This window comes from Pleuronectes platessa, chromosome 17 (assembly GCF_947347685.1).
Source record: "Pleuronectes platessa chromosome 17, fPlePla1.1, whole genome shotgun sequence".
Classification (NCBI taxonomy): Eukaryota; Metazoa; Chordata; class Actinopteri; order Pleuronectiformes; family Pleuronectidae; genus Pleuronectes; species Pleuronectes platessa.
In genome coordinates this window covers 22,419,624-22,489,284 of record NC_070642.1, presented here as the reverse complement: position 1 = coordinate 22,489,284, position 69,661 = coordinate 22,419,624, and the positions used below count along the sequence as shown (strand labels likewise).

At 46.4% G+C, this 69,661-nt stretch overlaps 5 protein-coding genes across 5 annotated transcripts; 2 read left to right on the top strand and 3 right to left on the bottom strand.

The window, feature by feature from the left end:
- Positions 1-10,490: 10,490 nt before the first annotated feature.
- cd109 (CD109 molecule) lies at positions 10,491-24,657 on the bottom strand. Its single transcript, XM_053444799.1, has 33 exons — positions 24,587-24,657; positions 22,572-22,732; positions 22,395-22,423; positions 21,968-22,204; positions 21,713-21,838; positions 21,127-21,166; positions 20,956-21,037; positions 20,776-20,869; positions 20,342-20,477; positions 19,991-20,100; positions 19,559-19,882; positions 19,372-19,473; positions 19,205-19,267; positions 18,830-19,003; positions 18,213-18,365; positions 17,567-17,656; positions 17,336-17,405; positions 17,141-17,249; positions 16,902-17,019; positions 16,682-16,795; positions 15,856-16,074; positions 14,892-15,033; positions 14,131-14,307; positions 13,967-14,048; positions 13,651-13,879; positions 13,107-13,278; positions 12,625-12,815; positions 12,129-12,281; positions 11,545-11,610; positions 11,305-11,441; positions 11,060-11,216; positions 10,875-10,977; positions 10,491-10,684 (listed from the first exon to the last, which is right to left on the bottom strand). Exons 1-33 carry the CDS (start codon positions 24,655-24,657, stop codon positions 10,491-10,493), a joined length of 4,425 nt encoding a protein of 1,474 aa, XP_053300774.1.
- Positions 24,658-25,352: 695 nt separating this feature from the next.
- On the bottom strand, positions 25,353-28,412 carry LOC128460444 (tripartite motif-containing protein 16-like protein). The gene has a single exon (XM_053445643.1). It carries the CDS (start codon positions 27,722-27,724, stop codon positions 26,369-26,371), a length of 1,356 nt encoding a protein of 451 aa, XP_053301618.1. The 5' UTR covers positions 27,725-28,412; the 3' UTR covers positions 25,353-26,368.
- A 598-nt stretch (positions 28,413-29,010) lies between these two features.
- Positions 29,011-36,418, bottom strand: crnkl1 (crooked neck pre-mRNA splicing factor 1). Its single transcript, XM_053445642.1, has 14 exons — positions 36,220-36,418; positions 34,022-34,174; positions 33,775-33,866; positions 33,419-33,577; positions 33,153-33,319; positions 32,517-32,695; positions 32,255-32,425; positions 31,943-32,134; positions 31,552-31,611; positions 31,328-31,408; positions 30,514-30,753; positions 30,293-30,394; positions 29,950-30,198; positions 29,011-29,552 (listed from the first exon to the last, which is right to left on the bottom strand). Exons 1-14 carry the CDS (start codon positions 36,265-36,267, stop codon positions 29,121-29,123), a joined length of 2,325 nt encoding a protein of 774 aa, XP_053301617.1. The 5' UTR covers positions 36,268-36,418; the 3' UTR covers positions 29,011-29,120.
- Positions 36,419-37,450: 1,032 nt separating this feature from the next.
- cfap61 (cilia and flagella associated protein 61) lies at positions 37,451-58,695 on the top strand. Its single transcript, XM_053445558.1, has 24 exons — positions 37,451-37,596; positions 38,250-38,400; positions 38,605-38,681; positions 38,789-38,856; positions 38,927-39,047; positions 39,777-39,900; positions 40,599-40,772; positions 41,024-41,112; positions 41,882-41,921; positions 42,132-42,268; positions 42,765-42,903; positions 43,365-43,430; positions 43,717-43,923; positions 44,925-45,053; positions 47,402-47,529; positions 50,267-50,359; positions 50,790-50,958; positions 51,139-51,313; positions 53,472-53,764; positions 54,518-54,845; positions 55,739-55,821; positions 56,168-56,379; positions 58,095-58,188; positions 58,266-58,695. The coding sequence occupies exons 1-24, from the start codon at positions 37,451-37,453 to the stop codon at positions 58,401-58,403; spliced, it is 3,381 nt and encodes a 1,126-aa protein (XP_053301533.1). The 3' UTR covers positions 58,404-58,695.
- Positions 58,696-60,586: 1,891 nt separating this feature from the next.
- Positions 60,587-62,167, top strand: insm1a (insulinoma-associated 1a). Its single transcript, XM_053445701.1, has 2 exons — positions 60,587-61,040; positions 61,251-62,167. The coding sequence occupies exons 1-2, from the start codon at positions 60,587-60,589 to the stop codon at positions 62,165-62,167; spliced, it is 1,371 nt and encodes a 456-aa protein (XP_053301676.1).
- Positions 62,168-69,661: the final 7,494 nt, after the last annotated feature.

Here is a 69,661-nt window from a genome sequence, read left to right as displayed (position 1 = left end):
GTGACCTTGACCTTTGACCTTGAACCACCCAATTCAAACCAGTTTTCTCTTTGACTCTGAAACGATGTCGTGTAGAAGCTTTAATCGTCCTCAGGGATCCGAGGCTCGTCTGTCCTCACAGTTTTTCCACAGTGGAGCTCAGATGTTTCCTGAGACGTCAAATTAAAATTCCTGTGAGAACATAACTCTGAGGAAGCTCGACGCAAACCTCCTCGGAAAATAACCGGGTCCAGTTTCCTGTCTTTTATGATTTTGTGAGACTCGATAATGTCGGAGCCGAAGCAGCTGATGGATGTTTGAGGAGGAATCCAGACGTCACAAATCATCCAGAGCTCCTACAGGTACAAGGCGGTGGGGGGGGGGGGGGGGGGGGGGGGAGAGGATATGAATATAACCGGAGGACCTGGCAGCTCCCAAAAAGTCAAATCATCTTCATCACCCCCTGGTGGCTGGCTGCAGTATAGTTCATAAACCCTGCATCCTCCATGTTTGCAGATGGGACATGGGCAACAACAAAAAAAAAAATGTAAGGCCACAAGCAAAGCTTTGGTTTGACCTGTCAATCAACGTCCTGACCCTCACCTGAGGTCATGAGCTCAGGGAAAAACCAGGTCGTGAATACAAGCGGGGGGGGGAACGTTAAAATATGACTCCAGCGTTTCCTTCGTCTCTTTCAAACTGAACTGAGGACAGTCACATGAGTAAAAACCTGATGTGTGTTTCTGTCGTTACTTCAGGAAACATTATCTCCAGCATCTCAGAATCCAAGTCGCTGCCAGACAACGGAAACTGTCGGAGAGTTTCAGTTCAGGCCGAATGTCCATGAACAGAGGGGGGGGGGGGGGGGTTCACGTGAGGTCAGCTGCCATGGACTTCACCAAATGACCAGTTCGAGTAGAGAGAAGCAGGCGGAGATGTTTATTCTCACAGTCACCTGTCGCTCGGAGGCAAAACATAAAAACATGGAAAAACGTGAACTGCACAAATTCTGCTGAGTTCAGCTCGTCTGGAGTCCGGTGTCATCATGTGAGATGAGAATCCTCCAATCACAGTCGTCTCCTCGCCCAGTTTCAAACTGAACGACTCTTTAACAACCTGCAGCAGTAAATACACAGGATTCTGCCAAGGGGACAAAACAGCAGCTTCTGTTTCCAGAATATTAAAGATAAATGATTTCATTCATCACCTCTACGATCTGCAGTCAGCCACAAGGGGGCGATCAAGGTGTTTTGGCTTCACTTAGAGAAGCTGTCGTTCATCTTGGTGTTGTTGTTTAAACTATGAATTAGAACAGACTCATGGAACTAAACGTAACTCTGGAGGGAGACAGACGCTCTTCAGCTCGACCAATCACCATCGAGCTGGCGCTCTATGATTCCTTTTATTTTACTTCACACCTTCATCTCAGCACATTTAAAACACACAACATCTAACGTTTTCACATAAGGTGACAACAGAGCGTTTCCACTTGCAGCCGTCAGACGTCACCAGCAGAGGGCAGCACCGAGCGAGTTCTAGCATCTCTCTGTCCTTCATTAAATATCAATCACACTAAATAAGTCAAATCACTTCTTTCAGAGTTACGTCAGAAACATCACGTTCAACGATGTGTTGCGTCACTTTGCATTTACGATATAGTTTTTCTTCAAAACAACTTTATTCTTTCTTGTAACTGAAGCTTCGTGACCTCGTGACCTTTGGCAGTTTATCCATCGCCTGCACTCATTGAACTGGTTTCAGGTTTCATGAAGTTAAACCTGATATAAAGACAAACCACACAAACAAACACTCTGAGACCAGTTAGCTTTCATTGGGTAAATGTGACCTTTTAAAGCCTCTAATAGAAACGCTGTCCCCTGCAGGTGGAATCAAGAACAACACACATGTTGTTTATAAGAGTTTGAGCAGAAAACGAAGAACGAGAAACTTTTAATGAAAACAAGATGCACGGAATCAATAATAAAATTAATAGACCTGAAATGCTATTTGTACCAAAAAAGAGAGAGGAGATCAGATGTATCTCCACTTCCTGCTTTTGTACATACTAATCTTGTGTAGCGGTGATTGTTGTGTAGAAACAATCAAAACTCCACATTGAAGAAGTTTCATTTCGAATGACTCGATGGACTCGTACAGTTCACAGCCCGCCGTGGAGACTCAGCGTCTTCATCTCCTCTGACTCGTTGACCTCAGACCCGGAGACATCTGGTCCACGAGGAGCAGGAGGACGTCTCCATGAGTCCTCAGCTGCAGCCTCCCTCTCCTCCTCACCAGCGGCCGTGTGGACTCTTCACATCCAACTTTGGTCTCGGACTAAAATAAAGATTTTTCCACTTGAGGTTTCCTGCAGGTTCGGTCGATGATGTCACTGACGTCTCCTCGTACGACTGGAAACTTTGTTTTAAACTAACTGAGAGTTAATGTGATAAAACTGAGGCTCGTAGAGAGAGAGAACGTGTTTGGTCTTTTTGTGTTTGTGGGTCAAAAGATCATCAGGAAACAAGTCAGGACTTTAGACAGATGTTAACTTAGCGGAGGGTGGGTGGAGCCTGACTGAGCTCCAGGACACGCCCACCTCCACCTGCCACCTGCACCCATTGGAGGGCAGTAGCTGTCAATCACACTGTGGTATTCGGCCCTGATGCATTAGGTGCTTTATGGTCTGTTTGACACTAAATGGATCATAATTTACTAAAGGTTATCTGGAGGTCACGAGTGAGGAGGAGACGAGTCGCTGCAGCAGGAACACCAGTCCAATGAGTTCACTGGAACAAGGATCCACCAGTAAGGATCCCTGGGACCAGACTGGGAACACAGGCTGGTTATTCTGGTATTTATAGTTTTTCCCAGTTTCACGCTTGCTCCTCAGTCACAGACTTCACGTGGTTGCAGACCCGTGAACAGTGAAGGCTGCTGTGTTGGAGATGTGCACGTGTGACAGGTTCACAGACCAGTAGTTTGGTGTGTCAGGTTCACAGACCAGTAGTTTGATGTGTCGGGTTCACAGACCAGTAGTTTGATGTGTCGGGTTCACAGACCAGTAGTTTGATGTGTCGGGTTCACAGACCAGTAGTTTGATGTGTCAGGTTGACAGACCAGTAGTTTAGTGTGTCAGGTTGACAGACCAGTAGTTTGGTGTGTCAGGTTCACAGACCAGTAGTTTGATGTGTCAGGTTGACAGACCAGTAGTTTGGTGTGTCAGGTTCACAGACCAGTAGTTTGATGTGTCGGGTTCACAGACCAGTAGTTTGATGTGTCGGGTTCACAGACCAGTAGTTTGATGTGTCGGGTTCACAGACCAGTAGTTTGATGTGTCGGGTTCACAGACCAGTAGTTTGATGTGTCGGGTTCACAGACCAGTAGTTTGATGTGTCAGGTTCACAGACCAGTAGTTTGGTGTGTCAGGTTCACAGACCAGTAGTTTGATGTGTCAGGTTCACAGACCAGTAGTTTGATGTGTCAGGTTGACAGACCAGTAGTTTGGTGTGTCGGGTTCACAGACCAGTAGTTTGGTGTGTCGGGTTCACAGACCAGTAGTTTGATGTGTCGGGTTCACAGACCAGTAGTTTAGTGTGTCGGGTTCACAGACCAGTAGTTTGGTGTGTCGGGTTCACAGACCAGTAGTTTGGTGTGTCGGGTTCACAGACCAGTAGTTTGATGTGTCGGGTTCACAGACCAGTAGTTTGATGTGTCGGGTTCACAGACCAGTAGTTTGGTGTGTCGGGTTCACAGACCAGTAGTTTGGTGTGTCGGGTTCAGAGACCAGTAGTTTGGTGTGTCGGGTTCACAGACCAGTAGTTTGGTGTGTCGGGTTCACAGACCAGTAGTTTGATGTGTCGGGTTCACAGACCAGTAGTTTGATGTGTCGGGTTCACAGACCAGTAGTTTGGTGTGTCGGGTTCACAGACCAGTAGTTTGGTGTGTCGGGTTCACAGACCAGTAGTTTGATGTGTCGGGTTCACAGACCAGTAGTTTGGTGTGTCGGGTTCACAGACCAGTAGTTTGGTGTGTCGGGTTCACAGACCAGTAGTTTGATGTGTCGGGTTCACAGACCAGTAGTTTGGTGTGTCGGGTTCACAGACCAGTAGTTTGATGTGTCGGGTTCACAGACCAGTAGTTTGGTGTGTCGGGTTCACAGACCAGTAGTTTGGTGTGTCGGGTTCACAGACCAGTAGTTTGGTGTGTCGGGTTCACAGACCAGTAGTTTGATGTGTCGGGTTCACAGACCAGTAGTTTGGTGTGTCGGGTTCACAGACCAGTAGTTTGGTGTGTCGGGTTCACAGACCAGTAGTTTGGTGTGTCGGGTTCACAGACCAGTAGTTTGGTGTGTCGGGTTCACAGACCAGTAGTTTGATGTGTCGGGTTCACAGACCAGTAGTTTGATGTGTCGGGTTCACAGACCAGTAGTTTGGTGTGTCGGGTTCACAGACCAGTAGTTTGATGTGTCGGGTTCACAGACCAGTAGTTTGATGTGTCGGGTTCACAGACCAGTAGTTTGATGTGTCGGGTTCACAGACCAGTAGTTTGGTGTGTCGGGTTCACAGACCAGTAGTTTGATGTGTCTGGTTCAAAGACCAGTAGTTTGATGTGTCGGGTTCACAGACCAGTAGTTTAGTGTGTCGGGTTCACAGACCAGTAGTTTGATGTGTCGGGTTCACAGACCAGTAGTTTGGTGTGCCGGGTTCACAGACCAGTAGTTTGGTGTGTCGGGTTCACAGACCAGTAGTTTGGTGTGTCGGGTTCACAGACCAGTAGTTTGGTGTGTCGGGTTCACAGACCAGTAGTTTGATGTGTCGGGTTCACAGACCAGTAGTTTGGTGTGTCGGGTTCACAGACCAGTAGTTTGGTGTGTCGGGTTCACAGACCAGTAGTTTGGTGTGTCGGGTTCAGAGACCAGTAGTTTGGTGTGTCGGGTTCAGAGACCAGTAGTTTGATGTGTCGGATTCACAGACCAGTAGTTTGATGTGTCGGGTTCACAGACCAGTAGTTTGGTGTGTCGGGTTCACAGACCAGTAGTTTGATGTGTCGGGTTCACAGACCAGTAGTTTGGTGTGTCGGGTTCACAGACCAGTAGTTTGGTGTGTCGGGTTCAGAGACCAGTAGTTTGGTGTGTCGGGTTCACAGACCAGTAGTTTGATGTGTCGGGTTCACAGACCAGTAGTTTGGTGTGTCGGGTTCACAGACCAGTAGTTTGGTGTGTCGGGTTCACAGACCAGTAGTTTGGTGTGTCGGGTTCACAGACCAGTAGTTTGATGTGTCAGGTTCAGAGACCAGTAGTTTGGTGTGTCGGGTTCACAGTAGTTTGGTTGTTGAGCCCGGCCGCCTGCAGAGAGAACTCCTTCCCCTGCAGCGGCTCAGCGTTATGCAACCTTCTACAATCTTCAGTCATTTCCAATCCAGGAACCTCCTTCCATAAATCAGCAGGAGCGTCTCCACGCAGCCGTCTGCACGTCTGAGCTGCCGCACACTGAACCACTTCTCTGCTGTTTATGTTCTCCATCTTAAATCTCTTTTCTCTTGAGCCTGAACGAACATGTTACACGAAACGTCTCTGCAGCCACATGTCGGATTCTTTGTGCTCTTCAGTCCGACGTGCTGAGAAGACATGAAAGAGAAGAATCTCCAACACAGGAACGTACACGAGCGGCTCCATGTCTCATCCTCTGGAGGAACAGGGCGAGTGCAGCCTGCTTCACATCACTGGGACTGAAGTAACAAGCTGCTGTGTTTACAGCCTCTGCTCGGCTGCAGTGAGCACGAGGGTCAGCCAAGTTCCTACTTTGAGTCAAACATCAGTTTAGAGATCATTCAGACGTCCGACATGTTTCATACAAAGAGCTCTTCATGCTAAAAATATGTCCTTTAACTGGGGAGTTGCAGGAAACGAATGATACATGCTGGTTTCTTTCTGCCTTAATGGAAACTGATCTCCAGCTCATCAGACTGCTTCATAACGCAGGTTATAATTCACCATGTGGACAGAGGGAGGCTGAAGAACCTTCAAATCCAAAGAGAAACTCTGAGCTCAGCTTCTCAGCTCAACACAAGGTGTTAGCAGAATAAAAAGACTGAAAGCTCCAGAGCAGCTTCTGCACAGAGCCGGGGAGGGGGGGGGGGGGTATCGTCTGGTCAGCTGCTGTTTTCAAAAGGTCAAAAGGTCAAGAGCAGATTTTCATTCTCAGGTTTCAAAGGATAAACGTCAAGATAAACTAAGATCAGGATCCAGGAGGTTTTCATCTCCCTCAGTTGCCAAGGTTTAAAAAATAAGCCGTTATATTTAAAGGAGACATATTCCACTCAACATCAGTTCAAGGGTTATTACTGTAAAATGAATCAATGAATACTGTCCATTGCTGCAGCTCCTCTGGTTTCTCATAATCCAGCAGGTCGTCTCCTCGGCCTCCATTTGACACTGAGAACCTACAGACTGAGGCTGAGGACGCTGGACAGAGTCGTCTGGACCCACTGGTCTCACTGGTCTCACTGGTCTCACTGGTCTCACTGGCTGCGATGTTCACACTTTCAGAGCCAAGAGGAGCAAAAGCTTTCAGATCTTTCCTCCTGAGTTCCACCAGAGAAGAGCAGCAGCAGCTCCGTCGTCCAGAGCTGATCCAACCGGCTGCTTCCAGCTCCATGGAACCAGTGAGACGTCCAGCAGACAGGAGGACGTCTCCAGAACTCTGTCCAATCAATGAGAAAACACTTTGCTCTAGAAGCTCGTCCACTTCAGTTTGTTCAGGGTCCGGTTCCCATCCCGGTGAGATCCAGGTCCGGTTCCCATCCCGGTGAGATCCAGGTCCGGTTCCCATCCCGGTGAGATCCAGGTCCAATTCCCATCCCGGTGAGATCCAGGTCCAATTCCCATCCCGGTGAGATCCAGGTCCGGTTCCCATCCCGGTGAGATCCAGGTCCAATTCCCATCCCGGTGAGATCCAGGTCCGATTCAACCCGGTGAGATCCAGGTCCGATTCCCATCCCGGTGAGATCCAGGTCCGATTCCCATCCCGGTGAGATCCAGGTCCAATTCCCATCCCGGTGAGATCCAGGTCCAATTCCCATCCCGGTGAGATCCAGGTCCGGTTCCCATCCCGGTGAGATCCAGGTCCGATTCAACCCGGTGAGATCCAGGTCCGATTCCCATCCCGGTGAGATCCAGGTCCGGTTCAACCCGGTGAGATCCAGGTCCGGTTCCCATCCCGGTGAGATCCAGGTCCGACACCTCGACTCCTTCTTGCATATTCAGGCTGTTTATGTTTTTAGTAACGTGCATTAAACTTGTTTTAATGTTTTCTCTGATCTGGTCACAAATATTAATATTTTAGTTTCATTTTAATAACGCATGTGTTAAGTCATGTTTCCTCAAACACACTAAAGGTTTATAGACATTGCTTCACACTGAACACTGGTGGAGGTTATATAACAGAGTGAAGGGCGTGGTGCTGCCCCCCCCAACACACACACACACACACTCATAGCTTTTTACTGCTGGAGATAAAGTGGATGAGACTTTAAAAAATGTGTGACAGGATTATCTTTCTGTTAATGTGCTGATATGTGGTTCATGAATCCAACATGTCACAAATATATTTAAGTAAACATTGAATTTCACTTTTCAGTCCAAGGTTCACAATTAAATTTGGTGTGCAGTGACCTCTGCATTATTCGAATATTTTAGAACTCTTACATCACTTTGACGTTGAGGAAAGATTAAAGTGTGTGTGCGTGTGTGTGTGTGTGGTCTTCTCTAACAACACAAACACACAATCTTTCAGACGTGTGGAGTTGCTGAGCTGTGAACTCCTCGTCTGGGGGGGGCTTCATGGAGCTCGGCCTTCAGGTCCGAGCTGCATGTTGTCTGTGGAGCAGCAGCTCAGTTCACAGTGAAGTGAAACCTTCTCTTCTCCTGTGATGACTCAGTGCTCACGAGCTGAGTCCTGACCTTTGACCCTCCTGCACGAGCATGAAACATGATCCTCTATCTCATCCCTCGTCTCTGTTTGACAGCGACAGAGTCAAATATACAGTCGCCCCCCCCCCCCCCTCGGCCTGCACGTGTGAAACCTGCACTGATTCCAGATCTGCCTCATTAGCGTGCGGCCTGGTCCATCTGCCTCCCATTAGCAGCCGGAGACTCGACCCGCACACAGCCTCAGTTTACGCAGCCCAGCTGAAAAGCTCCATAAAGAACTTCCCGTCGTTTCCCTGGTGTCATGGAAAGTTGCTCCTTGAAAAGTTCATCCCCGTTTCATCCTGAAGCAAACCTGCCATCTAGTGGTCAGGTTCAGAACTTCACCTGCATATGAAGATGTTAGAATGAGACTAAATCAGATCTGAAATAATATCACTTTCTCAAAGAGTAAGAGGAAACTTACTCATGGTGACAAATATACGTATTTTTTAAAAGAGCAACTTTTTCCTTTATTACTCTGTAAACATGTCAGTTAGACTCATTTCCATCTGAAGCCAAAACAAGCAGCTCAAACAAATGAGATTTTCTGTTATTAATAACCTGAAACACTGAAGAAAATGACTGATACGAGTCACTGTGTTTACAAGAGACCAATATTCAGATTTTAACCAGAAGACACTAACAGAAGTCACGTGCTCAGTGAAAGTTCCAGTCGTTCTTCTTTGTGGTCTTCTCCTTCCTCTCAGTGAATCCTCAGATTTGACTCCAACAGAAAACATCTTCTCAGGTCCAGAGGCTGATGGAGCCCAGATGATTCCGGTCCATGGTCCACAGCGTGATCTTGAGATGTGGTAGCACCGGCTCTGGAGCTGTGACCTTCTTGTTTGATGTCCATGAGAAGCAGCGTGGTCTGCAGTGCACGTGTTGAGGGAACGTGCACGTGGCTCGGACCTGCTCGCTGACAGATGACGCTGGGGGGGGGGGGGGGGTGAGGAGCTGGTTGGAGCTGCTGAGCTGGTGTTTACATTCAGACAGATCCGATACACACTGAGGCCTGAGTGATGAGCACACATCCAACACCAGGTTTCAATCTGTCCCACACTGATGTAACACAACTCGTCCTCCAGTGAAACTCAGAGTTCTCCATCTTGGACCGACTTTCACAGGATGTAGATAAAGATGGACGACATGACGGCTGTTAGATTCCCCCTGGTGGCTGGCCGCGGTACAGACCATGAACCTGTCTACTCCATGTTAGCAGATGGGACATCGACCAAATCATAGAAAATAAATCAAAGAGCAAGTCAGAAATATTGTTTCTGCTCAGTTCTTATCACACTGAGAGTTGTCATGTTTCCTAATTAGTTTGGTTTTAATTAGTTATTTAATTATATATAAATAGCTTAGACGTCATGATTGACAGCTGAGACTGACTCGTGATTGGAGGTGGGCCTGCGTGGGCGGGACCTCCACTCCCTCACTCTGCTCAGGTCTTTTCTATCTGATATTCTGAATCAAGCACTGTGTGCACGTCTCCTCAGAGGTGACCTGGCTCAGTGACCTCAGGTCAGCGGTAAGGAGGCCGAGCGTGTGAGGCCATAAAAGCCAGAGGGTCGGGGCATGGACCCCCCCTGGGCCCCCCTCCACATGTGGGTCGGATATCCTCGGCTGTTTTGAGAGTTCAAGCTGTCCATCATCGCAAGATCTTTGAAGTTATGACGCAGCGTCGTTAACGTTTATGCTTCCATCACTTTGTCGCAGGGATTTATGGAGCTGCTGCAGCATCAGGCAGCCGAGCTGCTCCAGAGGAGAGATTAACGAGCGACCTTCATGTGCCGCTCGCGCCTCCACTCGTGTTTGGACACTTTTCTCCTCACGGCCACAGTCGGATTCAAGAGACCTGAAGTCCACAGAGTAAATATTTCAAATTGATTGTTCGCTGCAGACTGACCTTCGACTTTGGCTCCGTCCCAGCTGGTTCTCGGGGGCCAGGACCCCCCCCCCCCCCCCCCCCCCCCCAGGGAAATGACTTGAGTAGGTTGTTATGGTGCAGTCACTTTCCGGCTGTGACCAGTTCAGTTCCTCAGGATCTCAGACAGTCTCCATCTAGGGGCAGCAGCGAGCAGAGGATCCGATGAACTGAGCAGCTCGAACTAAAGAAGCCTTGAGCGTTAAAGTGACGCTGTGTCCTCTGGCTCCCCCTACAGGTGGGTTTGTACCGATGAATGGAACTAGACAAAGATCCAGAACGATAGAACAAGTGAACACTGGTCGAGTGAAACAGGTGAAAGTGTTTTAAAGGAAACGAGACAAATTAAAATCTTAAAGAATTACTTTATTTGAATTGACAAATATTTAGCAATTTAAAAATACACAGGGACACCTGATTAAAACCTGGAGACTTGTAGAAGCCACACCCACTTCTAACATAATGCAAATATATTTCATGTGATGAGTTTGAATATGGAAACCAACTAAGAACACGTTTGAGTAAAGGGAGAATAACAAGTCAGGTCACATGTGATCACTGGTAGATGTTGAGCCCGACACATTTTAACATCTCATCCTGAACTCTGACTGTTTACAGGTTGAGGAGGAAGAGGAGGAGCCGAGCCGCTGGGATGAAGAGCAGGAGGAAGTTGCTCCTGCTGCTCGATGAGGAACTGACTTCAGGACGATGGTCCGCTCGACACTCGCTGCAGTCGTCCCCACAGAAGGAGCAGGAGGACATGGAGTTCCTCTTCTCAGACATGTAGGTCCTCACCGTCCTCCGTCCTGGAAGAGTCACCGTTCAGAATTAACTCTTCAGGCCTTTGTTTACACTGACTAGCCTCTGCACCTTAGTGTGTGTCTGTGTGTGTGTCTGTGTGTCTATACAAAATAACTCGAGCAGGGACGGATCTACACCGAACTGATTGTTATCTAGATGTTTATCCACAGATGAAAACTTTGAACTGGTTCTTACTTGGTTCATAATAATCGTAGAGGGAAACAGTCGCCTCCTGCACTTTGGCGACTTTAAATTCCAGGTCCATCGGAATCCGAACACACATCTCGTCCGTGGTCACCTGGAAACACGTCAACATTCTAACTTGTGTGTAGTGTGTAACAGTGAGTCGGTGGTAGAGTGTGTTGTGTGTTGACACGTACAGAGTCCAGGTACAAGATGACCTTCCCCGGCTGCATCTCCACCGCCTTGATGACCTCGTCCGTCTGGATGGCGCCCGGTGCCACGGTGAAGCCGCTCAGCAGCGCCACCTCCAGGATGGCCATGCCCGTCGCATTCAGACCGTGATGCTCCGACAGGCTGCAGAGGGGGCGGAGCCACAAACACTCAACGGCTGATTCTCCCTCGTGGACGATTCGTTTCACTCACATCTCTTGTTTTCAAATACCTGCTGCAGACTTCCAGGTGTGAGGAGGTCGCGTCCAGGTCCCTCAGATCCGTGAGGAGGTGAAAGGCCTCGTGCACGTCCACCTCCCGTCTCCTCCTCATCAGCTTCTCGCTCCTGATGTTGTAGAACACGGTGAGCTGAGGGGACGACACAGGAAGTGGTACCATTTAGAACTTTATACAATAAGAGTTGGAAAAGTGTAAAGCTTAAAGAGAAAAGATAAAAAGTTTGTCTCTGTACCTGAAACAGAGCCAGGCCCCGCCCCTCAGCCGTAACGTTCAGCAGCAGCTCCCCCTGTGGCTGCACCTGGAATCACAGGAGACACCAGTCAGTTCTTAACGTTATCTTAAAGTTAACAGAGTTTCAAGATGATAATCTGGTTTAAACGTTAAATGGAGAATTTTGTTAACTGAGACTTTAAATAAAAGTAAAACCAGTTTAATATAATTTGCAGCAGGTGATAGAGACGACTTGTGTTTGACCTCATCTGGTTCTATTGAGCTATGATCATATTAAAAGTCCTGATCAATGACAATGAGCTTTAAACTTTATTTTCTCTTGAAAGACAGTTTAGAGTTTATGGTCAAATGAAGAGAAACATCAGCAGTCGATTTGTATTGATTCAACATTTTGGAGGAACAACCTCTTCTCTTTGTCTGGCGCCCCCCTCTGGACACAATGTATGTTTTCTGAGCAAGGCCAAATGTGGCTCTAGTTGTCGACCAATCAAAAAGTCGGTGGTTCGAACCCCGGCTTCTCTTGTCCACTTGGGAAAGTGTCCAGTGTTTAACCGGCTCAGTGCGACCGGACTCGACCTTGTGTACCTGCTGACTCTGCAGCAGCATGTAGTTGCTCTGGTGGATGTGGAACGAGGCCACGGCGGTCGACTCCGAGGTCACTTGGACGTTGAGGTCGAAGTGGTGCGAGCCGATGGACGCTGCGACCGTGGACAAGGCCTGGAGGGCGACGATCGTGTCCTGAGGGACGAGAAGAAGAGACATCAGAGGATTCATTCACTTATAGAGCAGCAGAAAAACACCACCGAGTAAATAGATTTATATTATACAATAAATAAAGTTAATTTGCATTTGGCACCTGAAAGTAATTATTAGATTCATCTTTCATCCTTCAGGTTTACTGGAGTCTGCTGATATAAGTTTATTTTTTTACTTTAAGATTAATTTGAATTGAAAAAGAAATGAACTGACAGGTGCTCGAGCTAAAAGCAACGACCTCAGCACATCTGATCCACACGTCACCCTGACCTTTGACCTATAAGTCACCAGATCTTTCCTGTAGGTCAGTAATCATGTCTCAGACCTGAGTGCTTCCGAATCCTCCGCGGTGGTTCCGCTGGCGACTGAGCCACTTGAGGAGGCCGACGCCCTCCTCCATGCGACCCAGTCTGTGCAGAGTCAGCAGCAGATAGGCCGACATCTCGATGTCTGCACAGCGCGGCTGCCACGAGGCCGACAGGCCGGCGTCCGGGGAGGACCAGGCCGGGACGCCGTCTGTCCACAGAGAGAGGGACACGTCACATTCTGATCCAAAGCTCGGTCACTGACACTTTCAGAGACTGAGAAAGTGTTTGTTTACAGAATTAACAATATAATAGAGATTTAGATGAACTGAAACTCTGCATAGAGCCAGGCTAGCCATTTCCATCCACTTACAGTCTTTATGCTAAGCTAATGGCATCCCGGCTGCAGCCGCAGGTTTAAAAGTTCAGTTCCCCCCATCCCTCCATACATGACAGAGAACATGTGAGAGCTTCAGTCTTCATAAAACTCAAAAGGTCGTACCGGTCATCTGGGCTCGTCCAATCAGCTGGCTGACAGCCGTGGCGGCGCTGGCGCTGCCGGACAGAGCCAGAGCGTAGCCGAGCAGACTGAGGCTGTAGCTGCTGGAGACGCCCAGAGACAGACGAGTCTCCAGGTACATCAACGCTGAGGACACCTGGGTCCTGAACTGAGCCTGGCAGAAGGAGAGCAGGGACACACCGGAGAGCAGGGTTATGAGGATTATTCTTTTTTAAAGGTCACTTCGGTTTGTTCAACTTCCACTCATGTGTTTTGACAGGCTGGAAACTATGATCAAACTTTATTGATCACCGTGGAGAAACAGACGAGATGAATCAAAGATTAAAATCACAACAGGACGATTGTTCCTCAAACTGAGCTCAAAGACCGAGGCTGCTAATATTTAAGTTTCCTTCTCTGTAGAGAGATCGGTGCTGAAAAGGTTAAAAGACAAAAAGCTCATTTTAAAACCTTTCTAAAGTTTCTAAGTTCTAATGAATTCCCCTCCCACACAAGAAGCCATCAGAAGACGCTGAAGGACTCGGACCTTGAAGCTGTCGTCCTCCAGCAGCGCGATGAGGACGTACGCAGTGAGGGACACGGGACTGTCCTGTCCTCCCTGGAGCTCGGTGTTGATGACCCGGCCGACCTCCAGGAAGCTCCCGTCGGCCCCCTGCTGGGCCACAAGCCAGGTGGCGGTCCCCTGCAGCACGTGCTGGTCGATGGGGATGAAGGAGCGCGCCTGCAGGAAGCACCTCAGCACCAGAGCGCTCAGCCTGAGGACGAGAACACGCCCCCTTCGTCACCGCTGGTTTCCTGTCCACATTTTGAATTCAACAGTTTAAACGACTTGATGAACTCACCAGGTGCTTCCGGAGGAGTCGCGGTCTCCGAACGCACTGAAGGAGTCGTCCTCCCTCTGGAAGCTCAGCTCCCGCTCGTAGCCTGAGGGAAGCAGCAGCGGTTAGACGCAGATTTAGTGTGACGAGAGGTCAAAGGTCGGACTGGCTCCAGGTCCGGGCCCTACCTGTCAGCATGTAGCCGGTGGCCCGGGCCGTGGTGGCCCGGTCGGCCTGGCCCGTGGCGTTCAGGTACTGCAGCACGTAGATGCTCGGAGCCAAGTTGATCATGTTCTGTTCACCGCAGCCGTACGGCATCTGGATCAGAGAGTCCAGGCCGCTGAGGGAGGGGCCGAGGAGGTCGCCTGCAGCCAGGAACACAACGATCACAGAAAACATGATCAGTCTGGGTGGAGCAGCAGCAGAGCAGTGAGAGGTCGGCTCGGAGGAATCTGCAGCTCTCGACCCGTTTGAGTCTCAGGTTCGATCTCGTGTTCTTGTTTCATTCCAGATTCTGTTCATGAGGGATTTGACTTTTGGAAATGAAGCAGAGTCTATGAACACTCTGCACAGCTGGTGGAGATTTATTTTGTTTGGAAAGCGTCAGGTCAAACAGATTTAAATTATCCATTGTGGTTCTACCATCATTGAATTTATTTTATTTTGCTATACAGATTTATTCCTGTTCCCTCTTATATTCTGCTCTTTTTATTCTTTTATTTTTCTTGAAAATGGTTTTTAACTGCTAAATGTCTGTTTGAAATGTGCGTTGAATCATTATGAAATGTTATTGAAAAATGTTTAAGCTGAATTTGATGTCAGCTGTTCACACACTGACACGCCTCCATCAGGATGTGACTGTAGAGCCCGACCTGCTTCAGTTTGAGGGTTTTGAATGAGTTGCTTGGACTCAGATCCAGATCTCCCTGTCCCCCTTGTGTCTACGTACCGATCACCGTCACCACAGCTCTCTGGCTGCCCGGCACCAGATCTGCTGGTAAGCTGAAGGCCACGTGTGAGGAGACGCTCGGCTGAGACGGAGAAACCTCCAACAGCAGCGAGGACGAGAAGGTCTGCTCGATCCCTTCAGCCTGAAACCACACACACAGCTGGTGAGAGATGCTTCTGGAAACGTCAGCAGATTAGATTCCTCTGGTCAACACCACGTGAAAGGTTCAATTCCCACTGGGGATGTGTTGTTGAGCAAGACGCTGAAACCCTGACTGATGGAAACTGCTTCTGCTCATAAGAGAAGATCTGATCCATGCTGGACCAGAACCAGGCCCACGGACCGGAGGGTCACAAGTTTAACAAACACAGACAGAAAAAGATCAAACACAGTTTTCATGATTTGACTCAAACTTCTGGACAATCCCCCCCCGCCCCCCCCCCCCCCCCCCTTTCCTTTTGGGGGTGGGGGGTGCACCTTCATCACCTTGATAGAGAAACAGCCCAACAATCAAAAACAAAGCTTTACTTCCTTCAGAAGCTCGGCTGTGGTCTGGATACCTGTCGTTATAAACATGTAGGAAACAACACAGGTCACATGTTTCTGTCTGAACACATCCAGGCCCAGCAGAGACGTTTCCTCTGATCAAACATATTTTAATATTAGATGAAAATCAGCCAATATTAGATGAAAATCAGCCAATATTAGATGAAAATCAGCCAATATTAGATGAAAATCAGCCAACGTGACAGAACCCGACCCAAACCCACATATCATCTAAATTGTGAGTCAGAATCTGAACCGGGTGCTGGGTCTCCACACCAGTCCAGCACTTTTCCACTGGTCAAAAAAGTTAAATGTATAGAATCTAACTGTGTCAATGTTCTGAGAGCAGAACAGAATCCACCTGTTGACACGTGAGGATCAAACCTTTGTTAATAAGAAGCTCTTGTTCCTCACGCACCTTGACGAGCAGCGTCCTGCGCACGAAGACTGAGGCCGCGTGCGACTTGGCCTTCACAGAGACTGGGATCTCCCCGAGGACCAGTGGCTTGATGGGAATGAGGACGGCCCCCCCGCTCTGGCTCCGCATGGACAGCCGCCGGATGCCGGGCATGGAGAGGCCCTCCACGTCCGGGAAGACGAACTCGAAGGTGTCGCTCTGCGCCACCGTGACCGTGACCTGAAACAAAGAGACGGAGCATCCGCCCAGATCCGGTTCAGCTGAGCACAAAGTGTGGAGGACACAAAGGAGCTGGGGAAACCAAAGATCAAATTAAAACGTGATTTAATGTCTTTTATCGAGGTTCAGTTTGGATCAGTTCCTCCGAGGGAACAGAGGAAGGTGTGGAACCACTGGAACCAGACCATCCACAGAGACTTCCACCAGTAACCAGACTCCTGCTGCTCGACATGTTGACTCTGATAGAATCAGACACGTCCTGTTTGTCCAGCGTCAGGATTCAGGGACCTGCTTTCTTAAATCACAGGAACTCACACAGATCCACCATCAGAACCTGATATCAGAACCACTGAACTTCAGGGGAAATAATAGACTCAAGGTTCAAAAGTGAATAAACTAGAACTCTAATGTATTCACTCATAACAGGACGGATGTTATTATCAAATCTAAACTGGGCTTTGGATTGAGTCGTTTATCATTGTCGGGGGCTTGTTCATCATTTCCTGTTCTACAGGTCAGAACCAATCCGTCTCTAACCCTGAGCTCAGATGGTTGTTTCTCCAGCCGAGCGGGGGGGGGGGGGGGGGGGGGGGGGGCGAGCACTGACCTCCAGGTCCTGCAGCAGGTAGTTGAACAGGATGATCTCCAGCACCACCTCCTCTCCTCGGATGATGAACGCCGGCAGGTTCAGGGACAGGAAGAGGTTCTGGAACACCGTGAGCTGCAGGAAGGCCACATGGAAACCGTCTCAGAGGACAACACCACCAGGGACAGGGACAGACAGGGGACAGGACTGAAGTCCGACCACAGGGCTTTGATGGACTCACCTCGGCAGGCTCCTGGACCACGCCCAGTCCCAGGTTCTCCGACATGACGAAGGCGGTGGCGACCCAGGTGGTGATGCTGTCTGGTGCAGTGACCCTCAGCTCCTTTGTGACCGAGTCACTGGAGAAGAAGAATGAAACGTCCTCAGTTTGTAATGTTCATATAATAAAATGTCTAAACACAAGTCTCTGTACATGATGTCTAAGAGAAGCTGCTCAGACAGAGGACTCCAGGGACCCACCTCACGTTGGTGTCCAGCCACATCCAGGTCTCTGGGAAGCTGAGGCGCTCTCGTGGATCCGGCTGCATCTCTGGATCCTCGTTCTGGGACATGAACATTCCCTCCCCTGCTGTGGAGAAGAGGAGCATCAGTTCTATTAGCTTCACAAAGTCGTCACAGTTGTGATATTTAAGTAACATTCATTTTAAAACTTACGAAACATGGGCCGAGGTGGACTTTTCATCTTGTGTAAACTGGCGTCGGTCAGAGCCATGAAATCACAAACCTGAGCAGAGACGAGAAACATTTCACCACAGACGCCCCTGAAATTTATTTTTCAGGGGAGAGAATTTATAATAAATCCTTTCTTTTTGAAACTGAATATGATTTCCACCGGCAGTTCCACTCCCCATGTCAGCTTGTGCACCTCCTCCAATCAGGACCCACCTTGAGGACAGAGGCCGGATCTCCCATTGTCCACCTGTCAGAGAAGGCGTCAGCCGGGGAAACGCTGAACTCCCTCATCTGCTCCATCACCTGTGAGAGCAACAACATCCTCATTGTTCCAGCAGACACACACAGACACACACAGGGGACTGGTATTGTGAGGGACCAGTCTGACCGGGGCTCTGGGTCAGAAGGGATACTGGGTCGGTGGATTGGGTTTCATACTACAGGAGCGATATGGGTGTGAAGCATCTAGAGACTGTTTGAAAATAGTAAAGTGAGACAAACCTGCAGAAACCACACGATGGACCTTTGTAAACTAAGTGTTACATGAGCTACACACGTCTTTAAAACCAGTCGACAAGTCACCAGCACTGTCATTGTGTTAACACTCTTATTGTGTTATCGGTTATTAGTGTTTTTGATATTCTGCAGATTTGGTTCAGTTCAAATCATCCAAGACTAAATTCAATGTTTTTAATTTCTATCAATCAACTCATGTTGTACAGTTGTACAATAAACAGTCATAGTTTGTGTTATAGTCTGATGAGGAGTGAAGTCAGAAACCTGGTTCATCTGCACTGAAGATTGATGAGTCAATAGATTTCATAATAAAACTGTAAAGTGCACAGCCTGTGGTTCTCACCCTCGTCTTGGTGATGTCGTTGTCGGATCCCCCCCCCCGCGTGGCCTTGTCCACCACCAGGATCCCGACCAGCGAGCCGGGCTCCGCCACCCCCACCCGGAGTGTGACCTCACCCCCGGGCTGCGTCACCGCCTGGCTCCAGCTCAGAGAGACCTGCCCACCACATCGGTGACATCATCAGATACCTTCACACACCGGCTGGTAGATATCAAACCAGTTCAAATGGCTTCATGTGAACTGGGACCTGGAGCTACTCTTCTGTTTATATTGAATCAAGAAGCAACAATGCTCAATGGAGCTGGTTTGGAGTAGTGGACTTTATTTTGAAAATCCGAATTAGACGAATTTCCTCGGTTTTTCAGCAGCCGTTTAATTTAGAGTTTATCCTTCGACAAATAGCGACTGTAGAACCTCAAAGTAAAAGTTTCCCTTCAGTGGTTTTCAGCTCTTTCCTCCTGAAGCTCTGGAAACTAGTTGAGGTTCAAAGTTTAAGTCCAGATATAATGAAGCTCCAGTTCTCAAGTGTCACCTTCAGTTCACCGGTGTTTCCACTTCCATAACATTCTCAGATTCCCACTCTGACCTGAAACCTCTCTTTCATTCCAGTGACACCTCACCTGGTTGTGTAGAGCTGGTTTGATTGGCAGCTGCAGCACATCGTTGACGATCTCCCCGTCAGGACGGACACAGAAGACGAGGACACAGGCCAGAGGAGCCCAGGAGGTCTCAGGGGTCAGCGTCAGGTCACCCGAGCCCTGACCTGTAGAGACCACCTGACCCCTGGACATCACCTGCACGGGACACAGGTGGAAAGAATCACTCAGAGTGGTCCGATGTATAGACGGACATCTGAGGTTTAAAACTGTCTACTGCGTATAATAGTTTAACATAAAGAAAACAAAGAGCAGAACAAAACTATATGGCTTTTGAAAATATAAAAACAGATACATTAAATTAAATTCTTAGTCGCACTTAAATAAAAAGTTTCTCACGATGTATTGAATCTCCGTTGTTGGAAAGTTCTGCTCGATGTGCAGATGGACGGGAGAACCGACCTGAAAGAGGAGGAAACGTTTATTCTTCACTTCTCACAAACAAGAGGAAACGTTTATTCTTCACTTCTCACAAACCAGATGAATCATGTGACTCGAGTGTTCACCTCTGCAGCGCTGGAGGGTTTCTGGATCTGCAGGTACGTGTGACTGGGGGACGTGTAGCTCCTGTAGAGCTGCAGAATTCTGTAGTCGTCCACAAAAGACGCCTGAAAACAAAGGAACACATGAAATGATTTCATAGAAAAGTCCTGCATCTCTGTGGCGGACATTAAAGCTGCGTTTGTCCCTCACAACAATCGTGAGTGTTTCAGTTTCATTCAGGACCAGGACGTGGAGCGGGATGATTCCATCTGCAGGAACTGGAAACTCCATTTCTTTAGGTGGCATCTCCTCTGGGATCCGAGGACCCGAAAGGTTCATCGCTCGAGGCCTCATCTCTAACATCTCCTCTCGGATCTGAGGACCCGACAGGTTCAACGCTCGAGGCCTCATCTCTAACCTCTCGTCCATTTTCCAGTTCCACGGACTCTGCTCCCTCTGCAGCACCGACACCTGAACCAGGTTCCTCCGATCCTCCGGGGACAGCGGCTGGTCGTTGTATGTTGATATCTTCAGCTGCAACGTGAAGAAATCGTCAGCTACTGGGAATATGCTTAAAATGTTATGATTTAAAACAGTTTGTAAAATCAATATCACGGGTCAGGAGAGATTATTGATCCTTACCATGGCAGTGAACGTTAATGAGGGCTTCAACGTTTTGGAATAGCCGTGAAAGGAAAGTTTATATTTGTGTTTTGCCAGAGACACAATGGCCGAAGTGTTATAGGTGAGACCTGAAAGACAGGAGGACAAAACAATATTCAATAAAACACAGAATCTGTCAAATCGGTGGACACTTCAAAACCAAACATGAATTCATGATGCGTCACATGACAAGAATCACCAGATCCCCGAGAACAGAACAAACTCCAGAAATACAGATTCAGATCATCAATGATAAGTTATTGTGGAGCAATTTGCTTAAGAAAAATTCTGGGAAGTCTGTGTTTCTGGTGTGGAAGTAAAAAGATTTACCTGTGAGATGTTCTGTCACGTTCACCACGACGGTGAGAAACTGCTCCTTCATGAATCCTTCATAAAAAACCATCTCCATAGCTGGTCTGCTCCTCCAGCCGGGGAGAGAGAAGCTGAACTCCTCTGTGCCCTCAATCTGAAGAGATTCAACCAGGAAGGTTTTCATGCTCACTAACCTCCAGGTACCAGATGTTGAGCTGATGTGCTCAGAAGTATTTTTATATTTAAATATACATATTTAAATCCTCCAATAACCAGCGACAAGTTCACATATATCAAATTAAGTGATGCGTTTTGTTTTCAGCTCTGAAAACTGTAAATATTAAATTAGTTTTAAAGAACTCTGCATGTTGGGTTTATTCAGTGAGTCTTGATTATAAATTCAATTTCGTTGTCAGATGAATATTTAATATACAAATCTATAAATATCATACCTCTCCACTTTGATTGTACGTGTCTACACCCCCAAGGAAGTGGTGGAAGAAGGTGAGAGACATGCGTCCTTGGACAGGTTTCCCGTACATGTACCTGAGGACACGATATGAAATGAGATCATGAGAATACAGACGAGTTGATGAAGGAATCGAACGTCCCTGATGAGACCAGGTCCTCACTCTGCAGTGACGGAGCCGGACAGAGACTCGTTCTGAAGGACGACCTGTGGGACGTCCAGCTTCACCTCGAACTTTGGCAGAACTGCAAACAGACACAGGACGTTCAGGATCAGAATACAGCTTTCATAGCAAAACCAAAAGAGGCCTGTAGATGTGTGAAAGTGTACAGACCATAATAAGCCACGGTGATTTTCTTCTTGCTTGAAACACCCTGTCAATCAAACAATTCAACACTTGATTAAACACTTGACATCCTCAGGAAACCTTCTCACACTTTAAAGGCTCCAGAGTTTCCCCACGCTGAGGAAATCTAACTTCAGGCCCATCATTCAGTTTATGAGATAAAACAGAAAAGATCATTTCTACCTCTAGCTTCAGTTTTTTCACATCTGACCTCAGGGCTGTAAAATCTGAAGTCACGTTTCAAAGGAGAGCAGGTTAGTGACGGTGAATCTAAAGGGTTGAGGAACTGAAACCTCTCAGATGAAACAACCAACTACAGTGGAGTCCAATGACTCATCCAGTAAATCCAATTTAATCAACAAATTATGAATTCCAAGTTTCAAATCTTCAATAAATCACCTGTTTTATCTGAAAACAAACTAAACTCAAACTTCAACTTCAAGTTAAAGAATCTGGTAACAAGAGAAGAACCAGGATGCTCTGCAGGTCGCTCTCTCCTCGTGAGAGTTCCTCTGTGGTCTCAGACTTGACAGAGCTTCATGAAACCCTGGTGAGGATCATCTCACACACTCACATCGACTGTGGCTCCGATGGTCCATTCTCCCAGAGGAGGGTTCTCAGAGAGCTGGAACTCTGTGGACACGACGCCGAGGACGCCGTCCATGGACAACCACTGTCTGAGCAGGTTTCCCCTCGGATCCTGGATCAGAAAGGACAGGGACAGAAAATTAAATTAGCATTTTTGTGATACAATAAATCGGTCCTGAGGGGACATGGCGACACTTCGAGACGCAGTGATTTCTGGTGAACACTCTGACGTCGGACTCACTGAGACTGTGACGTCCACCGAGCTGACGCACGGTTTCCCATCAGGATAGATGGAAACCACTCGGATCTTCACCGCCTGCCTGGGCAGGTAGTTCCGTTTGTCCGTCTGGATGAAGCTGGAGACGCTTCTGGAGTCAAAGCGCAGCACTGTTGAGTTGAAGAAATATTGGAGGGTCCCCACGTGACCTTTGACCTCCAGGATGTAGGGGATCATGGAGCTGGAGTCGCTCTTGAGGATCTGACGGGACGGGACACAGGAAACAAACGGTCATCACAGTGGAGAAAAGCTACAGACAGTTTCCTGAACCTCTCCTATATCTTATAAATCTTAGATTCATGCAGAATGAGAATCATATAGAAAATTGATAACTAAAAGCAAAGTTAGAAATATAGAAAGTGAAATCTGAAGGGAAGTTGTATCAACTCACTGGAGGCATCGTCAGCAGCTGAGTTGAACCTTCAAAAGAAACAGACGTTAAATCATTTTACTGTGACAGTTTCAATCCCAATGAGAAACCAAACAGATCTCAGAGCAGCAGAGGACCAGTGAGGTACCCATCCACACATTCATAAACCACTATCTTCCCAGTCTGGTGATCACTGACCTCCTCCCACAGTGGTGGACGCCGAGGACAGCGTCTGGTCTCCATGGAGGATGTGAGCAGACACCAGGACCTCGGCCTCGCTGAGGACGGAGACGCTCAGAGACACTGGGACTCCGGAGCGAAGGGTCCTGGGAACCAGCAGCAGGTAGACGGGCTGAGAGCTGACAAGACACACAAACCAGTTTGACACATGAACACGGAACTTTGAGAACTCTGAAGACTTTATCAAATACTTTTGTAGCTTAAAACGGTTAAAAAGTCACAAACATTTCAACTGATACATTTTAAAAACATTGTCATTTTTTATTTCAGTGACAACGGCGAAGTGGAGAGACTCGGACACGAGGAAACTCAGGAGACAAATGTTTGGTAAAAATAATCTGTCTAATCTGAATATTCTGAATAATCTTTACTCTGCACTATTTTAGGACATTTTAGTTTGAGGGCAAGTCTGATGATGTCTCATCAAATCAAATCAAATGAAAGTTTATTGTCGTCCGTCGATCGGTTGGGGCGGTGTGCAAACTGGGAGGGGTCAAGGGCGTCAGGAAGGGTGGAGCAGATGTGGGTGTTGACCAGCCGCTCGAAGCACTTCATGATGGAGGAGGTCAGTGCTACAGGGCGGTAGTCGTTTAAGCAGGTGATGGTTGGTTTCTTAGGTATGGGGATGATAGTGGCCTGCTTGAAGCAGGTGGGGACTGTTGACAGTTGTAGGGAGAGGTTGAATATGGAGGTGAAGACCTCCGCTAGCTGGTCGGTGCACCCCCTCATCGGGCCCAGATGACTTTCGAGGCTTCACTCTTTGAAGCTCTCGCCTCACGTCAGCCACGTTCAGGGACAGAGTGCAGTCTCGTGGATGGAAGGATGTTGGTTGCCTCAAACCGTGCGTAGAAGGTGTTGAGGTCATCAGGTAGGAGGCAGCATGCTGATCATCACTGCTACTTCTCCCTTTGTAGCCAGTGATGTGTCGCAGGCCACCCCACAAGCGCCGGGGGTCAGAGCTGAGGTAGTTGGATTCCAGCTTGTCCATGAAGTCTCTTTTACCCTCTCTGATGGCCCCCCCCCGCAGGTCACATCTGGACTTCCTCAACGCCTCCGGGTCACCAGATTTATGGGCAGAGGACCGTGCTCTGAGCTTAGTACGGACATTTACCCAGGGCTTTTGGTTTGGGAAAGTCCTGACACTGACCCTAGGGACAACATCATCTCTGCATTTGGAGATATATGAAGAGACAGTATCTGTGTATTCGTTAATGTCCCCATCAGCTGCAACACAGAACATCTGCCAATCTGTTGTTTCAAAGCAGGTCTGGAGAGTGCTGATGGATTCAGCACTCCAACTGCCCGAAAAACCAGTTTTCCTGTTTTAGGCGTTGTCTGTGGTCATATCTGACTCATAAACACCCACTGTGGATTAATATTTCGTCATATTTAAGAAACATTTAACAAAAATCACAGTCAATAGGTGTTTCTGGAAATGACTGAGCCTTTTTTTAAAGTTAAAACTGAATACTTGTGAGATTCCTTCATTAGGAACCAAGATGGAAACACGTTTTTTATGTTTGTTAACAGATTTGTTCTCACTTTTTTGTGATGTTGAATATTAAGAAAATCTTTCATCTTAAATAAAAATTCATCGAGATGTGTGAAGCAAGAGAAAATGATAAAAGAAAGAAAAATAAAACATTACTACTTCGATGAAGTCATGATCTAATTAAAATGTCTTTTATTTTAGTAATTGGTGCTGATAAGAATAGACTTTGTGATATTTCAAATGATTTGTGTTATTTTTCAATTTTGATCATTTAATATTGAATTAGGAAAAATGTGAATTTTTTTTGAATATATTTGTCTAACAGGATTAGAGGTTTAAAATCAAGAATGAGAATTTGCCTCAGGGTGATAAATACTTTCCTTAAACATATTTAACACCACAAACTATTTTTCTCAACATTCATTTATTTGTGGGATCATTTGTGTGAAATCAACAACACGTGTGTGAGGTGTGTGTCTACCTGTTTGAGGAGCTCTGGGCAGCGTGGAGGATGAAGAGGCTGAAGAATCCCAGCACCTGGAGACGCTCCATCTGGATGGACCAACCTGCACCTGCTCCACCGAGTCTGAAGGTGAAGTGGACGAAGTCAGCGACATCCTTCACACCTACAGGCAGCGACCACACCCCCGCACCTGAGTCACTGAGCCTGGGTCAGTTTACCTGGATTCCCCTGGGGGAGGATTCCTTCTGGAGCCGAGGTCGATTGTTTGAGGTAAATGTCCCAGACATGTGATTTGTGATGAGTCAGAATAAAGACGGTTTGTGAATCTCCGGCTGTCATCGGGTTCGGCTGCTGCTCCTCAAACAGTCACAGGAACCTTTAACCTCATGAGAACATGAAAAGTACATGACCTCCCAAGGGGCCCCGACCCCTGAGGGCCCCTAGCTTCCCAGGTCAGTGAGTGTCAGTTCAGCTGAGGTTTCATTGGAACATAAGAGACCTGAAAGTATTCATGGCAGCAGTGAGGTGCATGAAGTGGAGTGAATGGACGAGAGCCCTGTTGTATTCTTAAGATTTACAAACAGCTCCAAAGTCTCAAAAGAAGAATATTGATGAAGATGATGGTGAAAACAAACCTCCCATGATTCAAGTCTGTTGGCCCTCTGATATGCAGTTCATGTTTGTACAGGTGACAGATTAAAAACAAATTCAGACACGCATCTGGGTTTGGTCTAATGAGGGATTTATTAGTACCTTGTGTTTGACACGTAGTTGGTGCCACCTCACTTCATTAACAAACACTAAGACCATTAAAACAAACACATTTTCCAAACTTAGTGGCTTTTTTATTTAGATCTGTAAAAGTTCACACATGTTGGATTTTTGTCGTCAATATCCAGGAATGAATGTCTGAGAATTCAAGGTCAAAGGTCATATCTCTCATTGTTAAAGAAACTCGGCAAAGAACCTCCTGGATCCGCCCGTGAGTCCAAGTAGAACCAGATCAGTAGTGTTTGAGGAATCCTGCTAAATGTCAAACAAACATAGATGGTAACACAACCTCCTCGGCAGAGCTAACAAACATCACATGTACACAAACTGATTCTTATTCAGAGTTATTTCAACGCACCACATCGTCACCTTGGACGTGTTTTCACTCGTCAGGTGCGAAGCTGCCAAGAGGATTTAAAGGAAGCTTCTGTCTCAGCCTGTCGCAGATCCTGGATCAGAGTCACGGAGCTCTGATTTCAAATCTCTGTGAATCTCCCATTGCACAGGAACATGGTTCACAACAGGTCAAAGGTCAAGTGGACGAGTGTTAACAGGGGACAACCACTGACCTGTTGGTCTTTTGTTTTCTCTTCCAAAGACGTGTTCACAGCCTGTGAGCATTAGCACTGAAATGATGAGAGTAATCACCTGTTTATTTCTTCTGTTCAGAGCTTTTTATGCTTTGAAATGAAACAAATCTCTAACTGAAGCAAACGCAGGTTATAAATATGATTATACTTCATCAGAGAAGAAAAAGCTCCTGCATCATAAATAACCAGGTAAGAGAAGAAGAGACGTTTCTCTCTGTGGGACCGTGGGCCAGACGGCAGCAGGCAGAGCAGCTGGGTGGAGGTAGAGGTCCTTCATGGATGGCAGCTCCGTCCTGGTGATGTGCTGAGCTCAGTCAGGGTGGAGGATGTGGTGCTGTCTGACCGGGACAACGATGGTCTCCTTGAAGCATGCAGGGACAACAGACTGCAGCACTGACAGGTAACACAGGATCTAAATCACTGCTTTAATGACTCGAGTCTACTTGAGTTTACAGAACTCAGCTGTGGATCCAGTATAATAAACCATAACTCCAGCATAGAGCGGCTGAGTGAATGTGGTCTGGACTCTGTGGAGGAGAGTCATGGTGTCAGAGACGCTGTAGAAGGACAGAACACCTGCTCTGTGATCCAGGTACACTCCTACTCTGGAGGACACAGGACCTGACACTGGAGTGTAGATGCTGTTGTGATAAAATATATAACTGTATCTATAACAATATAACATCCAAGATTTATCATTGTTTCCAAATCCACATTCATCTGAGCTTCCTGCTCTTCTGATGTTCTTGTATGTGACTGCTACATGAACTACTCCCCCCCTCAACTCCACCTCCCAGTAACAAGGTCCAGTCAGACTCTCTCTACTCAGGACCTGAGACCAACCAGTGAATCTGTCTGGGTGATCAGAATAAGACTGAACTTCACCCATCAATGTTACTTTTCTGTTTCCCTCAGATAATAACAGACATACGTGTGCTGTGTTTGGATCCAGTGTGATTTCCTGTGAATATCTTAAGAAGTCAGCTCTGGTCTCTGGCTCTGGTTGTCGCAGTAAAACATCCACTTGAGACACAATCTGTAAAATCTGTGTCTCTGTCTCACTCAGAATGTCCTGTAGTCGACCTCTGACCTGGGACACAGCTGCTGTCAAGTCCTCAAAGTTCCTCAGAGGACGGATCCTGAAGCTGGATGAGTGTGTAGGTCCACTGAGTGGTGACAGTGAGGGGTAGTTGTGTAGAAACTGGTTGTGATCCTCTGTGTCTGAGAGCTGCTTCAGTTCCTGGTCTTTCCTCTTCAGCTCAGTGATCTCCTGCTCCAGTCTCTCCTGAAGCTCTCTGACTCGACTCACTTCAGTTTGCTGCTGGGATCTGATCTGCTGCTTCACATCAGAGCTTCTTTTCTCCAGCAGACGGATCATCTCAGTGAAGATCTCCTCACTGTCCTCCACTGCTTTATCAGCAGAGCCATTGAGGGCCTCCTCCTCCTGTTGAAGCAGCTTCACGTCTTTCTCTATGTCCTGGACTCTCTGCTGGATTGTTTGTCTCCTCAGCCCGAGCTCTCTCTCAGCAGGAGCAGCTTGGAGTCCAGTCTTCTTCAGCTCCTCCAGTGAATCAGCTAACATGGTGTTTTTCTCCAGGACAGGCCTCGGTGTGAAGGTCTCTCTACACTGAGGACAGCTGTAGCTTCCTCTCTCCTCCCCATTGTCCCAGTGGGTGTTAATACAGCTCTTACAGTAGCTGTGTCCACAGACAGTAGTCACCGGATCCTTCAGTAGATCCACACAGATCGAACAGGAGAACGTTTCTCTGTCCAGGTGATTTTCTTGCTGCGCCATTTCAGCTGCTGTCAGAGACTGAAGAACAGATTCACTTCCTCTGAACAGAACCAGATCTCTGCTCCCTCTCCTTCACTTCCTCTGCTCCCTCTCTCCATCACCTCCTCTTTTTACCAAGTGTTGTCAACCAGTTTAAAGGCGGCTTCCTTTGCTGTCTCACTGTTTAAAGGCGGCTTCCTTTGCTGTCTCACTGCTTTTGTTTTATTATTTTATATTATTAAAGCGTAAAGTGGCTTTTTTATATTATGTGTGCCTTCGTGGTTTATATCACTAGGCAATGCATTAGCACACATATAATTGTTATGACACAATCTTCAGGCCCAAGTTCACTATTCAAAATAAAAGCTAAATAATGCAGCTCAGTATAAAAGGTTACAGCATCAAATCAAACTTTGTACTTTGAATGAATGAAATACAATTTTGAAGTTACACGTTACTTCCTGTTTCCTGTCCGGTAATTTATCTTTGTACAGAACCTCTGATCAGATTTTGTCGTGACCTGAGACTTTATTTTCTGAGGTCCAGCTTTTATTCTGAAATGATGGCATTTATTTTGTGGACCAATAACATCTAGTGGTCAACCACAACAACTTGTCTTTCTTCGTTAAACGTGTTCAAAGCAAACCAGCAGATTGATTAGAATCAGTTTCAGGGATCAATGCAGTGCACACCAGATTGTATAACTTTCTTCAGTTTGGCAGCAAAGACACTTTCACACACCTTAATAGAATAAACATCCATCCAATTTCAATTAAAGGTTGTTTGTTTTTAAATTTGAATTGCAGCCATGTCCAGACTTTATGAGGACCCGCTCTGAATCATCTGGATCTTGTTTCTGGAAGTCAATGCTTTTTTTTTTTAATGTGTAAAACCTTGAGCATCATAAACCAAATTCCAGTCACCTTCATTGTTTTGGCAGAAATCTCTAAACATCTGCCACTTGAAGACACATAGTGTGGAGGTTTAACAAATTCATTCTAACGTTCTAATGCATCATGACAAACAACCTGCAGAGGGCGCTGTTCACACTGATCTGAAATCTTTTTATGTTTTCTCTTTGTGCAGATATGAGGAAAGCTCTGTCCAGAGACAGGGAGAATGAGTCGATAGCAGAGTGTGGTTCTGACGCTCGGCTCCGATCACCCTCACGTGAAATGTGTGGTCACCACTGGACCTGCCCAGTTACACTGTTCACAGTTCAGATGCTGTTTATCAGTCAGAGAGCCACTGTTTGTACAAGAGTTCCTTTTCTAAATTTCTGTATATAAAAAGAAACAAGAAGCCAGTTTGAATTGATGTGTGTAATGACTCAGATGCAAAGAAAACATGGTCTAACAATAAAGACAGAAAAAAGAACAGTAGAAAAATGAATCCAGGTCGTCCCTGCGTGGAGAGTCTAATCTTTATCTTCCTCACTGCTCTTGCTCTCCGTTTCCTTCTTCTTCTTTCCATCGCCCTCCTCCTCCTTCTCCTTCTCCTCCTCCTCCTCCTCACTTTCACTGCTGCTGCTGCTGCTGCTGCTGCTGCTGCTGGCGTCGTCATCATTGGTTTTCTCCTGCTCGGTTTCAATCACAGTGTTTCTGTCAGAGTCGTTCTCTGGCTGGTTCTCAGGAGGAGCTGCCGGCTCCTCAGGGGAAGACGCTGGAGGCGACGTGTCCTCGTCCATTTGCTCTTCAGCCGGCGGATCTTTTTCTGGAACACTCTCCCCCTCGACGTCCACCTGCTTCCTCTTCCACATCTTGGCCATGGCGAGCAGCTTGAGGTTGGGTTGGTTGGCGGCGTCCTCTGGGAAGATGTAGTCGTAGTACTCCTCCCAGCCTGCATCCGACTGGGGGGAAGTCAGGGAGAGATACTGATCAGAACCTGGGACTGGCTGCAAGTCATCGTCCCCCCCAACTTTTAATCTGTGGCTTGTTAAACTAATATTTCAATTTGTGTATAAAATGTCAAACTGAAATTCTTTATAAATTAGTTTAAAATAATAAAAAACAAAGAAAAAAATGGAAGCTGGGGCCAGAGAATTGTTTTTCTTTGACAAATGGGAATATAAAGAATTCCACTGGCTGGACATTATCTTCTAACTATGTTTTTACTGGAACATTTTGAAAGACTGTAGCTGAAAATAACATTTGAGTATTTGGAGTGAAAAACATCGTCACAGCCAAAAGTACAAAACAAGACACTCTGCTGATTATAATATATATAATGTGACATCGTGTTCTTACCCCGTCCTCGGCCGTCAGCTTCCTCCTCTTCTTCACCTTCTCCGGCAGCAGCTTTCTGACTCTCTCCACGGTGACGTCGGAGCCAAAGTCCTTCTCGAAGTCCTTCCACGACTCGAGCAGCATCAGCCGCTCCTCCTTCTCCTCACAGCTCCTCATTCCCTTGTTGGCCTCCTCGAAGATTTGCCGGCACCTCTGCAGCCGGTCGGGGCCGTCGATCGACAGCTCGAACTTAGCGTAGCTGATCCAAACCTGAGCGAGGAAGAGACGAGGAGGCCGATCAGAGACAGAGTGAAATGTATGAGCCCGGGTGTCTTAGGAGAGAGCGCTGGAGTGTGGTACTCACCTTGACGTGCTGTGTGCGCTGCAGCAGCCGTTTATAAAGATGTCTCGTGTTTCCAAACTCCTCCTGCTCGATCTCAAAGTCAATGTAAGACTTCCACAGCACCTAAGAACGATAACAGTGATATTAAATCAAGCCAAACAAAGATATGTTTTTGTAATGTTTGTAATGTGTACTTGTATGTGCAGGATAAAACAAAAACTATTCAAAACTATAAACAATACCTCTGGCATATCGAGTCTCGGTTGTCCGATGGCGAGCTCGAAGATGGCGCGGGCTCGGTCTGTGTCTCCCAGGATGATCTCCAGCTCAGCGAACTTGATCCAGGTGGTGCAGTTCTCTGGGCTGAACTCCAGGTACTTCTCGTACAGTTTCCTGCAGCGGTCGAACTCACGCAGCTGCAGCTCCAGCTCGATGTAGCCCTTCAGCAGCTTGTTCTTCGGACATTTACCGATCGCTGAGCCCTGAGCCAAGAGAAACAGGGATGATTGGAAATAACGGCTTCATGGATGTGTTCATGAGGTTGTCCTTCAAAGCTTTTCAGACTTTTAAAGTGACACATTTGCCATTTCACCCCTTGCCCCTACCCCTTGTATTCGAGGGTTATCTTGCCCTTTGAAATAGATTACTAAGGTTACTAAAGTGACAAACCTATAATATCCAAATAACTTCTTTGCTAATGCAGGTGAATCAATGACATTTGAAAAGCTTGGATGCTTTGCATTGAACTTTGTTATTAGAAAAGCAGTTCGATCAATCAAGTGCATTGTGTGTCTTGCCTGAGATTCGCAAGGCATTCTGGGTCACCCTAGGTTTTAAGTGTGGGATTGGGCCTCACTTTACTTCATGTCTAATGTGTCATAAATCTCCACCTCGTTATGTTTACAATCCTTGATCTGCATAAATCTTGGTCAAAAATGTTTTTACACTGTTCTTTTAAAAGCTTAATCTCATTAATCCTCATGAATCAGTTTGTGGAAAGTGAAAATGAGTCTTTATGAGAATGTGTCAGGAAGTCTTTGTGCTGTGGAACCTCACCAGGGCTTTTCTTGCTCCCTGCAGGTTCTTCTGTCGGATCTCAAACTGAGCGTAGAGCAGCCACATCTTGGCGAATGTGAACTGAAATAACAAATATGATACAAGATTAATAGTTACATAACCACAGTATCAACTTTTTAAAAGTGCTGTTCTACTATTTTAACTTATTTATATTATATTAACAGGACTGTAAGATCCCATTCGTCATTAGAAATCAGTTTTACCTTTTTATGAGGGATGAGATCCAGACAGGCCTGGTACACCTGCCTCGTCCTCTCTGGATCCTGACAAAGAAAGAACAGAAATATAATTAGAATGGATTGATATTGATTTGTTATTTGTTGGACAATTAGATAGAATCTCAAGACACATGACCAAACCATGTTAATTTACCCGCTCTCTTCTGAGATGGTGACGTGTGAAATTAAATATCGCTCTGTGATGGACATGTTGGTTAATACTTGAAGTTAAACAGATATTCTGCTCATTTCCAGATTCTATTTTTTTTACACAAGCTCAGGACATCGAACTGGGAAAATATGTAAACGATGGTCAACTCCCATTTTCTTTTTTATTCATCCCACTCAAATTAAACTGCATCTTCTTTGAACCCACCTTGACCTCCAGCTCTTCGTACAGGCCGTAGTTGATCCACAGGTAAATGTAGCGCCTCCAGTGTCTCTTCTCCTGGATGGGGGGGATGTTGGCGATGGCTCGCTCATAAACCTCCCTCACCGTGTCCGGGTCAGCGTCGCTCTCCACCAGGCGCAGGTAGTCGAACCAGGCGTCGTAGTTATGTGGATTTGCCTGAAAATTATAAATAAAATCCAGATTAACCATATTTTTCACAACTTTTCTCAAACTATCATAAACCGTAATCCTTCCGGCTGATGAATGTGAGTCAGGCTCTAGTTTCCTGGTTCATACCTTGACTTCCTCCTCGTACTGGAATCTTCGTTTGCTGACGATCACGTCCTCGATTCCCCGACGGTCTCCAAACTTCTTCTCGAACATCGTGTAGTTTTTGAAGAGCTCCTGCGCCTGGTGTTTAGGGATTCTGTCCAAGGCATATTTATAGATCACCCGAACACGTTCCATCTGCGAGGGAAGGGACAGACAGTTAACAAGTGTGTTTTTGTTTTAATAAAGACACGGTCTACATGTTTCCTCTATGCGGAGTTACACAAACCTCTTTCTGTGTTTCCTCAAACCTGGCAAAGGCCACAAAGAGATTTTCGTCCACATATTCTTCTCCAAAGAACTCCACCGATCGCTCGAACACCTTCCTGCTGTGGGCGATGTAACCGTGCTTCTCTTCAAAACGAGCGTACTTGATCCAGTTCTTCACTTCGGGGTGAACGATGACGAGTGCAGCAGTGTTAAGAAAAACGTTGTGACACACAGGACTTTGGAATACGTGTCAAATATGACAGATTGCTGGATTTCATTTTTTTCTTTTACATTGTTGATGTTTTTTCTTGAAAGTTGGTTGTTAAGAAGAAAATACATTTCTTTTTGGATTCTTCAAATAAAGCGGATCCATACTTTTTACTTTTCATTCTTATCTTGGATTTAGTTAAGTTAGTTTGTGCAATGACTGAACTTTCCACATTCTTCTAGGTTTGGTTCTGGTGCCTGACCCTGAATGGCTCATGTCTCCTGTCAGTAAATGACCACATGTATGACAGCTCCATCTATTTACCTCACGTTCCTGTGGACACCAAAATAAATATGAATCCAAATCTTTCCCACACACTAAAAACCCTCCCTCAGTTCATTTGACTCTTTTCTGTGGATTAACTCAGAAACACAAACAAAAGGATATATCGCTCGTAGGTGGTGCGGGCCTTGTCCACCTCCTTGTAGCGCAGCTCGAAGTTGATGTACGAGTGCCAGGCCTGCTCATCAGGCTCCCACTCCATCCAGCGCTCAAACACCTGCCTGCAGCCGGCCACGTTCTCCAGCATCTCCTCCATGTACGTGTACTTGTACCTATAGGAAGGACAAACAGAAATGGTTAAACTATCCTCGCCTGCAGAAACCAGTGAGAAAACCATGATCAGTCCGCAGGTTATTAAATATCATTCATACCAGAACTGGTTGACTCGTGGCAGGATGGTGATTGCTCTGTCCCAGATGTTGCGGGCGTGGTTCACCTGCCGACTCTTCATCTCCATCTCGGCGTACTTCAGCCACAGAGTGATGTTGCGATGGTCGACGTCCAGCGCTCGCTCGTAAATGGAACGCGCCCTGAAACCAGAGGAGCCCGTGATGAGTGAGAGAGTTTCAGTTTAAACTCGCAAAATTACACCAAAATATAAAAAATATCTACAAACAAACTTATCACTCGTCTAAAAGCTGACAAAGAAAATATTTCTGATTTACAGATGGATCATAATTGTATGAAAATACCTTGATATCTTCTAAGATAGTAAATATAAACATACCTCTGGATCTCCTTCAGGCTTTCCTCCCATTGTGCGTATTTGATCCAGTTACTGATGACAGTGCGGTTTTTTCTTATGTTGTCCTCAAACCCCTGAAAGAAAAGACATACACAGGTTTCAAATTAATTTGATAATAACTTATTATTGGACACAAGCGTTTTAGGAACAACTTGAGGATTTTCAATGAGTGTTAAAGATCACACACTTCTCAGAGAGAGGAGACGTGTCCCTGGTTGTAAGCACTCACCTTCCTCTTCCTCAGTTTGTAATCATTCAGCTCCTCCTCATCAGTGATCTTCTGCTTTGGTGGTGGTGGCAGAAGTTCAAGCTCCCTCTCTTTGGCTTCTCTCAGCAGCTGCTCAGCTGTGATCTGAACCTCTGCAGGAGCTTTATTCTTCACCTGAAACACAAGAGATCACACATTCTGTTAAAACAATGCTGCTGTGGTGTGAGCATGATGTCTCAGCACTGAGAGACAACATTCCTCAACTATGTCTACCAAATGTAGGTCATGGTTTGATTTCCCTCTTGCCACAAAATTATTTTAATATCTAGTTAGAGGTTTGATAGGAAAAAAACAAACCAGAAATTTGATAAAAGCCAAAAAGGAATTTTAACAGAAAACATATGTCTGTGTGTGTTTTAGCAGTTTGATAAAGTATATATTTAATAAAAACAGAATGCTGCACTCGTGTGAATGACTGACTCAGGGTTCATACACATTTTGACCCATGGATCTCCATGACTTTTCAATAACTTTAAACCAAAGACCAAACCTGTTGTGAAATCTCAGTGTATACGCGAAAAAGTGACAAAATGTAGTATTTAAACTAACAATGAGAATTCAAAGGCATTCAGTAGAACTTAAATGACACAAACCCAAGTATGCCTGCTTATATTTTGAGCGTATTTCTTTAAAAGCATATGAAATATTTAAAACTCAGCGTAAATGAATGACATAAATATGAATACAACAAATTTCCATGACTTTTCCAAAACTTTATGGATTTTATTTTTTCCCATGACTTTTCCAGTAGGAACCCTGCTGACTGGTTGCTGTCTATACGAGTAAGGATGATTACGTTGAGACTTTAACACTCTTTACATTTCCTATGTACATGACTACATTAAGGTACAACACCGTCTGTGCGGAAACACTAGATCAACAGTGGGAAAGCTTTTGTTGTTGCAATACACTTTCTAGATAAGACTGAAGATTAATCCTGCCCCAATTGGTTTGAATTTTTGTATTATTTGCTGCCGAATGAATCACGTTTTTTTTAGGGGATTTAGTGGCAATTTTACACATTTACACTTGTGTCTGAACAAACTCCTGCTAGAGCGTTCATCAGATGAACTTTAAATTCAGTGAGTTCGTTTCTAAACAGTGTGTTATCAAAGGCAGCTGCCACTAAACAGTGTGTTCTCACTATCCTTTGATCCTCAGTGGCAGTTCCTGTTTCTGCTGCCACGCTTTGAGCTAACCCTTGAATTAATGTCATCTCATTACTTTAATCTTCAGTGTTTCAGGAAACATGGTGAGCAGGGAAACACTCTTTAATTAGGGCCCCCACACCGACAGTGCTAAGGCCCTACTGTTATTGCTTTGATTCTTATTATTATTATTTACTTGGGGGGTTAAATTTCAAAAAGTTTCACTTTCACAAAACTTTGATTGAAATTCAAAAAACCCCCAAAACAATTTTGTATTCTGGAGTGATTTGAAATGGTATGTAGGGATAGTGGTAGCGCCACCTAATGGCAACAGGAAGTAAACCACGTTTTACAACTGTTTGCTAATGTCTTAAGTTTATTTATCTATACAAGACTTGAGCAACGAGTAGAGAAAAATATCTATTTTGGTGTCAGACTTTATTACCAGTCTTTAGTAGTGCGAACATTAAACGTGTCAGCAACACAACTTTGGATTTAGTATACTTTTGTTTACACGTGTTGTTTCACCACTGCCAGGGTACGAGTGAAGTCTGAGTCCGTGTACATGTACAACGATCACTTCAACTAGTACACATGACAGTTTATAGACAGTGTTTTGAAAGAGCACGAAGTGATATGATAACACACACACACACACAGACAGACAGACAGACAGACAGACAGACAGACAGACAGACAGACAGACAGACAGACAGACAGACAGACACACACACACACACACACACAGACACACACACAGGCAGCCTTCACAGGGAAGAGGAGCTACACGCTGATTGGTCCGGTGGGATTCGTCTGGCTAACATGGCCCTTCTGAAGTTCACACTTTAAATCAACGATCGTTTGTAATAAAGTTTTAACACAAAGAGGAACACGAGCTCGATCTGTCAACGTGTGTCCGTCACACGCTCCCGCGGTCCGTTAGCATTAGCTTAGCACCCGTTAGCTCGCGGCGCTGCTCTCGTGCCGTGGGCTCGTTTCCCGGTTATTTACCTTCGCCACCTTCGGTATCCGCTGTTTCCCCGCCGCGGTGGACGCCATGTTGACGACGGGCTCCGCGAAACACAGAGAACTGGAGGAGAATCTGGTTCCGACGCGGGTTTTTCAAACGTTAGACGACGTTTGTGTCTGCGCCAGCGAGAGCCGCCATTACAGTACCCAGAAGGCCTTGCGGGTTACCCATGAACCTCCGGTTCAGCGTTGTGTTACTGTGGCAACCCAGTTGGCTCAGGTCGGGCTGGACCAGTGCTCCCAGTTTGATTCTTCAGGGGAAACCAGTCGCATTTTGACGGTTTGAACATTCTCGAAAACAGGAAATATCACGTGTTCTGGACTTATTGCAACCGGCTGTGGCAAAACAGCTCAACGGCTCGACAGCGCCCCCTAGCGAGCAGCAGTTCAGTCTGGTTCAAGTGTCTAGAGGCCATTTTGTCCATTTTAAACGTTGTGTATTTTAAACGAACTTCTCCAGGAGCTTTCATCATCTTCTTATTGAGGTGAGTCTTCTGAACAAGATGGAGATCCCTTCTAAACAGCATCATGACTTAAAATCACTGCGCCCCCTGGTGGCTAGGGACATGTTATGTTTTAGGCACGTCTTACACAGTGATTGATTCCTCCTCGGCCGTGAACCACGACTATGTCAAACTTTGTTTTTTCTGTCTTTTTATTACGAACAAAAAACATATTGGATTGATATGCTAGACCAAACAGGAAGTCGGCCATTTTTAACCTAGTGGCCATTTTTTTCTCGTCTTGTATTTAGACGTTATTCTCCGAGATCAGCAAAGGTTGATCCTTTACCAGAACTCCTCTATGCATTTTCCAATCAGCACCAAACTTCTGTCACATGTTCAGAGTCCAGGCCTGAACAGCTCCATGTCTCAAAATGAAGTCGGGGTCATAGCGCCACCTACTGGTCAGCGTGAAAATGAAGATGTTGTTACTCCACTGTGCATTGTCCAATCGACCCCAGGTTGCTCACGCTTCACCAGAGCTTCGACCTGAGCAGATCTATTAGTCTGTTAGTAGGGATAGTGCCACCTGCTGGTAACAGATAGTAAGCCTCGTTTTACAACTTGAATCGATTTACATTAAATGTTCCTAACCCTAACCCTAACCCTGCCTCACAGCCCTAGATTAGCTCTTTATCAGAAGTGAATGCATAGAAAGGTAAAGAAGAGTTTAATCTTTATTTTCTATCTTTTAACCCTTTCCGGTGAAGATGAGGAGCATCTCTTCAGACTGCGGGGGGGAGGTGGAGGCCGTGGCCGTGAGGAGAAGTGAATCTGCGGACGCTCAGGGGATCGACAGCCTCATCAGCTCCGGAGCTCTGACGTTCCCTGGAAGACTGAATATTATTCAACTGCTGTAAGAGAAACAAACCTTTTCTTTATTAATATCTTTAATGTGAAGCTTCGTTAGCTTCTCTGAGTGTTAGCACACTGATGTGCAGTCAAACCTATTGTCAGTCACTTCACCTGAGTAATTCATGACAATAACTATTTATAATTAAAATAGGATTCAGGCTATGGAGGGATTGGATTTAGACATTTTGTTTTAAACAAACTTTATAAATAAAAAATTTGCAAAACCACATAAAGCACATCTGTGTGTTTTAAAAACACACAAAAAATGTAGTTTTGGTTTTCAGCACTGTACATTTATGGATGTGGCTGAGGAACATCTGACCGGGTGTTGTGATGGTCACTTCTGGATTCCACCTGAAGCTCCATGTTTGTGTCCAGCGTGGAGATCCCCAACTCACTTTTATGTTTGAGGTTATTGTCTTGTAAGAAAATAAATAGTTTTGTGCTTTCTTATAAAGTCGTTTTTAGTGATATAACTTATGTAAGAGCCCCAGTAATGAAGAGGTAGTTAGGGGGTAGTTAAATCATGTAGTTAGGACCCGAGCACCTCCAGTGGGAGGCCCTATTGAATTTGTAAGGATTGTTCTTATTATTAAATCTTATGTTCAATGTCCCTGTCATCTGTTGTCTTCTCTGCTCTCTTGTCCCTCCCAGAGAAAAAGCCAATCTGGCTGTGACCCTGACAAACGACAAAGACGACATCTTGGCCCACGCCTCCTTCCTGGATCACCCTGCTGGAGATCTGGTGGATCAGGCTCACTGGGAATGTTTCCTGCAGAAACACTTCAGTGCTGAGAACTGCACGGTCAGTATGATTCATGATCCAAACAAAAACTGAAAAGATCTGCTGATGTAGAGCTGCTCTTATCACTTTGTGCCTCAACTGTCCTAATCGGGCTTGTGTTTAATACCAGTTTCTTACCATTACAACACATGACTTGATTCAGTTTCTTGGGTCAGGTGAGTTCACTTCACATCATCTAATGGAGTTGTTTCCTTCTGCCTGCAGCCTCACAACACGCTCTTCCTCCACCTCTTCGTCGCTCAGCGCAACTTCTCCACAGCAAGTGTGAAGGAGATAATGAGGTATGACAGGGAAGGTGAATGAGTTCAAACTTACCTCTTCAAAGTAGAGAAGAGCCCGTCCAGTGACATGACTCTAGATGAAATATTAATAATGCATCTTTCTACAGGGCTGTGTTTAATGCCATCACAGAGCTTGAACACATCTGCCTGGTCACTCCAAACATCACTGATATAGGTAAGGAGCGGCCTCAGATTCTAAGTTCTAACCTGAATTTCATGAGACTCAGCCTCTTGTGTTTGTGCAGAGCCGGCGCTGAAGGACACGTTTGAGCCGCTGCAGAGCCGGACGGACCCGGGGCCACGCTGCCTGGCATCGATCTGCCACCGACGGCAGCACTGTCCCAGACTCCATGTCCGCCCTGCCAGGTGACTCCAGATGATTCCTCCCTCTTAACACAGAGGGGAAGGTGTGAACATCTGCCTTCAAATGGCCACGCTCCCAAATCAAACTAACTTTAACTCAAATTTGACCCATGTTTAAGGAGAAGGTTGACTGTGACTATGATGCACAACATTCAGAATGTCTGATTTGCATCTACTTCATAATAACTGGCTAAAGTGAAAGTGAGACTTTGGTGCTTTTCTTTGAAGGTTGAGTGACGGTGAATGTGGTGAATGTCTTTCACTCCCACTCCTCATCCTGAACGTGAGTTCTAAGTAACTGGTGAACGACCTCCTGTGAGAAGAACTGACTGTTGCAGCTGCAGGAGTAAAGAAGACCTCTAGATCGGTTAAAGAGATTTAAAAAAAGGAAGATTTATCTCCAATATTCGTCTTAGAAACTTAAACTATGAAGAATTTAGTGAATATGGTGTAAAGAGTTTTGGACCAGGATCCCAAAAGAACTAATCACCACATGAAGCTGCTCAGTTAACTTTGAAAGCACAAAACCTTTGTGTACTTTCAGGTAAAGAAACTAGATTATCACACATTTCTTATGGTCAGGAACTTACCAGATTAACATTGCATTCATGTTTGAGTCCATTGAATGAATGAATCTCCTTCTCCCTCTGGACCTTCTCTGTATTGAGCCCTCGGGCCCAGCACCATCGATTCCTCTCACAGAATGAATTGATCTTCTCTTGTGTATCACAGGGAGGTGGATCATGACGACATCATGCACATATTTGAACAGCACTACAAATGGTTCGATCAGCCGTACGTCCTGGCCGAACTCATTGAGGCTCAGAATGAAGAGAACCACTCAGCTGTCTGTGAGGTTGGTTCCTGATTGAGACTCTTGACCTTGTTTGATCTCAGCTCAATAGTTTTATTAATGTAAAAACCAAACTACAGTTCCTCATGTCTGCTTTGTGTAGTCATGTAAATGATTAGTCGTTGCTGATCCACTCTTCTGACCTGAAAAGGATGTGATGGCAGATCTCTGATGCTTTGACTGTCAGAACCCCTGCTGGGGTCCGGGAGACGACAGACCCCCCCCCCCCCCCCAGTCGGGACGACATGTGTTCATGGCAGCATATGGCAGATACGAGCTGATACCTGGCCAAGACATGCTCTCACTGAACATATTGTGTCCACACATCTGAAGCATTTTGGGCTTTTTGTCTGGAAATGTTCGTCAGTCAGAGAACAGACAGTGTGAGGAGGCCCGGGGGGGGGGGGGGGGGGGGGGGGGGGATGTGTTCAGGCAGAGTGAGGATTTAAACCAACGTACTTTCTGTTTTAGAAACATTTTGTGCTTCACGTGTTAAATGCAGATCCACATATTTAAACCTTCTCAGGATTTATCATAAATATTTGACTTGTTACATGAAAGGCTCTCTGTTGAATCTCGTGATCTTTTTCAGAAGATTTTAACTTCTCACAAAGGTTGTTGCTTCTCATCCAGAATGCTCAGTTCTTCTGATGTTTATTAAAGCAGAAACATAAGATCCGGATGCTGTGTCTGCTCCACAGATCGATGGCGTCAGCGTCGGGTTCATCAGCTTCACGGCTGAGGTCGATTTGAAGAAGCTGAACGACGGCTTCGATCTCAGTGACTTCAACGGTTTGTACAAAGCTGCTGCGTCCACTGACCCTGGACCAGCCGGCGAGGAACCGAGACAAACACACACCTCCACTTCACAACAGGTGAGGGAAACATCTCATGTCTGTGAAAGACAGAAATTTACCATCATACCATAAATTATATGATTTGGTGATGACAGTTTTCTGGACTTTATTCATATTTAAATCTGTTTACATTTGTATTTCTATATGTATGTTTGTGTATTTCTACTCATTTTTCTTAAATTTATCCATTCGTATAAACCTACTCTAATTTCTGTATTTCTATAATTATTAATTTGTATATTTCTCTTTTCCCGTCGCTCTGGTTCAAGGGAACACGTTCAGCTGGAGAAGAGTTCTCACAGGAACCCAACGCGTTCTGTATCCAGCTCTTCATCATGGACAAGAAATATGAGATGAGGTAACTTTTCTAAAACTGATCAGGATAATTTTTTTCTCATCAATAATATCAAGTTCATAGAAAATAATTTCGGTTCTCTACAGTTAGAGAACCAAACATGGATAAATCAGACACTGACTCAATGCACTGCTGATTTGTTTTAATTACAAATACTAGTGACTGACAACTGTTAACACTGAAACTATATGTTATCCATGTCAAAATATTAAATTATATAAAATTGATATTTATAAAATTAGTAAGCATTATAATTAATCATTCAAATATTGTATAAACAAATATAATATTAAAATGTATGAATAATCTTTTTAACATGAATATTTTTGCCTTCTTCCTTCGCAAAACAAAATACTGGATTGTTTAAAATCATGTTTATGGATCTGACAGCTACAGGAATCAATTTTTAATCCTTTTTCCAAAAGTTCTTCGCTGAGTGCCGGTGGCAGCCGTCCAGCGCTGCGTCAGTCACATCCTGTGTGAAAGCAGAGAGTGACTGTTAGTTGGCTCCTGCTGAGCTCCCCCCCCCACGCCGCCTTGCCTCCCAGCTGTTACTGAATATGGAGTCGATTCGCTCCCTGCCGAGAGTGAGCGTGTTATTAATGAGAGTCGCACTTAAAGCGACAGCGAGCTGAAGGCGAGAGGTGGAGCTGGAAGCGACGGGCAGATTGCTCGTCCACTGGTTCCACCACAGTGATCACCAGTCTGGCTCTGGTTCTCCCACTGGCACACAGACATGTTCTAACACCACCCTCTCCTCCTTCTTTTCCAGATCAGTGGACTTAATTCCATATGTGTTCAAACTGTTCCCTGTGAGTATCTTTACACGTATGAGACACGGCCTGGTGGGTCTTTGTTTGAGTCACATCATTATTCCATAAGTTCTATTATACCTCAGCAATGTTAATAATAATAATAATAATAATCAGGTTAAAAAACTGGATTCATTTCCACATTAGAATTTCAAGACTTTTAGAAAATGACCTTCATTAGTGAACCGTTGATTATCTTGTGTCTGTCAGCTTCTGGATTTCTGCGTCTTCACGGTTCCGTCTCTTTCCGCTGAGTGTCCTCTGCTGCAGAGCTTCCTCCGGGTGGCGCCACGAGCCAACAGCTCGTTGGTTCACGAGCTCTACGTGTTCCACCGCGTGGGGCTGAGGTGGGTCGTGCTTCATGCTTGAGTCTTAACGTTTCTGTTTGTTCTGAATAAACCTGTCACGTTTCTGCCCTGGTTCTTTCCTCCTGTCTCTGTTCATGTCGGCCTCATTCCTTCAGTCGCCTGTATTTATATATTTAACTTCCCTCGGCCGTCCACCAGACGCCCTCGGAGTTCCCCTTGTTTCCATCCGACCTCCCCCCCACTCAACCCTCCCTGTTTCACATGCTCTGTCAGATTGTTGCATGTTTCCTCCAGAGGCATTTGATTCCTCATTGGAGTTCCCTCACTGCATCTGTCCACCTCCTGTGACTGAGGGTTGATCCACAGCCATGTTCCCAGTCTCCCTCTGTGTTAAACTGTTCCACAAACACAAAGTCAACAGAAACAAAAGTTGGGACAAAACTCAGGATGTGGTTACCAGTCAGCATCTTGTACTGCACATGTACCATCTTCCCAGGCCACTGTTCCTCTGTGTTAATGCTGTGGTTGTTCTCAGGCCTGTGGGGGTGCGCCCGGTTGTGCCTGCAGACCGACCTGCTGTCTCTGCACTGGTCCAGGGTCTGCCGCTGAGCGGGTCCCTGCTGGAGGACCTGGACTGTTTCTACGAGAGCCGCACTGACCCGGTCAGTCAACGTGTTTCTAATGTTGACTTTTTAACTTTCTTTCATCTCTCATCCATATGGAGTTTATTGCTTAACCAGCTAATTTGGCTGAATATATAAAGATATAAACTGTTATACTGTTAGTAGAGAAAGTGTCAGGGTTGATATTCCAATGTTTCTCCCTTTGACTTTAAAATGATTGTTTTGGACCGTGTGAGTGGAGCTGGGATTATGATTGTCTTGGAATATCACACGTGTGCCAGCGAACAGATTGGTGAGAATTCAGTTGAGCGGCTTCTCCTCCCTGACTGACGCCCCAGCTGTCGCTGCTGCAGCTCCAACTCTGATAATCACTCCTCAGATGAGGATGAGCCACTTCATGTGTGTTCATGGTTCTGCACTCGGCTTGGGCTTGAACTCGGGACGTGCATTCAGCTCAACACGTGTTCATTTCCACATGGATCTGGTTCTGCTTGTTTCAGGACGGGCTGCAGCTGCAGGCCTTCGTGGCTCAGGTGGACGTGGAGGTCGTGGGGGTCGTGATCATCAGAGAGGAACCGGTACGTGCAGCTCTCTGGTCCACATCCTCACACCTTTATATATACTTCTCTTCATGTATTAAGAAATATTATTGTACTTATCTAATTTAAAAAAAAAAACTCAACACATCAAAATCAAAACCTCTCCAAATGTTATGAATTCCTTCTTGGCCCATAGCCCGTCCTCACAAGTGTCAATAAGTATGTTTCTTAGTTTTTGTTTTTTAATATAAAGAACTAATGTTTATCCTGGAAATGTTTCTCGATCAGAATGAATCCTCATAACGAACATGATTCTGTTTTCCAGGACATCGAGTTCATCCGCGCCCACTACAACATCGAGAACTTCATCTACTTCAGCCACCACCGCTCAGAGGAGCACGCTCGGATCCGCCACGTTGTCCTCCAGCCGTCCTTCCAGCACTTCACCAAACACTTGTTCAAAGACGTCCTGCGCCTGTCTCACAGATCCTGCCTGTACCACCGACTCTACCCCCCACCCCACAGCCAGCAGGTTTGTGCACAGGGGCCCTCAGGTCCTCACTGGCCCTTCAGCAGCACCAGGCCCTTTCCAGCCTGGTGCTGATCGTCTCTAGTGTAATGAGCCTCAGTCCAGACACTGCAAAACATGTCCGCCCTTCAGTCCTGAGATGATTTCACTCGTTGATCAAAGGGATGATGTTCACACACAAACTGATTTCACACTACACAAGCACACAGATTCCATGTGCACATATTGGATAAGTTTCAGTTCAACCCAGAAAGTGTTTTCATATCAGGAAACGACCTGATAACCGTTTAGTTTCAGAGGAAGAGGCTGAACCGTGAAGTTAATTTGAGCAGACAAATCTTTGAGACAATAATTGAAATCTTTTAAGGTTAATGTTACATTGATAACAATTTGATTATTACTGAAAATCAAGTTATAAAAATAAAATAATAAGAAGTCAGTAATTTCCTGTGATAAACCAGGATTCTAACTCTCAAGCCGCTCAGACACTGCAGGTCAAACTGTTCTTATTCTGCAGTTTAGATTTGCTTCCTCCAGTCGGTGGATTTGTTTTTAAATGTAAAATGTTCCAGCTTATTAGTGCGTCACTCTTTGCAGCGCGTGGCCCTCAGCACTCTGCGCCCCCCCCCCCCCCCCCCCCGGGCTCGGGGCAGCAGGTGCTGACGGTGCTGCCAGCTCCACCTCTCCACACCATAATAAGACATTTGCTCAACGTGTAGAGGCCTCCACTTCCTCTGCTAATTACCTTCCACAACAAGCTGCAGGCTGAGAGATGATGACTTGCAAATGGAATAATGTCAGAGGATGAGCAGAGCACTGGCTCGGGCAGTGGTTTCCAGTCCAATCAGCTCCTATCACTGGTGTAAACCTTGCATCATCTAACCTTTTCACCGGAGCTCATTATCACTTTGCCTCCCGAGCCCCGTCACTGCTGCAGTTTAACCTCTGAGGGGATTTTCTGTCTCTGAGCTCACTGACACCGAGCCCTCTCACTCTGCTCTCAGAATTCCTGCGTCCACCATCTGGACGGTGTCCTCGACTGTGCGGTTCCCGTCCGCCCACGACGCCAGATCATCTACCCGCTGGAGGAGCTTGGCATCAACGCCCCGTCCAGGCGGATCACAGAGGAGCAGGTGGGCTCAGCAGCAGCTGGCTGGTGGCGAGCAGCCTGCCAGGGAGTGGAAATGAGCTGAGAGGGAGCCCAGCAGGGTGTGGATGTGACCACTAGATGGAGCTGTTTCAAGGGAAAAGCTCAGTGTCCCATCTGAGCGGCGTCTTTCACACTTAGAGACATTTTAAATGTGTCAAACTACATCATTGCAAACTTAGAATGTCCCTCAGTAGAGTTCATACCTCCACCCAGGCCCAACAGTCCTAATGAAACATCTGAGTTCACTACATCCACGTTTTCATTTAGATTGGCTCTGAATCATGAATATCAGATCCCTAAACAACTCTGTCCTTTTGGCTTATGATTCCACTTTTAATCTGAGAAACATTATTAAAACTTCCTCTCGCTGCTGAAACCCCGGATGTAGAAACAGATTGTTCCTCCACCAGGAGGTTCAGTTTCTCAGTTTTAGAGTTAAAGCTCATTCTCTACTTGGCCACTTCCCCTTAGCTTCAATATGAGAAAGTGACATAAGCTTCATTCTTTAAGGTCTTTAAAAAGTCTGAAATTAGTAGAAGGTGGTCGTGTACGTGCACGTTTTCATTTTGGTTATTAGAGCCTCAGTTTGTTCCTCCCCATGTCGATGCTGCAGATTCACTGAGACACATGTTTTCTTCCTCTGTTAAAGCAACAGGTGATAATTCCATCGCTGCATCGTTTCTATTGAAGCACCAGCGTCGTGTCCTGGTCTCAGTGTGGCTGTGATTTATTTTAATGTCCTCTACTTCAAATATTTACCACGTGCACGGCGTTGCTCCGTGCACGCTCGCGCTCATTTCACTCCATCAAACCCAGTCCGCCCCCTTCTCCTTGGTAACGTGGCAGCTGTGATTCCCAGGCGGCCGAGCAGATAAGAGCTTTGTCTCCTGATGTCGTCCTGGGAGAGATTAATCTGATTCAAAGCACCTGTTCCCTCTCTGTCAATACAGCGTGGTATTAAACATGGCCGCGGTCATTGTGTGTGTAAAGGTGAAGCTTCTGCAGCATGAGAGCTGCTGCACCTGCTCTAACTCTCAGGCTGATGAGATGGATGAGTTTATCTGGTTCCTTCCTGCAGAGCTCAGGTGGATGAATGAGGCAGTTTATGAAACGTACAAACACAGTCTTATTACATGTTTCATAAATGTCAGAATGTAGCATCTGCAAGACACAAGATTACAAATCTAATCATATAGAGTTTTGTTTTAAGGAGACATATGATTATTTTCAGTGTTTAATTCCTATAGTTTGTTTTTATAGGTTTATTTATGAATGTAAACGTTTCAAGTCAATACACAAAGTGAAATGATCCACCTGGATATGAGCAGCAGTGGTCTGACTGGTGTCACTGGCTGTGGTCCAGGTTTCTTCTTCTCCTGTGGGAACAGTTTACCTTGATGAGTTTCTAAATTCATCCACAACTGAATATTTTATTTAATGTATAAACCTGAGTGGCAGGAGGATGTCGGTGAAAACACAAAATATAGACTTGTAAGTTCCTCCATGGAAAATTGTTACAGGCTTTGAATTTCAAATTTTATAAGAAAACTGATATTGTTAAAACCAGTGTTTACATCTTTGTTTCTCAAACCCTCAGAACATCTCTCTGTGACAGATGTTGACACTGGGACCCAGGCAAGTTGCATTGTGGGGCATTCTGCTGCCTCACAGCGCCGGGCGAGGGCCAGAGATGTTTGGTGCTGGAAGAATCTGTAAATTAGGAACGCTGTGTTCCAGTAACTCCTGCGGGGCTCTTTTGTAATTGTTGTGTACAAGTGTTCCTTATCTGTCAGGTCACATGACCCCTGCATCTCCATCTCATTAGACTGAAGCTGCTGGTACTCTCCACCTCTTCCAGTTGGTTTTTAAGAGCTAACATAAACAGCTGGAGAAGCAGGATGACAGAGCACAACATGGGAATAAATGTATTTCAGAAATAATACGGATGATGAAAACAGCTGTGACCATGTCTCAGGTCGGGAGCGTAGCTCAGGAGATGCTGCCATGTTTCCTGAAGTCATCCTGATACCAAGAGACAGAGTGACCTGAGGTTGTGTGCAGCTACGTCTTCGTCTGGCTCACAAAACAATGACAGGACGCAAACACTGAAAACCAGATTATGTACAATTATGGCTCCGGGGATTTCAAGCATTGAGTTCGGCACAGATCTGAAAACTGGTTCCTGCCTCATCCTCATAAAGACGGCAACATTTGATCATTTCACTTTCAGCAGATTTCAGAAAGTGGCACTCAACAGTCGGTGAGAGACGTCCTGCAGACTGAAGTCAAACCAGATATTCTGACATCTGTCTCTCTGTGTTTCTCTCTCAGGCGCCGTTCGCCCTCTGCCTCATCAGCAGAAAGTTAACCATGGAGCCAAAGGTCACCATCAACGCCCGGATCGTGGTGGTGGGGGCGTCGGACACGGGTTTATCTTTCCTCGAGGTGCTTTGCCTGTGGTGAGTTTGCCTCCGTGTCATTTCTCTCCATGATGTGCTGGAGATCACCGACCTGCTGTTGAGTCAGTAGCTGCGGTGACACACGGGTTCCATCCACGACAAACCACAGCTTCATCATTCACTCAGAAACCAATCGGCAATTGATTAATTAATCCAACAACTGAGTGTGTTGTGTGTATCAAGCGTAATCTGATTTATCTGTTGTTCCTGAGTTCCATTGTCCAAACACACACAACCTGACTCAATCCCCCAGACGCCCGCCTGCTGCCCCAGATCTTCACCAGTGTACCAGATGAAGATTAATCTGCTGCAACTAGATCCCCCAACAAAAGCACCTGTTCCTCCCAGCAACTAAAAAACACAATGACTGGTTGTTTTTAGGAAATTACTGATGATATGACAAATTCAGGAGCTGTTATTTAAAGGTGTTATAGGAACCAGGAGGGACAGAGGGGAGGGAGGAGATATGGAGACGCACATCCTGCAACAGCACCAAAACAATGTTAGACACACAATCAAAACACTTTATACCAGCAGAACCAACACTGAGTCTTTAACACAGGCAGGTCACAAACACTTTATCTCCAAGAGCCAGTCAACGCACCGGGTTTAAAAACACAAAGGACTCTCCCATGAAGAGCGCTGAGACGGTTCAGGAGGGATAATGGACAGATGGTCATAATGAAAAGTGATCACATGATGGTGTTGATCAGAGATTCTGAAGCGTCTTCACAGGAACCCTGCAGCCACCGGAAAGCTTTCATTTCTTTATCGTCTTCATTTCAGGAATCCAATCTCTGGAAATGTCACTTGACTCCGGGTCGAGCGTCTGACATGTTTGCCTTCATCCTCGCTTTGTGAGATTAACTGCTCCGGCAAATAATAGGAAGCGCCGGGCTGCTGGTTCGGAACCGGCTGATAGCTGCCAGGCAACCGGGCTTGTTGTGTAGTGAGATCTCGCTGGCTGCAGAGCGGCTGATGCTGGCTCGGCCCCCGGTGCCCAGTGCCCCCAGCTGCCTGAGGCCCTGGCACTCAGCAGGGCCAGCGCTGGCCCCCTTTAATTAGCCCACTCCACCGTGTCCCCGTCAGGGATCTGCAGCAGGGATCTGTGTTCACTGCCACTAACGAGTTGACTAATGAGACAGTTAGTGTCCGCTGCACTGAGGGCGAGGCAGCGACACATCCAGAGGGTGAATGATGGGTCAGTCCCCCCCCCCCCCCCCCCCCTTATCAGGCCTGCCCAAACATCCCACCCCCTCAACCCCCCACCCCTGACACAGCTTTCCATGTGCTCAATGAATCCAGCCCAGCAGCAGAAGCACCACCCCCCCCCCAACTCCATTACAGACTGGGACGGGGTCAGACAGATAAAGAGCTCTGCAGCGCTCGGCCCTCCGCTCGCCGGGTCAGGCTGCAGGGTCGAGGCGCCGCCTGTCACCGGCTGATAACAGAACAAATCCAGAGCCGATAACTGTCCTAATGCCTCAGAGCTTCATAAATCCACCTCCTGGCTCCGGTTCACTAAGAAGCTCGACTGCAGCCTCTGTCTGAAGCTTGATGTTATTATTATTTGTGTGTTCACATGAAAATCAAAGACCAAACCACTGATGACAAACCTGAGGAATGAACCAGGACAAATAGTTTTGAATTAACCTCCCTTCAAACAATTAAAACACACATCTACAGATTTAATATTTATTTACAAGTGAATAATACAACTTTAAGGAAGACAAGAGTCATCAGAAACCAGAGAGATTAACAAACAGTCCATCATCAGCTGCTGATTTGGACCGAATATTGTGATATTATATCATAAAGTACTTTCTCCAGAAATAACAGACAAATCAATTTACAGTAATAGAGTTGAACTGTTAAGTCTCCAATCTGACATAGTCCTGTCTCACTCGTCACTCGTGTGTGTGTGTGTGTGTGTGTGTGTGTGTGTGTGTGTGTGTGTGTGTGTGTGTGTGTGTGTGTGTGTGTGTGTGTGTGTGTGTGTGTGTGTGTGTGTGTGTGTGTGTGTGTGTGTGTGTGTGTGTGTGTGTGTGTGTGTGTGTGTGTGTGTGTGTGATCAGTGCAGCAGCATTGTGGTGTCTGCTGCTGTGTTGTGCTGCTGGACGTTGATTAGCATGAAGCAGAGACACGAGCTGGACACTGTGGTTCTCACTCTGCTGCTCTTATCAGATGTGTAATGTCCTGGACGTCCTCTGCATCACAACAGATGTGTTTTTAACCGGGGACAGACATCAGAGCCGGGGACACGGGTCAGCTGGAGGAGTTTAAGATGGATGAAGCAAATCTTCAAATGAACTGTGGGCAGTTGAGTTGCATTGTGGGTAATGTAGGCTCCAGGATTTCACCAGAAAGAAGAATGTGTGAAATCCCAAAGTTATGGCTTTCTCTGCAGTTTGAGTTTTATTGAAACGAAAAAACATATCTACAAAGTCCAGGCGTCAACAAACACAATGGAGGCTCGATATTTAAGAGATAATCAATATAAATGTGACGATAAATTAAATAGAAAAATAATACAACCAAATACATTATATTCAAAGTAAGAATTTCAAACAAATACTCATCTTTTTTTGCATCGGTTCTTCTAGTCGATGCAGAATTAACCTTCTGCATCGACTACATTGACCTTCCCCGGAGCACATTCCTCCCACTGGTCCATGTGTATATTCAGTGTATTGTGTGAAGAGCCTCTCATGTTGTGTTGTGTTGTGTTGTCTCGTAGCCCTCACCTGAGGTTCAACAACCTGACCCTCATCTCAACACACGGTCTCCCCGGTGACTACGACCAGGAGGACGTCGGGTTTCTGTCCACGAGGTGAGTCACTGGAACAACGGGTCACATGGGGATGGAAAATAAATATTGTTTTGGCATCTGAACACAGGAGCAGGATAAAAACCAAACTCAGTTATTCACAACTGCTCGTTAATTTACTTTTTCAATGTGATGAAACATTGTTCCCTTGTTTTCACCTGAAATAATAAGAAACTGCACAACTGTGTACAAATGCCTTTTATATTCTATAGAAAACCAGATAATAATATATAAAATAAAGATTATTTAACTGCAGACGACACTTAAAAAGAGAAAGGACAGATTTCTTCAATCTGACAGGGGGGGGGAGATCCGCAGCCTCGTTAGAAGCTCGGACACAGACTGTACAGATAGCAGCATGCTAACATGCTAACATGTTAGAAAGGAGGTGTTGCAGCAGGACGTGTCTCACCGTCTGTCCTGTGTCCTGCAGTCACGCGTACAGCAGCCGCGACTTGGCCCGGCTCCCTCTGCACTCCTGTGTCTGCGTGGTGACTGACAAGATGGTGGCCATCAACAGGAAGTCCAAACACGTGCTGGTGTCTGGAGGTGAGAAGGTTCCGTACGACCACCTCGTCCTCTGCACGGGGCTGCAGTACCAGGTGAGCCCCCCCCACATTCATTAAAACGCAGCACTTCATCTTGATCTAGATTTATGAAGTGTCCACGAATTCTATAACCTGGTAAAATGTTATTAATATGTTATCGGAACAGGGAGTTGTGTGTAAATCCCTTTGGATGACTTTGGTGACGTCACTGCTTTATACCACATGATGCTCTAGGTGCCCTGTCCCATTGGTGTGGATCAGAACCGGCCCGTCAGCACCGAGCTGCAGAACCAGGCCGCTCGCCGCAGGTACACCGGGCCGGTTCCCTCCAACCTCTTCACCCTCAACGACCTCCACGACTGTGTGGCTGCTCGCCGATGGATCTGTGCCAACTTTGTGGACCTGGAGGGTAAGTGAATACCTCCACACACACACACACACACACACACACACACACACACACACACACACACAGAACCTAATATCAATCTGTAGTAGTCTGTCATTACTCAGCCAGTCGGAGCTGAAGTGCCCCCGATATAATTAGCAGCTAATTAGCTGAAGCTGAATCTTTCATCTCTGTGATCAGCTCGTCCTCTTCCTTCCATGTTGTGTTATCATATCACTTTCTGGGAGCCAGGCTTCTCAGAGCAGCAGAAAATACACAGTGTGTGATTAAGCTAAATTAATCTGCTCTCTGAAGGAATTGTGCAGCGATGTAGAGTGAAGCTTTAATTCATACTAATTAGTCCAAACCCAGTCATAAAGGAACGCCATTAATAAATGCAAATTGCAGTGGCAGACTGCAGCAGATACCGTGTTTATTTCCATATTCTAATAACACAGGGAAACGGGACGTGTATGTTAATTTTAGCATTAGACTGAAGCAGTTCTGTCTCTACAGCACATTTTAAGGATATAATTCTTACTCACAACTAATCCACGGTTCTCCTGTGGCTCAGGAGTTTCTACTGAAGACATGAATCTTAAAAAATGACAAATAATAATTTCCTTACAAAGAACATTTGCTCAGTGTAGTTTTTTAGAAGCAGAAGGAAATGTTGTATTTGTTTAGGAATGTTTCCAGTAGAGCATTAATCTACATTATGTGCTCATCGCTTTTCATGTTGAGAGAAAACTGATTTAAAATGATCAATTCAAACATTCTTTGCAACCGTTCAGAGTCGATCATGTTTGTGTTACGGCACAAAATATTCATTTAAGATTTGAAGTGTGAGATGTGTAGATAGTGAAAGGAGAGGACACTGCCCTGCTTCTCTGGTTCAGCACCACGGACAGAGACAGACACAGAGACACAGACAGAGACACAGACAGAGACAGACACAGACAGAGAGACACAGACACAGAGACACAGACAGAGACACAGACACAGAGACACAGAGACACAGACAGAGACACAGACAGAGACACAGACACAGAGACACAGAGACACAGAGACACAGACAGAGACACAGACAGAGACAGACACAGAGACAGACACAGAGACAGAGACAGACACAGAGACACAGACACAGAGACACAGACAGACACAGAGAAACAGACACAGACACAGACACAGACACAGACACAGACACAGACACAGAGACACAGACACCGACACAGAGACACAGACACAGAGACACAGCAGAGACACAGACACAGAGACACAGACAGAGACACAGACAGAGACACAGACACAGAGACACAGAGACACAGACAGAGACACAGACAGAGACAGACACAGAGACAGACACAGAGACAGACACAGACACAGACACAGACACAGACAGAGACAGAGACAGAGACAGAGACACAGACAGAGACACAGACAGAGACGGGTCATGTGTTTTTAATACGCTGGTTTTGTTCCCTCTGCTTAATTCTTACTTTCTTTTTGTATAGCACAAAAAAATTATTTACACAAGAAAACATGAACTATGGATAAACCTGTGTTAAAACATTAACTTCAACACCAACACAATCTCACTGTTCACATTGTACTAAATGTATTAAATCTCAGTTTGTTGTGTGTCTCGCAGACCTTCAGAATAAGAGCATTAATGCTTCGGGCTCTGTGCTTATTAATTGAATGTAAACAAGATGAGATCATAAACTCTGTCATTATGCAGGTGAACGTATGTTTTCTGAAGCACGTGCACATGCTTTCAAAACATGTGCAGATTTTTCCTTCCTTGTAAAAGGTTTCAAATATTCATGAATGGAAAACGTTTGGACTGAAAAGAGAAATGATTTGCATCATGTCTCTTTAGAGAAAATGTCTCTTTGGCCAAACAGCGTCTCTCAAGGTCAGTTTCTCTAAATGTGGAGCTTTGTATTGTGAAATAACATTTAAGATAAACATCTGTTGTTTCTACAAGAAGCTGTGAAAACTGAGAGAAATTAATACAAATTATTTAACATGAAATAAGCTTGTTTTTCAAGGGTTTGTTTCTCTTAAGAGTTGATTTCTGTTTTCATCCGAGTCTTCATTACGTTTCAGATTCTCTTGTGTTGAAGATCTAAACATCATGTAAATATTACACTGCTTCTTTCTCATGATTTTCCAGATAATGCCGTCGTGTATGGAAACAATATGGACGTCTACACCACAGTGGAGACTTTGCTCAGCCTCGGTGTCCGAGGATCTCGTATCCACGTGGTCCTCCCGCCTCCTGAGCCGGACGTCTCCTGCCTCAGGGACCCGGCTGTGGACCGAGCTGTGGGGACGGCCACGGAGGAGGCCGGAGTCCAGGTCCACAGGAGCTGCCTGCTGGCCCAGATGAACAACGGAGAAAACCCAGACCCACTCACATCGGTGTCGTTCTCCACCGACACAGAGCCGCTCCGTCTGCAGTGTGGTGTAAGTTCACCTTTAAAACCCACTGGACCAATTCAATCTTCAACCAACCAGTTATTCTTCTTACAAAAGAACCAGTTCTCCAGACAATGGAGGCGTCTCAGCCAAGCTGGACGAGCTGGACGAGCTGAATTCACCAGCAGATGTTGGTTCGGTGTTAATTTTCCTCCTGGAAACAGAATGTTTGTCAAACACAATGGTTTTGGTGTTTTTCCCATTTACATTGTTTGAGAGAGAGAATTGTTGTGTGGTTGTGTTGTGTTGTCCCTGTGTTATCTGTCGAAGAACTGTTTTTACTGTGAGACGGTGCAAGTTCCAAAATATTACACAATTAAAATGTGTATATTCAACACATTTGTGAGGCCTGAAGGACGCATGCAGTGTGTTATGATGAGAAACATTTAATACAAACTCCAGAGGCTTTTAAACTTAACTCATAATTTAAAACTTTTAAAAATCGGCTCGATTAACAAACAGAAATACATTTGACCAATGGGAATCTTAAGTTTCATGTCAACGAGCATCAAACAGAGATAAAGTATAATAAAGTATAATATGATAAAGTACAGAAGTGAAAAGACCAGAAAGAGAAACAGATGCATTCAAAGTCATATTTAGAGCCATAAGGAAACAAGGACAACTACTATAATGAGGACGTTAAGAGGAACCTGCTGAAATATCATCTTTATGAATTTGTGAATTGACTCAAATTGTTCTTTTTTAACCCTGATGATGATGATGATCTTCCTCCTTCAGGTCTTCATCAATCTTTCCAATAGAGGAGTGGACAGCGACGCCTTCAGGAGCATCAGCGGCTCCTTCCTGGTGTTCGACCGCCGACTCGTCATAAGTTCCTCGTTCCTCACCAGCGACCCGGACATCTGCGGAGCCGGGCCCGTCACCAAGTTCTCCCGGTGCTACTACTCAGACGAGTGGTCGCACGCCAGCTTCAACTCCAAGGAGGTGGGCCAGGAGCTGGCGGCCATGATGCTGCTGCTGGTCGACCCGACCCAGGAGCCAGAGGAGGAGCTCCCCTCGGACCTGGATCCTCTGGTGCCGCTCTACAAACAGGCCGTGATTCAAGGTGTGTTATCTGCTGCTGCTCTGGTTTGATTGAAGCATTCGAGGAAATGAGTTGATGAGTTTTACAATCAAGTCTAGAGTCATTTCTAAATCGTGTTTGAGTTGTCGAGGTCCTTCTCCTCCTGAAACCTTTGGTACCAATGATTCAACCGGACTGAACCACTTTCATGTGCATCCAAGACCTGAGGTATCTGAACAGGACCAGATCAAATCCCACTTCACTGCTCCATCAGCTCTCCTGCTGTTTGATTCAGTTTTCAATCCCAGACTTCCTCCAGGTTCAGCAGCAGATCTCAAGTCTCCATGTTGGTTCAGGGTTCATCAGTTTGTCTCCTCCTCGTCCTCGTCCCTCCTCCCGTCCACACCGTGGTCTTCTGTCATCTGAGAGAATTTGATGCCAGTATTTTTTTCATTATGCTTTTGTGAAACGTGTTCCAATCTTTCGCCAGCCCCCCCACTGCCGATGTCATTGTGACGGACACTCGAGCGGCAGCGGGGGCGGGACAATGCCGTGTGTTCAGAGTGACCAAGGCCGCTCCACAGGTTCCACAGACACAACAGCCACTCGGACTCACACACGTGGACACATGAACTTTTCACTGTTCAGGCGGAGCTGCATTTCACTGAGGAGCTCATTGCCTTGGCTCCGGTTTCCTCTGTGGGTGGAAGCTCACTCTGAAACCTGTTCTATCATTTCTCTGCTGTTGTGATGCTCGTTCACGTCAGAACTAAGAATCTTTGTTTTCTCCTCTTTGGCTGAAGTATTCTGGATTTCAGATTTTCTCTTCCAGTGTTTTTTAGCTTCATTTTTCTTGTTATTAGTTCGGTTGTAGTTTGTAGAAAAAAAGCACAACACCCTGCCACATCTTAACTGTTGTGTTTCCCTCTCGTCAGGTGGGAAGCTGCCGGGAGGATTCAACTACCTGCACTTCACCAAACCAGCTGCCTCCAGCCTGACGGAGGCTCCAGCTCCACACGTACGACTCCACTGTTCCTCTTCTGCCTCGTTCTCCTCAGTTAGTCTCCTGAAGCCAAACACCCCAAACCATCTCTAAAGTTCCCACATGGTCTGTGGGCTTCATAAAGTCATCAAAAGAAAGTCGAGAGGATTTTCAGATATTGTTTAATCAAAAGATTTCTGCTCATGTTTCCACTGAGGAGGAGGGGACGCATCTCTCAGAAGGGATTGGTTTGGACAATGTGACCTCCTCTTCCTCGAGGCTGGGATGAAACCAGTCAAACAAAATGACGGTTTAGTTTTATTATCATGTTCAGCTCTGATAAATCCCCAGGTTGTCTCACTGTGTGTTTCCCCGTGTGAAGCTGGAGGACAGAAGGATCGTGACCGGACGGGTGGAGACGGGGGATTACTTCTGTTTGCACCTGGACTGCTTGGAGCTGGTGGAGACCATCACCTGCTTCTCTCTGAAGCCCCTCCCCGTCTCCAATTACCTGAGCCTGTATGGGAAACACCAGCAGCTGCTGGGCCAGATGTTGAGCCGCTACCACCAGAACCTGATCCCTGACCTGTACAGGTGAGACCAACACAAACCAGGAGAAGTCAAGTCGGGTGATGCTCTACGATAGAAGGGATTTACAGGAAGCTTCTGTCTCAGCCTGTCGTAGATCCTGGATCAGAGCCTCGGAGCTCTGATTTCAAATCTCTGTTCATCTCCCATTGCACAGGAACATAGTTCACAGCAGGTCAAAGGTCAAAGTGGACGTCCTTCTATAAACCAGTGTTTACAGGGAACAACAACTGACCTGTTGGTCTTAACTGACCTGTTAGCATTAGCACTGAAATGATGAGAGTAATGATCCACTTGTTTATTTCTTCTGTTCAGGGCTTTTTATGATTTAAAACAAATATAAATCTCTACCTGAAGCAAACGCAGGTTATAAATATGATTATACTTCATCAGATAAGAAGAAACTCCTGCATCATAAATAACCAGGTAAGAGAAGAAGAGACGTTTCTTTTCTTCAGCTCAGGAGGGAAACAGACATCTGTCACTTTCAGAACAATGTTGGTTTGTCAAAGACTAGTTTCATCAGATCAGAATCCTCCCGTTAGAGACAGATATTAATGTGGTTAATTTCTGTTTTCACAACTTACTTCTGAACAAGTTACAAACAAAGAGACACTTTCTGAAGCAGAGACAGGAAGTGTGTTGTGTGTCCGCTGACTGATGAACTCACACATCAACACATGAGCAGAGTGGACAGCAGAGAGGGACAGAGACTTAGGTCCAGTTTCTTTGTCCTCATGCTGTGTGTGTGTGTGTGTGCTGGTGTGACTTTGCAGAGTGTGTGTGTGTGTGCGCGTGTGTGTTTGTCAAACAGCGGGTGACCTGCTTCTGAGGTTCCAACACAAATGACCCCCAGACATGGACGTCTATTGTCCCCCGCCTCCTAATCTGTTTATGCAGCTCGCCAATCTGTCTTTGTGGCCAGTGGAGGACGAGACAAAGCCGCCCCCCCCCCCCCCCCCGCCGCGGCCGACTCCTCACTTACACCACTCGCTCAGCTGACTCGTAAAGTCATTGTGGAGGCTGCCAGCGCATCACGAGCCGTTAGAATAATCGATTGACCGTGTGGCGGCTGGGGGTCATTCAGCACACACACTTAGTGCGGCTTGTGGGCACGTGTGTGTGTCTGTGTGTGTCTGTGTGTGTGTGTGTGTTGGGCAGGGGTTCACTGATTCTTAACTGTTATTTAAAGACTCAGTTCACCCAGATTACGATGGAAGGTATTTCCTCCTGTGGTGAATGAAGTGCTCAGACCTTCACCCGGATATTAATACAGAAATAATACGAGTGAAAATATGAAAATCTGGATTCTGTCTGTTCCATCGACAGATCGTTGGTGTTTGAGCTGCAGAAGTTAGAGAGAAGAAGATTAGGACTTTAGTTCATCTCCTCGGACTTCACCCTTATGTTTGCTTTTATTGTGAAATATTTGAAGAATGTCAATGAAATGATGCCAAACATTAAATCTGATGGAGAAGCTTGGGGCCCTGAGCTGGGGGGGGGGGGGGGTAGTTGTCACACATACACAATGAAACAACAGTTGTTTTGTGGGTGAATCTGCAGAACTGGGGCCCAATGAGGAAAAGTTCATAGAAACCTTTTAAGTAAAATGAAAGTGCGTTTGTTAAACACTGATGTGATGGATTCTAACAGTTGATTGTGTCTGTGTTTGTGTTTGTGTTTGTGATTGTGATTGTGTTTGTGTTTGTGTGGTTCTGCAGCTTCTTCAGGCAGAGCTGGTGTTTGGCCGTTTATCACGACCGGTTCTCTGACTTCGAGCTGGAGCTTCAGACGATCGCCTCACAGACTCTGACGGTTTGTTCTTAAAGATTTAATATTAAACCTGTGGAAGGAAAATGAGAAACAAAGTGACCACTTCCTGTTCTCTGCAGGACGACGAGTCGAGCGTGATGAGTGAAGACGGATTCAACGAAGTCGAGAGTCGAGCGGCTCTGAGAAGCGGAGCAGTGAGATATCTGAGCTACAATGAAAACCTGCTGCCCATGTTCGCCTGCTCAGGACAACTGTGACAACACAACTCACAAACACAGACGTGACTGAAACAGACACACACTGTCGCACAACTCGTGGGTCACAACCTTTACAGAAAACTCTAACTTCATGTGTTTAGCATCAGAAGAGGAAGAATATAAATTACTATCGTTAGTTTCCAGGGAGCTAAACATATTTCATGATGTCACTGAATCTTCTGATGAGTCACTGAAATATTCATAGTTAATAAAATCTTTGGAGGTTTTTCCCTCGAATGTTAAGAATTTAGAGACTAAATGAATTCCTCCTTTTTCCAAAGACCCATGTTTTACCTCCATTATAAAATAAACGTGTCTTCTAAACATCAAACTGAATTTGTGTCCATTTAAAAAGTTTTTATTTGACACACGTCCACATTTCTGCTTTTATTTCCAACAAAAACATCTCGTCCATAATGTGCCAACTGTAAGTGACCTCTCCCCCCCCCCTGACTCCGCGGCAGCGTGACCAATCACAGCGGCTGTAGATGAAAGTGGATGTGTGGCTTTATATGGAGGGGGGGGGGGTTGTCACTCTACAGCTGTATGCTAATGAGGCTGAAGTCTGTCAGGAAAATAACCGCACACACAAGCAGCTCGTGGCTGACAAACCACCACACATCCTCATCTACACACTTGTATTGATATTTCTGATGCTAACGTGAATCCTTTATTAATTTTTGATATGTTCTTATGCTCTTTTATTGATCAAGTGACAGTTTTTAATCTTTGTCTTATGGCAAATGTTGATTTTCCTAAAAAAGAGTTGTGTTTTCTTAAATAAGAGTTTGAAAGAATTCGATTTCAAGGACTTGTAAGAACAAAGATGGAGGTTTTGTTCCAGAGTCAGATTTTAAAACATCACGATGTTTGAAGTGTGATCACATTTGATTGGTTATCGATCAGAGATCAGCTCAGTTTGGACACTGACCGGAGAAAGGGACCTGATCAGTGGAACCTGCTCTGAACTGAGACCCGCTGCAGGTCACATCCCACTTCCCATCATGCCTCGCGCCCCCAGGTCCTGACGGGTCAGTCCGGACTGGTGGAACTGGGTTTGATGGTTTATTTCCTTTTAATCTCGCTTTGCCCCATTTGGAAATGGAACCAGCGCACTGATTACGCACAGCACGCGCCGACAGTATCTGGGGGCCAGATTGCTCCTGAGGGCCCCCACTACTTCTACTGCACCCCCCCCCCCCCTATCCACACCCCCACCATCCACACCCCCGCTTTCTTTAACTGTGCAATTTCCTTTCCAATCACGGCGGCTCTACAGCTTGCACAAGCGCTGCCATTGTGATGCAAAGCAGGAAACCCTCCTCTCGCTATTAATTATGTATGCGTGAAATGACGGATTCATATGTCCGGAGTTAACTGTCACGCCAGCGCGCGAGCTGCGGGGTCCGGGTGATGTTGGGTTATTTGTACTGTTAGACTCCATCTTCTTTATCCGGTGCGTAAAAAGAAAACTTGAATTCTAAAAATCTGCACCCAAGACTCAAACTGTGAAATAAGATTGAAACGAGATTCACTCCGGTTTTAAAAGAGGAGTTTTCACTTCCTATGTTTTCAGTTCAACATGAACTCAGACTGGTTCCTCTCCATTTCCCACTGGTCCTCCCAGTATGTGGTGTGGTGTCACCAGGTCCTGGGGCCGGGGCGCGGGGCGGAGGTCTCCTCGGACCCGGCCGCACCCGGAGGACACACACAAAGCCGAGGCACGTGTAGATTTCTATACAGAGTCATCAGACCGTAAAGGCAGGAGGCTCCTGGCGTGTGCCCGAGAGGAGGAGGAGGAGGAGGAGGAGGAGAGAGTGTGTGTAGAGGGAGAGAGGGGGGGGGGGGGTACAATAAAACCCTCAGGTACATCTGCTTTGCAATCTGCAACCCCTCCCTCCCTCCCTCGCCCCCCCTCTCCATCCTCCCACACCCACTCTCCAAATCCACAGGGGACCGCGGCTCCTCCTGATTGGTCGGGGACGAGGCAGCGAGGGGCCGAGGAACAATGTCCTCACGTCTGTTAAAAAGCGGAGTTGAGCTATGCTGAGGAGAAGCATCCTCCGGAGGAGACACACGACCACAGGACACTGAGCCGCGGGACGCAGCGGATGTTCGAGTCCCTGCGCAGCTGAAAGTGGATTTGTTCCCCGCGTCCAAAGTGCCTTCCTCCCTCCGCCGACATGCCCCGAGGGTTCCTGGTGAAGAGGAACCGGAGAACCAACCCGGTATCGTACCGGGTTCGGTCTGACGAGGTGGACGCGGAGCCGGCGGCTGCTCACGCGCCTCCATCGCTGCCTCCGTCCTCCTCCTCCTGCGCGTCGGTCTTCTCCGTCCCGGTGCGCGCACGGACGCCGACGCCCACCTGCGGGGCGGCGGCCACAGCCCCGGAGCATGGCGCCAGACCGGTTCAGTTCGGGAATCCGGAGGCGGTGTACCAGCCGCTGTACAGCCCCACCCGCCCGGTCAGCCAGGAGCACGAGCGCTCCTACTTCCAGAGTCGCTTCCACCTCGGATCTCCGGTGTCCGCGGAGTCGTTCCCCACCCCGGCCATGGATCACCTCTTCGCCCCGGTGGACCTGAAGATCGCCTCCAGCAACAGCAGCCGAACCGGCACCAGCAGCTCCAACACCGGGACGCACCACACCGGGACGCACCCCACCGCCTCCGCCACCGGGACGCACCCCACCGCCTCCTCCACCGGGACGCACCCCACCGCCTCCTCCACCGGGATGCAGCCCACCGCCTCCTCCATCCGGACCCACCCCACCGCCTCCTCCACCGGGACGCACCCCACCGCCTCCTCCACCGGGATGCAGCCCACCGCCTCCTCCACCGGGATCCACCCCACCGTCTCCTCCACCCGGACCCACCCCACCGCCTCCTCCACCCGGACGCACCCCGCCGCCGGGACCAAGCGACCGTCCAGCGACACCGAGCGCAAAAGCAAACCTGCGTCAAAGAAAACCAAAGCCTTCCGGAAACTGCACTTTGAGGATGATGTCACCACGTCTCCGGTTCTCGGGCTGAAGATCAGAGAGGCTCCGGTGGACCAGAAGCCTCTCAGACCCCCGCCCGCCGGAGGAGACCACCCCCCGCTGGGGGAGTTCGTGTGCCAGCTGTGCCGGGAGGCGTACGCGGACCCGTTCGCTCTGGCGCAGCACAAGTGCTCCAGGATCATCCGGGTCGAGTACCGGTGTCCGGAGTGCGACAAGGTGTTCAGCTGCCCGGCCAACCTGGCCTCGCACCGGCGCTGGCACAAACCGAAACAGCAGAGCCCAGCGGAGGGCGACAAGGTCCCCGCGTCCGGTAAACCAGCACCGGAGGAGGCGAAGGACTCGAGTGACAGGGACACCCCCAGCCCCGGGCCGTCCGAGTCCGGCTCCGAGGAGGGACTGTACGACTGCCTCCACTGTGGGAAGAAGTTCAAACGTCAGGCGTACCTGCGGAAACACGTGGCGTCGCAGCACGGAGCCAAGCCGGCGGAGGAGGAGGGGGACGCGGCCTGCGAGCCGAGCGCAGCGCCGCTGAACCTCAGCTCCTCCAGCGGCCACATGTGTCCGGTGTGCGGGGAGAGCTTCAGCAGCCGCGGCGCGCAGGAGCGACACATCCGCCTGCTGCACTCCTCACACGTGTACTCCTGCAAATACTGCCCCGCCATCTTCTACAGCTCCCCGGGACTCACCAGGCACATCAACAAGTGCCACCCGTCCGAGAACCGGCAGGTGATCCTGCTGCAGGTGCCGCTGCGCCCGGCCTGCTGATCCGGGACCTGGAGCTGGACCCACACGCATCCAGTCCGGACTCTTGTTGACTTCAGTCTTTCAAATCATCAGGTTTCTGAACCGTTAACACTGAAGTTTCATGTTTTTTCAAATCTTTTGGGAAGATGGTAAAAAAAAAAAAAGCTCAAATCATAAAAGAATAAAGTGGAATTTTGTTATTTCCACTTTTATTGAGGAGAAATTAAAATGTATCTTTTGCAGTGTAACTCCTGCAGCAAACAGAAAAAGTCCTGACCTTGAGAAACGATGCACCCACTTTGAAAAAGGTCAGAGGTCGGCTGCTCACCTGCAGCGAGCAGGAGTTCAGTGCCTTGCTCAAGAACACATCAGCAGGTACTGGGTGTGTGTTCGAACCCCCCCCCCCCCCCCCCCCCTATAACCCACCACCTTAAAGGATCTTTCAAATCACACACATTAAAAAACCTAAATCGTTAGACTGTTGATTTATTTTTCTAGCATCTCTGCACAAGTGCTATTAGCTCGTAGACCTAAGAGAGGGGCCGGCCTGTGGAACCACCTCATCTCATCACTGAGTAGCTTTAACCTAGAGCTCGTGGATCTGAGGATCTGCAGCTGTCGCCTGAAAACACAACAAGATGAAACTAGCGTAGCCGTGAATGCCTTCGATTAGAGACTCCTGCTGTAAAACTGCCTTAAACCCGTCTGACTGTGTCACTGGCTGAACATCATGTGGTTCTCCTGTATCTCCACCACACAGACTATCCAACTCCTTTGTTCTCTATTTATTTATGTATTTATTAAATTATTTGTGTAAATTATTGCTCTGTGTCGTCAGACCTGTGCTGTGTTTTTTCCATGACGTCTTATTTTAACTTATATTGAAACGTGTGAGGACGGCGTGTGTTCAAGTGACATTATAGCAATCAGCCGCTCCTGAATAATAACTGAATGCAATCATGATTTTTATTTATGTTCTTGTTTTTGTTCTGGTTTTCTTTGTCGCCCGTAGCTCTTACACTGCTTTGGATGTTTCTGCAGTATTTTTGCTAAATGTCCAAAAAAGAATAAAAAACCAAACTGAGAAACTATTTTGTTTTTCCATCTTTTCTCTTCTGTAACGAGCAGATGTCACAAACAGATAAACAGTTACTCACATATGATTTACAACATTAATAATACAGATCACGTTTGAAATGATTTAGAAACGAATCCTGAAAAGCTCCATGTTGCTGTTGATGAAGTTTGAAGACATTCCTTCAGGATTAAAAACTGTAAAACTTACTTTGAAAACACCAGAATTCATCTCAATACATGCTGCTAGCTGAGATATTTGTGCTTAAGTATTTATGTATTTTCATCCTCTATTTAACCAGGACGTATTGGGAGGGAGGCCTGGTCACAATGTGGAGCAATGACATCAAAACTATGAAATATAAATAGAAGAAGAAACAAATAACAAACTTAAAATTACTTAGAATCAAGAAGCAGATTAACTTAGAACAGAGAAACACAGGAATCTAAAATATACAATATAAATAATCTTTCTTCACAGATGATCACAGAACCAGCTGTTAATATTTAAATTTAAATTTAATTTATAAAATTATGGAAAAATTAGGTTAAATTAAAGATCAGATTCCTTCACCTGTGGAGAATAGCAGCAGTTTGTGTTTCTACAGTGAAGAAGATGCAGAAGAAGAGTCTGACCTCTGCACAGTGTGAAGGTCAGAGTTGTGTATCGTGTGTGACAGAGGTCAGAGGTCGACTCATACAAAACATTCTGCATCTGAAAGACATTCCTGCACTTCTGCTCCTCCTCAGCCTCCTCCTCCTCCTCAGCCTCCTCCTCCTCCTCCTCCTCCTCAGCCTCCTCCTCCTCCTCCTCCTCCTCCTCCTCAGCCTCCTCCTCCTCCTCAGCCTCGGTGGAACTCTGATGTACGACTGCAGCTCTGCAGCAGCTGGACGTCGACCTCACAGAGGTGTCACACTGTGGACGAGGTCCCGCCCATACACATGCCTGACCAATCAGGAATCCGTCTCAGCTGTCAATCATCACGTCTCAGCCTGGTTTAATATCATCAAATAACTGATTAAACCCCAAAGTGATGAGAAACATGAACACTTGAACATCAGTTAGATAAAAACTACCTTTAATGTACTTTTTATAACACGTGTCCCATCTGCCAACATGGAGGAGGCCGGGTTTATGACCTATACTGCCGCCAGCCAACAGGGGGCGACCCAGGGGATTTGATCTTTGCTCTGGTTTAAGGCTTCTCCCTCACTGGTCTCAGATGTCAACAAGAAACTAAAAACTAAACCTAACTTTACCTTAACCTAACGTAACCTTTAATAACTCTTATCTTAAACCAAAACCATTTTCATCTTAACCCAAAATAAACCTTAATATATTTCTTCCCCTTAAATTTGACCAATTTACTTTATGTGACTTGCTTTTGGTTCCATAACAAAGACAAGTCCCCACAACCTGAGTAACACCTACACACACACACAAACAAACACACACACACACAAACACACACGCACACACACTTATGTGCACACAAAGGCCGACCATCAGTCTCCCTGTGGCTCTGACAGGTGAAGACCAGCTGGGGAGCAGACTGCAGATAAGAGCTGCAGATAAAACACACACACACACACACACACACACACACACACAGACACACACACACTTTAACAGTAAATATGAAGCTTTCCTGTGTAGTGATGTTATCGTCCGCTCGGCTCCACTTTGTGTTTGCGTCACACAACTTGTTATCGGACGTGAAAGCGACACAGTGAGATTGAATTTGTGGATTTTGATCAGACATCTACTGCTCTGTAATGTTGTTAGGCTCAGCACAGGGAGTCAGGTTACACCCTGTGTGTGTCTGTGTGTGTGGATTAATGTGTTTATCTGCACAAACACATGAAAGATACAAAAAAACACAGTCAGATTTAAAGCTTCAGTTCCTTGTTGTTGTTTAGATGGAAGTGTGTTGTTTACAGAGATCAAAGGTCACACAGGTGGGTTTGATCTCAGCTGCAGGAATCCCTTCATATAGATATTAATGCATTCAACCATCTGTCATTCATCCATAATAACAAAACACCATCCAACCTGTTGATTCTCACTCATTCATCATCCAACCATAAAATATCATTTTTCATAATCCATCTAATAAAACATCCGTCATGTGTTTATTCACTCGTCCCACTTGCATCCATTCATTCTAATATTCATCCATTTGTCATCGGTCATTAAATCATCACTCATCCATGTTCACATGACTCTGTGTGTAAATCATTCACTTCTTCACCTGGTGCACAACGAGAAACACACTGTCCAGTCTCTGATTTATTAAAATAACACAAACATCCTCATTAACACACAATTAAAATACTGAGATTGTACAAACGTCTCAGTTCTTCTCCTCCAGAGTCGTTTGTTTGAGTTGAGTTGAATCGCAGCTGATTTCCTCTCAGCTGCACGTGTCTCCTCTTATCTCCAACACACTGAAACACCGAGGAGACAAAGAGCAGCCGGCAGAGCAGACAGAGCAGACAGAGCAAACAGAGCAGACAGAGCAGACAGAGCAGACAGAGCAGACAGAGCAAACAGAGCAAACAGAGCAGACAGAGCAGCCAGAGTGAAGTCAAACAGACCTGGGGCTCGTTCCAGGCCGGCAGGTGTCAGACGATTCAAACTGATTGCCGTGCAGATCGAACTTAAACATCTTTGTTGTGTTGGTTGAATTTACTCTTCATCTTCTCCACGCTCCTCTTCGTCACAGCTCTCCTCTAGTTCTTCAGTCATTTGTATTCCTGCAACATGTGACCTGGGAATCCACAGATCAGTAAACACATGGAGGAGCAAAGAGCCACAGGTGGGATCTGATCTGAAGCGTCTCTGGACCCAAACTGAAATCTGAACCTTTTATTGAATTCATGACAAGTTGGTGTTTTGTATTTTTTTGCTCAGATTGTTCAACCTGACCCGTTTTAAGAGTTACTGCTAAACAAATGTGAATTTCCATCGGTAATGAAAAGATGTTCAGATTTATTCTGTGGCCTTCATGACGTCACCAGCTCGTTCCCACAGATATTTCACAACATGGAAGAGAAACTATGAAACTATGAAAATCCAACATGTCACTGATCAGATCTCAATATCAGGGAGAAGAGTCAGCTGTCTCTGGATCAGCTCGTTCACTGATGTGACGTCTGCTGATGTTCTCCAGGATCCAGCTGCTGTGATACACATCCCCCCCCCCCCCCCCCCCCCCCGATCAGCAGGGATCAAGTAAAACCTTAATCGCCTTGTTGACTTGAAAGCCTCTGACGGAGGGAGAGCTCATTAGCTCCCGGCAGCAGGCGGGGGGGGGGGGGGGACCTTCACCTCTGAGGATTCTATCATCGTTTATCTTATTATCCTTATTATCTGGAGCACCTCCAAAAAAATCACTGTGTTTGATTTGTGGTGTAAAAATAACTTGCATGTAAGAATTACACTGAACCAGTCGATTGCTTCAGGAAACTCGTCTGTGTGAGAGTTGTGTTTTATTCACACACACCTGCGTTGTGGTTCCTAAGCTGAGGCATCTGAGGCATTTTGAGCTTCTTGCAAACCTGGAACAATTCAATCGGTGCATCTTTTATTATGATGTGTGTAGTGACGGGTTCAAAAAACACAAATACACAAACCTGAGGTGGAAACTGTGGAGCAGCTTTTTACATCAGCTGCTGAAACACGTCTGTTCTGTAATTCTCCAAAAATCAGTGTGTTCGCTTTGCTTTTGTTCAGAGGGCTGAGGTAATGGGTGGGGCAGAGGGATGGTGTGTGTGTGTGTGTGTGTGTGTGTGTGTGTGTGTGTGTGTGTGTGTGTGTGTATGTGTGTGTGTGTCTTTGGAGGTGAAGGGGGGCAGCTGATTTGAGGGCCCTGGCAAACACAAAGGGGCCGGGACCTCCTCCACACATGCCCGACACAATGCCCCGGCCCTAATGCTTGTAAATCTATTCACACATCCAGAGGCCAGAGATAATAACAAGCTGTTCAGAATGAATTTCTAATGAGCGCCGCTGGAAAACTGAATCTGGATCAGCAGAAACAAACACGTCGTGAAACAAACACGTCAGTTCAGCTCCGACACCGGACTCACCACAGAAGCATTTTAAATTCCTTGATACTTGTTACTCTTACAGACGTGAGAGTCAAAGCTGCTTCGCTCATCTTCAAATATTAATGTTAAATCTTGTAGCAGATATAAAGATCTTAGTTTCACGAGAATATTCAAAATGACCAAAGAACAGAGTCACAAGATGTTTTCAAATCACAAGTGATCACATCCGGGCGTCAAGTCTGTTCAGCAGGAGAAGCTCCCTCTCTGCTTTCTATTCAGAGGTCACCAGAGGTCACCAGAGGTCACCATGGCTCCGCCCCTCACTGCTGCAGGAAGCTGCCGCATAATTATGTAAATGAGCCTGGATCCCCTCCGCTGCTGGACACACACACACACACACAAACACCGACACACACACACATATATCATAACTATAGTCATATTAAAGCTGATGACCACAGATAATCTGTAATATAATCATAATAATAAACAGTTAAGATCAATGTTAACAGAAAATAATAAAAAGAGTCATGACGTGAATCCACGTCTCGAAAATATATCAGATAAATACACAAAAACTATATCAGAAGTTTAGAGTAAATACAGTTTGTTATTTATACTCTTGATTCTTGATTAAAAAAAATATTCATACAATAATTCATGTTAAATCAGTGATGAAATGACTAAACACATAATTTGAAATTAAAAGATTTTAAAAAGTCCAGTGTTGGATTTGTAGGGCAGGAGTGTGCCCTCTGTGTAGTGTGTATTGTGAGGGTTGTGTGCGTGTAGTGTTGTGTGTGTTTGGTGTGAGTGTAGTGTGTGTGTTGTGTGTGTTGTGTTGTGGAGACACTTGTTTCTCCATCATTAAACAGCAGAGATGCAGATTTGTTGATTGTTTCCAAGTCGAAGCCGCAGTGACCTTCACTCCACGACTCGACTTTAATCACTGGTAAACACGGTTACACACTCGCTGTGACACAGCAGTGAGTGAGTGTGTGTCTGTGTGTGTGTGTCTGTGTGTGTGTGTGTGTGGTGGGGGGGGGGGGGGGGGGGGGGGGGGGGGGGGGCGGTTGCTATGGCTGACAGCCCCCCCCGCGGTGAGCTGGCACACGCTGCAGCAGCCCGGCCGAGGCGTGACCGTCTCTGAAAGAAACCTCCACACCTGAGCCATGGAGCGGGGGGGAGGTGCAGGGAGGAGCAGGGAGGTTCAGGGAGATGCAGGAGGAGCAGGGAGGTGCTGGAGATGCAGGAGGGGCTGGAGGAGCAGGGAGGTGCTGGAGGAGTAGGGAGGAGCAGGGAGGTGCAGACATTTCAGGAGAGTCTCACCTCACAAAGGTTCTGGATGATGTCACGTGTGAGTCCAGGTTCTGGTTGTGATCAGGTGTGAGTCCAGGTTCAGGTTGTGATCAGGTGTGAGTCCAGGTTCAGGTTGTGATCAGGTGTGAGTCCAGGTTCAGGTTGTGATCATGTGTGAGTCCAGGTTCAGGTTGTGATCAGGTGTGAGTCCAGGTTCAGGTTGTGATCACGTGTGAGTCCAGGTTCAGGTTGTGATCAGGTGTGAGTCCAGGTTCAGGTTGTGATCAGGTGTGAGTCCAGGTTCAGGTTGTGATCACGTGTGAGTCCAGGTTCAGTTTGTGATCAGGTGTGAGTCCAGGTTCAGGTTGTGATCAGGTGTGAGTCCAGGTTCAGGTTGTGATCAGGTGTGAGTCCAGGTTCAGGTTGTGATCAGGTGTGAGTCCAGGTTCAGGTTGTGATCACGTGTGAGTCCAGGTTCAGGTTGTGATCAGGTGTGAGTCCAGGTTCAGGTTGTGATCAGGTGTGAGTCCAGGTTCAGGTTGTGATCACGTGTGAGTCCAGGTTCAGTTTGTCGTCACGTGTGAATCCAGATTCTGGTTGTGATCAGGTCTGAGTCCAGGTTCTGGTTGTGATCATCTGTGAGTCCAGGTTCTGGTTGTGATCAGGTGTGAGTCCAGGTTCTGGTTGTGATCAGGTGTGAGTCCAGGTTCTGGTTGTGATCAGGTTTGAGTCCAGGTTCTGGTTGCGATCAGGTTTGAGTCCAGGTTCTGGTTGTGATCAGGTGTGAGTCCAGGTTCTGGTTGCGATCAGGTTTGAGTCCAGGTTCTGGTTGCGATCAGGTTTGAGTCCAGGTTCTGGTTGCGATCAGGTGTGAGTCCAGGTTCTGGTTGTGATCAGGTGTGAGTCCAGGTTCTGGTTGTGATCAGGTGTGAGTCCAGGTTTTGGTTGTGATCAGGTTTGAGTCCAGGTTCTGGTTGCGATCAGGTTTGAGTCCCAGGTTCTGGTTGTGATCAGGTGTGAGTCCAGGTTCTGGTTGTGATCAGGTGTGAGTCCAGGTTCTGGATCTCGAGCCTCGTTTGTTCTGTGACA

Excerpts from the sequence above, each read along its gene's own strand:
- cd109 (XM_053444799.1), bottom strand. The coding sequence starts at position 24,657 with ATGGAGCGTCTCCAGGTGCTGGGATTCTTCAGCCTCTTCATCCTCCAC. Across the intron at positions 19,883-19,990 it reads CATTAACGTTCACTGCCATG|CTGAAGATATCAACATACAA; the intron begins GTAAGGATCAAT and ends TTCACGTTGCAG. Across the intron at positions 17,406-17,566 it reads ATCCGGCCTCTGTCCTCAAG|GTTTGTGATTTCATGGCTCT; the intron begins GTGGGTCCTGAT and ends GTCTCTGCTCAG.
- LOC128460444 (XM_053445643.1), bottom strand. The coding sequence starts at position 27,724 with ATGGCGCAGCAAGAAAATCACCTGGACAGAGAAACGTTCTCCTGTTCG.
- crnkl1 (XM_053445642.1), bottom strand. The coding sequence starts at position 36,267 with ATGGCGTCCACCGCGGCGGGGAAACAGCGGATACCGAAGGTGGCGAAG. Across the intron at positions 33,320-33,418 it reads CCACGAGTCAACCAGTTCTG|GTACAAGTACACGTACATGG; the intron begins GTATGAATGATA and ends TCCTTCCTATAG. Across the intron at positions 32,696-33,152 it reads CCGCACCACCTACGAGCGAT|TCGTCATCGTTCACCCCGAA; the intron begins ATATCCTTTTGT and ends ACACTGCTGCAC.
- cfap61 (XM_053445558.1), top strand. The coding sequence starts at position 37,451 with ATGAGGAGCATCTCTTCAGACTGCGGGGGGGAGGTGGAGGCCGTGGCC. Across the intron at positions 40,773-41,023 it reads ACACCTCCACTTCACAACAG|GGAACACGTTCAGCTGGAGA; the intron begins GTGAGGGAAACA and ends CTCTGGTTCAAG. Across the intron at positions 43,924-44,924 it reads CCCCACCCCACAGCCAGCAG|AATTCCTGCGTCCACCATCT; the intron begins GTTTGTGCACAG and ends CTCTGCTCTCAG.
- insm1a (XM_053445701.1), top strand. The coding sequence starts at position 60,587 with ATGCCCCGAGGGTTCCTGGTGAAGAGGAACCGGAGAACCAACCCGGTA. Across the intron at positions 61,041-61,250 it reads CAGCAGCTCCAACACCGGGA|CCACCGTCTCCTCCACCCGG; the intron begins CGCACCACACCG and ends CCGGGATCCACC.